At 54.3% G+C, this 60,948-nt stretch overlaps 3 protein-coding genes across 6 annotated transcripts; 2 read left to right on the forward strand and 1 right to left on the reverse strand.

The window, feature by feature from the left end:
• The first annotated feature begins 11,116 nt into the window (after positions 1–11,116).
• CHI3L1 (chitinase 3 like 1) lies at positions 11,117–18,349 on the forward strand. 4 transcript variants are annotated; one of them, XM_004438933.3, is made up of 10 exons: positions 11,119–11,237; positions 11,446–11,475; positions 12,404–12,605; positions 13,118–13,174; positions 13,941–14,091; positions 14,841–14,962; positions 16,023–16,146; positions 16,669–16,851; positions 17,413–17,532; positions 17,717–18,349. In XM_004438933.3, the coding sequence occupies exons 1-10, from the start codon at positions 11,213–11,215 to the stop codon at positions 17,855–17,857; spliced, it is 1,155 nt and encodes a 384-aa protein (XP_004438990.2). In that variant the 5' UTR covers positions 11,119–11,212; the 3' UTR covers positions 17,858–18,349. The 4 variants fall into 4 exon arrangements, with proteins under 4 accessions (XP_087280378.1, XP_087280380.1, XP_004438990.2 ...); XM_087424252.1 differs by having other exon boundaries at positions 11,117–11,475; XM_087424253.1 differs by lacking the exon at positions 11,446–11,475.
• Positions 18,350–21,383: 3,034 nt separating this feature from the next.
• Positions 21,384–29,500, forward strand: MYBPH (myosin binding protein H). The gene is made up of 11 exons (XM_004438934.3): positions 21,384–21,585; positions 21,672–21,806; positions 22,547–22,714; positions 25,129–25,217; positions 25,589–25,784; positions 25,965–26,104; positions 26,674–26,833; positions 27,963–28,099; positions 28,231–28,417; positions 28,679–28,729; positions 29,207–29,500. Exons 1-10 carry the CDS (start codon positions 21,384–21,386, stop codon positions 28,693–28,695), a joined length of 1,431 nt encoding a protein of 476 aa, XP_004438991.1. The 3' UTR covers positions 28,696–28,729; positions 29,207–29,500.
• ADORA1 (adenosine A1 receptor) lies at positions 29,404–60,398 on the reverse strand. Its single transcript, XM_087424255.1, has 2 exons — positions 59,568–60,398; positions 29,404–31,754 (listed from the first exon to the last, which is right to left on the reverse strand). The coding sequence occupies exons 1-2, from the start codon at positions 59,906–59,908 to the stop codon at positions 31,115–31,117; spliced, it is 981 nt and encodes a 326-aa protein (XP_087280381.1). The 5' UTR covers positions 59,909–60,398; the 3' UTR covers positions 29,404–31,114.
• Positions 60,399–60,948: the final 550 nt, after the last annotated feature.

A 60,948-nucleotide genomic window follows, 5' to 3' on the forward strand; every position in this document is an offset into this window, starting at 1 on the left:
CACTCGGATAATCCAAGATAATCTCCCCATCTCAAGATCCTTAATTTAGATACATCTTCAAAGGCCCTTTTGCCATGTAAGGTAATGTAGTCCCAGGTTCTGGAGATTAGGACATGGACATCTTTGGGGAACCATTATTTTGTCTCCTGTAATTTTCCTACTACATAAATTGTTCTCCTCTAACCTCACCCATTTCCCAGTCTCCAGAAGGGACCTTTTTATCTCATTTCAGGCCAGAGGGCCTGTGCTTAAAATACCTAAGATTAGGGGTTTGTAGATGCCTGTAGTTGCCTGTTTTAGTGTTGAAGGCCCTTAAAGGAAGTTCTTACTGTTCTTTGAAGCATCTCCTGGCTAGAGCACAAGAGATCCATGTAGCTCTGCTCTACATGTTCCACAAATTCAGTACTTAGTGGGGGAGCCACAGAAATATCTCAACAGTGGAAGAGCCAGAAATTAAGGTGGAGTGTGGAAAAGAAAGGGAACCGGCATCTGCTGAGCATCTGCTATGGGCCAGACCCTCACATACAATATCTCATCTAATCCTTACAACAATCCTGGGGAGAAACTGAGGCTCAAAAGGACACAATAACATTCCCAAGGTCAGCAAGTGGTGTTGTTGAATGGCAGTGAGGGGGCTCTTTCTGAGCCCAACACAGCACAGTATGGGGTTGGGGTCTGGCTTTGTATATTCCCTACATTTCTTTTCTCCTGGCATTAAAAACAATCCCAGGGTGCGGCCGGCCTGATGGTGTAGTGGTTAAGTTCATGGGCTCTGCTTTGGCAGCCCAGCGTTTGCAGGTTCGGATCCCAGGTGCGGACCTACACACCACTCATCAAGCCATGCTGTGGTGGCGTTCCACATACAAAATAGAGGAAGATAGGCATGGATGTTAACTCAGGGCCAATCTTCCTCACCAAAAAAAAAAAAATCCCAATGAGACGTCCATTGTTTATGGTGAGAAGGACTATTCAGACAAATGAGAGCTACGGATTTGCAGATGAGATTCAGAGCTTACAGAGAGAGATTCATTAACTCCTGCTTACCTCTAGACATCCAAATGGAGAGAAGGGGCAGAATGTCCTACTAGATGGGAGTTTAAGATTGTCACCTGGACAGGAAGAGAGGCCCAATGAAGGGTCACTAGAAACACCCCCGTATTCACTGTGGATGGGTGCAAGACATCCCTCCAAACAATGACTTGAAATTACCATCACCATCACCCAGACATTTGTCGGAGACCTTGGGCTGAAGAGAGCTGTTGAGAGAGTCAGACCTCTGCACACATATGGTGGGGGAGAAGTCCAGTGGAAGGAGACACAACCCCTGCCCTCAGGAGGCACCAGATCCAACAAGGACAAGAGGAGAGAGCCCCTACCTTCAGGAAGATCCATGTGTGGCAGATGGAAGAGAGACAGCCCCTGCACTCAGGGAGTCCCCAGTCTAGGAGGAAACCTATAGCACACCACCACAGAGGCAGGGGTTCCCAAATCCACACAATTCAATGGTTGTAAAGCCAGAGTCAGAGGGAAGAGCCATTAGATGTGAGCTTGGTGAAGATGGAAGGTTCCAGTAGGACATGGGTGGAAGCAGGAGAAAGAAAACCGAAGTGGAGAGTTGGCACCAGAGTGCGGGAGGAGGGAGAGGAGCTCCCAGTCTATGTCTGTGAAGGTGAGAGAGGTGGGAGCAAGCCAACTGAGGCCTTGGACAAGAATCGCCTGGATCAGCTCAAGTGGTCATCACTTCTTTAATAAAATGCGCCAAGGTCAGGGGTCCTATAGGAAAATAGACACACACGTTGCCGACCTAGGTGCCCTCACGTGGGTGAAGACTGCTGGCCCCAAGTTCTCAAGTGGCTCCTCACCCAGCTTTCTCTTCCCTGTCCACTGCCCAAAGAGCACAGACCACAGGGTGCCACTGCTCCCTTACAGAGGAGGCCCCCTGACACGGCCAACCTACCGTCCAGACAGAAATGGTGCCTGGTCACTTGCCGTGCTGTCTGCTTATCAAGAAATCGATTTCAGGTCAGCCAAGGGGACCTTGTACAACCACTTGTCCATTATCTTCATGTAGCTTCTCTAGAGAGACCATGGTTTTCATGATCGTATGAGGGACCATCAACTTCAGTTCAGTTAACAAACGTGTGTGAAACAACAGCTGACCCTTTGCCCTGTTTCCAGTATGACTAAGCACTCACAGACCATAGTCAGGAAAAAACAAACCAACAGGGCTGTCCAGACTGGTTCTAGACCCTCAAGTAGTAAGCCTTGAATACTTCCCAGAAATTTGGACTCCCTAAAAAAACAATTAAATCCCTGAGTTTTGCTATGCTGAAATCTGAGGATATGTTGTAAATATGATGATGATGTGAGACAGTTACTGTTTTCCACCATGAATAGACTGATGTAAACATGGTGATCTTGGCCGTTTTCAATTTTTTCCTTTAAATGCTCGTGCTTCATATCTGGCCAGCCAGTCGTCTGAAGGCCAACTCACTCGCATTCTTCGCAGGTGAACATTTCCTTCCCTTTTCTAAATTCATGGTCTCAGGTCCTCCTTTGACAGGTTATTCCAGAGGTTCCACCAATCACACCCACCGCCCTGGGGAGCCCACAGAGCACCTTGTCCAGACCTGGACCACTGAGTCCCTGGCTGACTCTCCCCTGGCTCCCCGGGGAATCGGGGACGATGCTCAGTCTGATTCCTGGCCAAGGCTGTATCAGGCTCTGATGGGACAGGGCCACCGGTGTGCACACGGTGACAGCAGGAGTGGAATACGCCCGATCACTAAGTGATTGCTGTTGGGGGCAGCAGAGGGGGTTTCTGGAGACTCATTCCCTGGTCATCTTTTTTGGGACAACGTGTTTGTCTGATGATTATGACATTTCCTGGCATATGGAAATACAGGGTTGCAAAATGGGTTTTTTTTGGTGTTTCTATGACTATTGATAGAATTCTCTATGTTCATGTGTTTCATGTTGGTGCCAGTAGGGTTCTGTAAATTCTAAGCTCAGAGCTCCTTCCTCATCCCAAAGTTCTGGCTTTTAATGTGTACTCATTGTGCCCCAGTAGCTGCAAAGGTGAAATTCCTTTACCTAAAATGAAACAAATCAGCTTCTTTAATTTCTCTAGATAATTAAATGATTCAAAAACGAATGTCTCTTCAGAAATTTGTATAAAAGGTTAAAAAGAAGATTATTATATTGTAAGGGATGTGGACATTAAAAGAGAAAGAGCTTGCCCTGCTAAATTTAGAAGAAAATTCCCCAACTCCTCAGATTTTCAACAATGATGCTTCCCCACAAAAGACCTAATGGTGCTTAATTATATGTCTTAACTGATCAACTTTCCTAAAAGATACTGGTAGTGCCTATTTCTACCTTAGATTCTGTTAGTTCCTTCAACTTGTATAGGAGTTGATAAAATTATCTATCTTGTAAATATGAAAAAATTTTGTGCAAACAAATTGATATAGTTTATCCACTTTTGGAGGGAGTTACTAAATCAGAGTGTAAGAGCTTTTAAAATCTAGTGCAGTGAGCTCCTCTTCCAAACAACTTTTATCTAAAAGCAATGTTACTATACCAAGCACTTACTTAAATGTAAAGAATCCGAAGATTTCTAAAATATTTTTCTGTTCTCATGCTTTAAATCTGTTGAGTGTGTCAGAACTTTTTTCTTGCTAAAACTGTAATTTAGAGGGTAAAAGGAAAAACAAAGGGTTTTGACCCTAGGTTTAATTAATGACCTTGGTTACTAGGTCACAAAGTAAGAAGTAAAAGCACTGCTGTTAAACAACGTAAAAGTTTTAATATCTAATCTGTAATTGTACAAGAAGAAAAATTTGTATAATATTCTAATCAAGACAATTCTTTGGAAAATTTAAACTGGTTGAAAAATAGCTCTAAGTCCTTCTCCCTGATTTTGCACCATTATAACAACAGTGTGAACACAATATTCTAGTTTGTACAACTCTTGGGTTCATTTTGTCGTGAAATCTCAATTATTTTGAATTACTTAAATTTCCTTACTGTTTTTTTCTGGTCATATAAACTAACATCAATTTATTTAAGATTATAAAATTGCAAATAAAGAGTTCAGCTAAATTAGTGATAATAAGGAATATTTTTACAAAAAGAGATTATTTTGTATAAGGCTAAGAGATCACAAAGACTTGCTGGTGTCAACTTAAAATGTAACTTGCAGGCCCTGAGTTACCTTTATCACCTTCAACTAATATCAATTTGAGTTACTAATAAACAATCTTTGGATACTTGAACAACATAATTTTAGAATACCCCTACTGTTATTTAACACAATAACATAGCATAGCCAGCAGCAACAGGTTGAAAGCTTGTGTAACTGACTTTGGGTTATATCAACATACATATTGATTTTTTAAGAAAGATTAAAAACTGTCTGTGACAATAGGAAGGTGTGTATGCAAGATAATGGATGTGTTTTCGTTTATCAAGGGAAAAAAAGAAAAAAAAATTTATCTCAAACCAAAAATGTTCTTGCTGAGCCAAAATATAAAAGAAAATAATGAGATGAATTTGAGATTGTGCCATAAGCTTAGATGGTCTAAAGCGAAGTAAACTTTATTTTCTTGTGTTTAAAATAGCTACAAATAATGAGTTTGAAAAAAGCAATGATGTGTTAAATTTCTTAATAAAGTTGGCTCAGTGTTAATTAATTTACTTATTAGTATTATATTCTTTACTATAAATTGTTACACAAATGATATATACAAAGAAAAAACTACAATTGAGACTTTCTGTCTGTTTATATGCCCAATTTAACCTATTCCCACACAACAGAAGTCCCTTTTTATGTTCAAAATAATCTGTTAATTCTCTGTTCTTTTGGCATGTTTTTAAATTTTAACAAAAATTTCTTCTTTTTGAAAGAATTAATGTTTCTGATAATTACTACTACCTATTGCTATGTGTTTTTTAAAAACATTATTTGCAATTATTTCTTCCCTTTAAATACTTATGATGTAAGTTCATATCTTGCATCCTCTGACAACTCTTTCAAATTTTACCTTGCCCAAATTCAGTCCCCATACTCAGAATAGTAAAAACACTAAGATGTCTTTTACACCAAACTGTTTATAGATTTTTCAGATGGCCATGGGTAGCACACGGATTTATTTTTTCACCTTATCAAAGGAGAGATATGAAAGACAGTTATATATTCCATTCTCCAGATGATTAATTAGATCAACACAATTGTTAGAGCCATTCTATTTATTCTTGTTTATCAAAAAGTAACATTTAGCTTTCTAGGGTAAGTATTTGTAAGTAATATGTATTAATTTAAACATTTCAATGATTCTATTGAAAACGATCACACTCACATTTCACTATGAAAAGAAACATTCTGATGTTCATGTACAAAGACTGACACAATAATTGTCAACACATTCATTTATTTTAAATTTTGTCCCTAAGTTTAAACATCCTTGTCAGTTGGTAACATTCTTACTTTATGGCATAAAATAAAGGCCCTGGAGATTTGCTAAGGTCCTGACTCTCTCACACAAATTGATTATATTAAGCATTATATTATATTAAGCATATTATAGCTTAATAAAAGACTCCACATTCCTTCATTCTTGTTCATTAACCAGAACACTTAATCTTATTATTACAGGTCATAAGTAATCTTACAATTACAGATGGTATTTCCTTTTTCCTTACATCTCCTAAAGGCTTCTGCTACAAGCTAAAGATCAGGAATTCTGTCTTCTGGAAGAAATAACAAAAGAACATCAATAAAGAACTGAACCTAGTACTCTTGACTTTTGATACCACACCCATGAGTTCAGCCTTCCCTGTGTAAACTGACATCATTACCGTGGGCCTGTTAGACTGAGCCAGGTGATTGAGTCAGAACTTCTAGAGTGGTCTAGTGGTCTGGTGTAGATTGAAATAGGGGTCAGCAACCTACAGCCCTTGGGACAAATCCAACTAGCTATCTGTTTTTGTAAATAAAGTTTTATAGGGACACAGCCACGCTCATTGGGTTACTATTATGTGTGGTTGCTTTCTCACGACAGGAGCAGAGTTGAGTGGTTGCATACCAAGTATGCAACTGATCTAAAAGCAAACAATTTTGTAGAAGTAGACTACCTAACCCCCAAAATAAAAATGAATTACCTAGGACTAAATGAACTGATTTCATTATGATTAATATTTATATTAATTGACATAAGGAAATAGCCTTTCTTTTTAATCTGTTTCTTACCCTCATCTTAGGAGGTTATACCTATGCAAACTTGGATGAAGCACTCTTTTTTAGAGATTTTAATAATGTATTTTATTTAGCCCAATATATCCACAATATTAACATTTCAACAGATAATCAATCTAAAAAATATTAATGAGATATTTTATGTTTTTTCATTCTGTGTCTTCAAATCCAGGGTCTCTTTTTCTACTTACAAACCTTTGAATCACTCTTTAAATGTCATTTTGTCCCAATTGAACTTTCAAATTTCAAAAGAAAAAAAATTCTGTGAGAGATCTTAGCATAGATTATAAACTAATAGATCATAATAACACGTGCTGATTGGCCTTGTCTACAAAACATTGATAACAAAGGTCAGCTAATATGGAAAGTGGCATTCCTAAGTTCCTTTACTTTTTATGACCAAATTTCCTATTTTATAAATTTGAGGGGAAAATGTAATCAAACAAATTGATTTACCTTATCTACCTCTAGAGGAATTAATACTTATGATCATGTGGATTGTTTATATAGGTTCAATAAGAATCTGTCCTTTTTCTTACCAGATATAATTGACTATTGACTAAAATTCACTTCATTAGGTGTGATAAGCCCATTATTAAGGAACAAAGACGACATTTTACATGTGAGAATGACATCCATGACGTCCTCCCAGGAAAGCTTCTCTGGGACGGCATTATGACTATGAAATTCCAGCTTACGGGTAGTAGAACATTTCATTTTCTGGCAGGCCAGAAATGTTAACAAATACGGGAATCTTAGAGAAAATGTGCAAATAAGGATGTAAAAATTCTTCTCGAATGTAAAAGTAACTCCCAACTCTAGGAGCTTTACAAAGCTCCAGACGGAAGTCCACTGGAAGGCCTCAAGGTCACGTGCCTCCAGCTTTGTTAGCCATTCAAAAAGGAAGTGTTTGTGTATTAATCACGCCTCTTGTTGTGCCTATGAAAATAAACTTCAGTCAAATAAAACAAAATATGCATTTAATGACACTGAGTCAGAAAATTGTTAATCAACTTAACTTTTCTCAATAGCAAGAACTTGCCCGCCAGGAAACAAAAACTATAGAAGGAGAAAGGGACACTGCTCCATTCATGACTAAGTACTGTGGGAGATCAAGATTTAGCCACCCTGAAATATATCTCTTTACCTTGATTGTTTTCTCTGATGGACATTTGACCTCCCCCACTAACTGCCTAAAGAATTTGACATAGTAACTCCTTCCTGGAACAGATCTTCTATCTGATGGCTGTAATATAACATAAAATAGATGTTACAATAGGAAAGGCACCAACAAGCCCCTCTTATTGGAAGTTCTGTCTCTCTGGCCACATTCTCTGGATGGCCCTGCAAGGAGTTGCCAGACAAACATTTACATTTATAAGGGAAATCTCCATTTGTAAAGGTAGCTCCCTCTCTGTATTGGGAAGAGAGGGGATGACCTCATTTCTAGAACCTATCAATGTGGAAAGTGAAGCCTTAAATCTGCATAATAACCTTACTCTTGTTTACTGTGCTTTAGTGGTAATCTCCTGTGACTCCCCCCACCCCCAACATCCTCCTTTGTCTTTAGCTGAACATGGTATTTAAGACGAGAATTTCTGCTATTGTGTTGAGAAACACAGTGTCCCTGGTTTCTCCCATGTATACATGTTATTAAACTTTGTATTATTTTCTCTGCTAACCTGTCTTGTTAATTATTTGGCCAGCCAAAAGAACCTTAAGGGAAAGAGCAGAGGGGGATTCTCCCTCTTCCCCCACAGTACCACGGAGGGTGGTGGGGGAGAGGACATTTTGCATCTGGAGATAAACCAAAAAGAACAGGTTATCCTGACTGGTTCAGGGCTCCGAAGCAATAAGCCTTGACTATTTCTCACAAACACGGACTCTCTGACAAAACCAATTTTATCCCTGATTTTCACTATGCTAATGAGTGAAGATAACTTGAGTATGATGAACATGTGTGAAAGCTGCCGATTTTCACCGTGAGCGTGGTAGCCTTGTCATCTTTTTTCCCTTTGAATGCTAATTTTATTTGGCAAGCCGATCTTTCTTTCTGAAGTCTGACTCCCTTTCACTTGTTGCTGTTTTCTTGTCTAAATGTTTCTGTCTCTGACTCTCTGGCAGCATCTACTGTGTCCCAACACCAACACCAGGCTGGGGCTGAGGATTTGGAAGTGAATTTGAACCTTTGCCTGGCAGAAGGTCACTATCTGGAGGAAGAGACTTGCCTGCAAAAATAGAACTTCTCCCTCAAACATTTGGCGGGAAGTTAACACCACCTTCGTTTGCCCTGATGCCCCACACAGAAAGAAGGGAGCCTCAAATCAGTTATGTGGAGGGGCCACCCCAGCAGTCCAGGAACTTGTGCCCTGAGAGGTGGTCCTGTCTACCAGCAGGCTCCTGTAAAATGGCTAGACAGCAACTCAGAAGCTGTTTTCTCATCATAGGAAGTGATGCAAACATGAAGTTCATGCTGCCTGCTGTGCCGTGAATAAGTCCTTTGTCTCTGACCTATGATGTCGTGTCTTCTGCCAGAATCCATGAAACTGTGGCTGTCTAGCTCATTAGCTTGCAAGTAGCACAAAATCCCAGGCCCTTCCTAGTTACTGACAGGCAAGTAGATGGTGTATACAAAGGCCCAAGGGAGAGAGTAGAGCAAATATAAGGATGTGAAAGAAGGCACGCATGGGTGGAATGCAGGAAGTGAAGGGGGCATGGCACGAGATGAGGCTGGGAGGCAGTGAGCTAGAGAACTTTCGGCCAATCTTGCTGAGGAAGGCCCAGGGGGTGTCTCCGCCATTGGTTGTGACAATGCCACTGTAGGGGAAGAGGGAGAATCTCCCTCTGCCCTTTCCCTTAAGGTTCTTCTGGCTGGCCAAATAATTAACAAGACAGGTTAGCAGGAGAAAATAATACCAAGTTTAATAACATGTATACATGGGAGAAACTCAGAAATGAGCAACTCGTCCCTCTGTCTAAGCTGCTTGCTTAAGTATTGCAGCTAAAGGCGAAGGAATGTGTTGGGGGTGGGTAGTGGCCTGGGACTTCAGAGGGCAGAAGGACAATTCTTTTCAGGGTCATCTATTGATAATTTGGTCAGGGAGAGATAGAGTTTTTTGATAAAAGGTGCTTGGTGCCCCTCCCATTGTAACATCTATTTTACATTATCTTTATAGCCATCATGATAGAAGATCTGTTCCAGGAATGAGCCACCATGTCAGATTTTTTTTAGGCAGTTAGTGGGGGAGGTCAAATGTCCTTATTGTCTTCAGCTCGAAATAATCCGCATACCAGAGTGGTGCTTCCTGGGGCAGCTTGCCCTGAGCACCATCACCACCTTCATGCAGAACATGTGGAATTAATAAACTGAGTTTGGGGGAGCACAGGACAACAAGGCTTGCGCCAATCCGAGCCTATGAGATAATTTTTAACAATGGAAAAGAGTGAAAATAGGAGGTGTTTTCTTAACATCCTGCACCCTGTTATGAAAATGTTTGCATGCATGCTGCTTTGTAACACCTCTGTTAGAGATTAGGGGAGTCCACGTTTCAGTGGCCCAACGAACAAGGAGGAGTTATCACTGTCTGTCATTGCTGTCAACCATCTAGGTACAAAGGGAGGCGGTTGCCTTAAAAGGGGAAGCAGTGACCTTCTAGTATTCACAGACACAATTCTGGACAGTCCACTTCTCTTACAATACAGAGAAGGAGTCATTCCAGTTTGACAAAGAGAGGAAGGGACAGAGGGAGAGACCTCACCAAGAGAGGGCTATGAAACAAGTGTGGCCAGCATCAGTTTATTAAAATGTTGTTGTAAAAATAAAGGGACTTTGTTGAAAAGCCCCCTGACCCATTCTGGCTCTCAGAGTTCTGAACTTTTCACTCACTGCCGAGTAATTAATTTCCAGCCTGCAAAGAGTGGAGTTGTCCTGGATCTTTGGCCTAAAAACATATCCACAGACAGTAGCCAAACCATGCCTTGTTAAGAAGTTTTGTTCCTATCCTGAGAATGATGAGAAATCACTGAAGGATTTAGAGAGGGGTGACATCATGAGGCTTGGGTTTCAAGAGAGAGGAGCAGAGATGGAGATTCTCATCTGCTGAGATGACCTGCTCCTGCAGGAAATCGAAAGTCACTGGTGTTTACTCCTCAGAACTTCACTGCAGCAGCAGACTTGCAACAGAACCTTTCTCACTCATTTTAATGGCATTTCAAAAAGGAAGCACAACAGCCCCAGGCCTCAGAGCAATCTTGGAATTTCCCACTCCTCCCAGCTTTTCCTTTGAATAATCAGCATGTCGATTGCTAAAAGGCTCTCTGGTTCTCACCTGCCTCTCAGGCCAGGCTGTGGGAAACAGCTTGGAGAGAAAGTCTGAGGGGAGAGTAGGTCAGGCAGGATGGCTGCTGGGCTGGGTGTGGGGGGTGGGGGTTGAGTAACAGCCTTGTTTGGGGTGCTGAACTCCATTGTGCCCAGTGTCAACCTGGCCAAGGGCCTGGACTGAGGGCTGGCGAGGTGAAGGTACAAGCTGCCAGAAAAGCTGGGAAACTGCTGGCTGGAGAAGCGGGTGGTGGGGGTGCAGCAGGCGTGGGAGGAAGACCTTTGGGAGTGAGGCCACGTGCCTCACCCGGGAGCCCAGGTCAGCATGCTGATGGTTCCTCTGCGGGCAAGTGAAGGCCTGGCCCATATTTTCACAACTCTCCAGGGTTTCTCAACCCTCCTCTGGCGGCCGATGGGGCTCCTCCCCTGACACCTCCCAGCCTGGTAGTTCCTTTATTGACACACAGCTCAGTTCCTGTAAATGGGATGGTTTGGGGTACGGGGGAGCAGAGTGGGGCAGGTATAAAAGGAAGCGCGTGCCTGGAGAAGAGGCTCCAGCTAGGCAGCTGGGCACCAGGAGCAGAGGGCACGGAGGGCACCGGAAGAGGCTACACCACGCCTCCTCTGCTGCAGCCAGGATGGGTCTGAAGGCTGCTCAGACAGGTCTCTGGCTGGTCACAGAGCCACTGCACAAAGGGCTGGCCTCCCACCTGCTGGGGGAGGGGCAGGGGAGTAGGGCAGGGAGGGAGAGGCTGGTGTTGCCCCCTGATTCCTTGATGGAGGAGCAGGAGGAAGGGTGGGATGTACTTGTCAATTGCTAAAAGGCTCTCTGGTAGGGAGAGCAGGGGGTCTCACCCTGGGTTTCCTGCAGGCTTCGCGGTCCTGGTGCTGCTCCAGAGCTGTAAGTAGCCCCCTTTTAAGTCACAGAGGCGGGTGTGGTGAGGGCTGTGGAGAAGGTCTTGACACTAGGGGAGCACTTTCCCAGTTTCTTCTGGGATTCAAATGGCTCAGAAATATTAACATTTGTTATACTAAGATGATGCGTATACAGAGGTTTATTATACTATTCTCGACTTTTCTGTATATTTGAAAATTTTCAAAATAAAAAACTTTCAAAGGCCCAGATTCAAGGCAGGCTTCAACTGTGGGCCTGGCGGGAACCACTAACAGGAGCCCAGCAGCAGCATGTTCTTGCTCCATCACAGGAGGGCAGAGAAGGCTTGCTTTGCAGCAGGAGGAATTAGGATGAGAGGAGAGGAAGAACTTCCTGGTCCCTATGATCGTGCCCCACCTCAGGGAATGGGCTGAGGGGCCTGGGGACTGCCGTTCTGGGTGGGTTACGAGTTGGGGTTGGTCCCACAAGAAGGCAGAGAAGAGACAGGCCAGAGCCTCCCAGATCAACGACCCCACTGCAGGTCCTGCAAGGGTTCCCCCTGAAGGCCAGGGTCTTCTGACACGGGCTGTCCTGGGCTGGGTCCCTCCTTTCCTTCAAAGCCACTGCCTCCAGGAAGCCTTCTTTACTTGCACAAGTCCCATTTCATCCTTATTCATGCTCCACGCTCCCACACACAGTGCCCTGTTCTTAGTCTGCAGCATATTCATCCACTGTGTTTGATCTTTTCTAAGCATTTTCAGAATGGGCCTTATATTCATCAGACAGGGAACTCCCCAGTGGCAGAGGGACCTGAACCAGCACCTTTCATTTAGAATTCTACCTTTGCCCACAACTCTGCCCACCCCCCAACACCCCATTCATTCTCAGCTCAGGGCTCGGCCGGAGGGTCCCTGGCTCAACCCTGGCCCAGGCCCCACCCAGACTTCTCCTTCAGGCACTGCATACAAACTGGTCTGCTACTACACCAGCTGGTCCCAGTACCGTGAGGGTGACGGGAGCTGCTTTCCAGATGCCATCGACCCCTTCCTCTGCACCCACGTCATCTACAGCTTTGCCAATATAAGCCACAATGAGATCGATACCTGGGAGTGGAACGATGTGACGCTCTATGACACACTGAACGCACTCAAGAGCAGGTTGGGCCACTGGCTGGCCAGGACAGGAGGAAGAGGGAGGGTCAGCCACTGGTCCCAGGGCAGGGCACCTCTGCTCCAGGGGATGGGCAAGGCCCCCCTCCCCGCCTCTGGGTGGAGAATTGGAGGGCCTTGGCTTAAGTGGGAGGAGGTGATGAGGGCAGGGGTTGGCAGTATTTGGGGCAATGATGGAGGCAGACAGTAGAAGAAGACACAGCTAAGGCACCCTGGGAAAGGCAGCCCTCTCCTTCCCCTGAGGCGCCTCTCCAGGGAGCAGGGAAAGTGCTCACGACTCTATTCTGCCATATCCTGGCTTCCCCATGGGGGGACAAAAATGAGCATGCCTCAGAATAACTGCCACAAAGTCTATGAATCTCAGGGTTAGAAAGCCCTCAGAGGCGGAACTCAGCCTCCCACCCAAAGCTAGAAGCCTGCTACAGCCTCCCAAACACTGGGCCCCCAGTGTCACAACAACTCTACTCCACCCTGCCTTCTTGCCTCCCTGTGCCCCACAGGAACCCCAACCTGAAGACTCTCCTGTCTGTTGGAGGATGGAACTTTGGTTCTCAAAGGTAGGACCCATTCCCCAGAGGATGATGGAATAGAGGCATAGGTCTCCCCTCACCCACTGTATGGGGGTCACAGTGGCCCCAGACTGGTTAGGCATAGAGACCAAGATGGTTGTCAGGGGCTAGCCTCATGTACAACCAAGAAACCAGAGGCCAGAGAGGGAGAGAGACTTGCTGAGAGTCACACAGCAAGTTGACAGTGGGTCTTCTGACTCCTTGCCAATGCTCTTTTCATTACTTCTCAGACCTGAAAACAAAGAGATTCTGGGGGTTACTGCCCTAAGGGCTGGAAGGAGACGGATGGGAAGAATGGGAACAGTTGCGAGTGGAGCCCCTGCAAGGACTTCCTGGAATGGGGAGAGCTGGAGCAGGGCTTAAAAAGGGGCAAGGAATGGCCATAACAGCTCCCACGTATTGAGCAATTCCTGCATGTCAGGCACCTTTCTAGCCGTCATCACAGGTGATCCTCACAGCAGATATGACGTGAGACGAGGCATTTATCCCCATGTTACAGATGAGGGAACTGACACTCAGGTTATGACCTGCCCAGAGTGGCTTGGCTGGTAGGTGAGACAGCTAGGCACGGACACCAGGAATGTCTGGCTCCAACGCTCTTTCTAAGACGCCTGGAGGTAGATCCTGTCCGACCACGCCCTCCTAAAGCTGTAGGTTCAGGCTCCTGCTCCACATGCCTCAGAAACCCCCCCAGAGGGCCGGATCCCCCAGCCTATCAGTGCTGAGCACTCTGCTGGGGTGATTTTGGTCCTAGATTTTCCAAAATAGCCTCCAACACTCAGAGTCGCAGGACTTTCATCAAGTCGGTGCCGCCATTTCTGCGGACCCATGGCTTTGACGGGCTGGACTTAGCCTGGCTCTACCCTGGACGGAGAGACAAGCGGCATCTCACCACTCTGGCCAAGGTGCTGGTCGGGGCGGGGAGGTGCGTGGGCACTGGGAGTGGCGTGGGTAGAAGCTGTCTTCAGCCCATGGCCTCCTGAGGGCAGGCAGAGGCACGGAGGCCTCCGTGCGGCAGGGTCCTGGGACCTGCACCAGGGATAGGACCAGCCAGCCTGCGCCCTGAGACCTTGCATAGCAAGGAAGACATCTTGTGACCATGGTAGGAGGTAGGCTGGGGTCCCAAGAGGCAGAAGGTCACTCAGAGAGCACTCACTCGTCACTGCCCACTGGGTGGAGCGTCATCGTCCACTCTTCAGCCCCCAACTGAAGCTGCACGCCCCCCTAGCACGCACTGCATCGGGGACACTCAGCCCCAGGGGGCAGCCTAGGCACCCCCACTCACCCCAGGGCAGAGCGGACGTGTAAACAAATTGTCCACGTACCAACCTAAGTCACTTCAGTTTTGCAGTCTCGTGTAGCAGCTCAAACAAAGCACAGACCAAAAGGCTGATTTCTTCCGACATTGTCTACAGGCCAGCAGGTTTCCTGGTCCCTCCGGACAGGAGTAATTGAGTGCTGATGGTGTACCTGGGGTTTGGGGACGAGATTGGTCCAAACGGTTTCTTAAGAAAAGAATGGATGAGCCCGATGAAGGGACCACTGCTGGCGCACTTTATCATTCCACTGGGCCCCACCAGGTTGGGGATGGGGCAGACGGGAAGGTGCTCACACACCTTGGCCCCTGTCATTCGCCTGCCTCTCTCCCAACCAGGAAATGAAGGCTGAGTTTGCAAAGGAAGCCCAGGGCGGGGCAGAGCAGCTCCTGCTCAGCGCAGCCATGTCTGCAGGGAAGGTCACCATCGACAGTGGCTATGACGTCGCCCATATATCCCGGTGGGTCCCCTGCCCATCCTGTCCTAGCACTCCAGGAAGTCAGAAGACTGGCCCTCCAGTCCCAATGCTTCCAAAACCTTGATGTGTGACCTTGAGCAAGTCACTTCCCCTCTCTGTGCCTCAGTCACCCCATCTGTCAAATGGGGCATAGGACTCCCTGTCCTCCATCTTTCTCTTGGGCTATAGTGCTGAACCATAGAGAGAGTTTCTGTGCACGTATTTGCGGAACAAGAAGTAAGAAAAGCTACACAAACCAGCTCCTAACCGGCATTTTCTCCAAGCCAGGCTGAGTGGAGTGCGAGTCTCTGGAGAGTCAAAGCCGCAGTCACCGTACCTTCCTCTCCGGAATGCCGGGGAGCCTTCAGTGCTCACACACACACACACACGGGCACCCTTGGCTGTCGCCCGCCCTCCTCACTTGCCCCTCATGCACGTCCACAGCCAAGCGGCCTGATCCCTCAGTGGGAAAAAGGCCCAGGTCCTAGGAAACGCAGGATAAAGAATAAGGGCTCTTCACTATGACTTTAGAATCTTCTTTGGGATCTTAGGGAAGTGTAGACTCGGCGTGATCATTTAGAGGGTGGGAACCAGGTGGCTCTCAACCATTTACCCCAAACATCCGAAGGTCATATTCACACAGTCCCCCTGCCTGTGTGTGTAGGAACCTTCCTCCCCTCCCCAGTGGAGCGCAGGTTCAGGCCATCGTTTGGTCCTGCTCTTTCCCCACAGTGCTCTCTGTTGATGCCACTTTTAATCTTCTTTCCCCAAGATGAACATGGTGGAAGTGGAGGGGGTAAGGCGAGATGGAGGCCAGCTCCCAATTGTGTGCTGGGGGCATAACAGAAGAACCCCCTTCTTGCTCTAAATGCACTCGTGGGGCCCTGAGCCCACTCCCTGCTTTGGCACAGCGGGGCAGTCCAGCAGCCTGGACAGTGGATCACTGGGTTCTACTAGGGTCTGGGTTAATGGCCTCTCAGCTGTTCACAACCTGCTGGGTGGTGGACGTGAGGCCAAGAGCTTTTCTAATTTTTCACCTCGCCCTCCAACCCCTCTTCCACAGACACCTGGACTTCATCAATCTTTTGACCTATGACTTTCATGGATCCTGGCACCAGACCACAGGGCATCACAGCCCCCTGTTCCGGGGCCAGGAGAATGCAAGTTCTGACAGATTCAGCAATGCTGTGAGTGCCTTGAACGGGGAGGGCGGGGGGGCCACAAATACCTGCTACCTGCCAGTGCTCACACACCACCCTCCACTCCTCAGGGATCCTGCAGGGGAGGGGTTATAGGGCCCACTTCACAGATGAGGAAACTGAGGCCCAAAGACTATGCATTCTCCACGGCTCCAGGAACAGAGGAGGCCATACCTCTGTGAAGACTCAGGACATCTCAGGGCTGACTGGAGAGAGCACACACGGGGGTGGGGGCTAAGGAAGCCAGAGTCTAGTCTAGACCTGCCATTCGCTTGCTGTGTAACTCTAGCCAATCACCATCAAATAGTAATAATCCCTTCTGAGACCTAAGAGGATTTGTTCAAGAATGAGAGTATAAAATGCATCTCAGACTGACGTTGTCGGTTCCCAGAAGGAACGGGAGTCCCAGATGCACGTAGACCTGGAACTCCACCTTTCAGGGCACAGCCTGCGCCATCCTGCCCAGCCAACCACTCACATTGCCTCCGCTCTGCCCACCTCCCCCCCCAGGACTACGCTGTGGGCTACATGCTGAGGCTGGGGGCCCCAGCCGATAAGCTGGTGATGGGCATCCCCACCTTTGGGAGGAGCTTCACTCTGGCCTCTTCCAAGACGGATGTGGGAGCCCCGACCTCGGGGCCTGGAATACCAGGCCGGTTCACCAAGGAGGAAGGGATCCTCGCCTACTATGAGGTATAAAGTGGGGAAGAGTTGAGAACCCTACACCACCAGCAGCCCCGGGGAAGGCGAGCCTCTCACTCCACCCCCACTATTGCTACTTTGGGAATAAAAAATGTTCCAGTGGACCTAGCACCTGAGGTGGGGCGGGGGTGTCAGATCTTTGACTACTAAGTCTCCCAGGTACACTGGGTCTGCACCCCCAAGCTCCCAGATACCCCTCTGGCCACCGAGCTGGGGCCTTCCTTCTAGGTCAGGAAAGAGCAATGGCCCAGAGGCAGGTTCTTTTGTTTCCGCCCAGCCTCTGCTGCTCTGTGCAGCCTCAGGCCAGTCCTCACCATCCCCACCATTTCCCACACCCCTGTTGAAGGTGCAGGAAGCAAATCAGAGCCCCCTTAAAGCCCTCAGGCTACAGCAGCCACAGAACTCTGGGATACTTGCATCTGTTTTACATAATTTGCATGAAGCCTGCAGGAGGCAGCAAGGGGCTGAAAGATATTTGGGGAGTGGTGTCCCCCAGGGACCTGCAAAATCTCAGTACTGCTCCCCACACCACCCTGCCTGTTCTCTGCTCAGATCTGTGACTTCCTCCGCGGGGGAGCCACTGTGCACAGACTCCTTGGCCAGCTGGTACCCTATGCCACCAAGGGCAACCAGTGGATGGGGTACGAGGACCAGGAGAGCGTCAAGAGCAAGGTAGGTTCCCGAGGCCATGCCCCAGGATGAGGAGGGAGGGGGCCCTGCACTGAGAGTGGGGCTCGGTTACCGGTTGGGTCTCCCGTGCCTGCTGGTCCCTCCCCTGGGGAGGAACCCAGATAACCTGTCCCCCAGTACCTACCCTGGCCCTGGAACCCAGCCTCTGCCTCTGGGCCCCTGCCAGGTGCAGTACCTGAGGAACAGGCAGCTGGCAGGCGCCATGGTGTGGGCTCTGGACTTGGATGACTTCCGGGGCACCTTCTGCGGCCAGAACCTGCACTTCCCTCTCACCAGTGCCATCAAGGATGCTCTCGCGGCCGCTTAGCCCTCTGTCCTGCTGCGCATGGTGGGGCGGCCCTCAGCCCTTGGCTCCCGCCGTCAGGAGCCTGATCAGCTGCACCGCTGAGCCTCAGAGTCTCCCTCCCTCGGACCCTGTGCAGAGGGACTCCCTGCAGAGGGCCACAGCGCTGGGATCTGAGCTCGGCTCTGCTGACAGGCAGGCTGGGGTGGGGCTGTGGGCAGTTAGGGCCTGGAGACTAGCACAGCCTAAGACAGAGTCAGCACACACTGCTGATGGATGAACCTGCTCAGCCTCACACAAGGGGATTTCTTCAGCTCCCTTACCCCCAGGCATCCCTGACAAGGGACACTGTTTTGTGAGCTCTACCACCAAGTACATCTTAGGAGAAACAACAGTCACATTAATTATACCCTCTGCAAAGCCCAGCTTGAAACCTTCACCAGGGAACACAGTAGTGTCTCCCGCCCCACATCCCCTTCCTGATTCTGCAACTGCTCAATAAAGAACCTGAGCCTAACAGAGTGTTGGTGCCTGCTTCATCTGTCTTTGTGGCCCCACCACATCTGCTGGGCTCACCTCCCCCATCTCTTCTGGACTCCTTTCTCAGGCTTGGGGGCCCTGAGTTTGCAGAAGCTGAGGCCACCCTGGCCTCTGCTGGGCCCCAGGGAGTCCCAAAAGGAGGCCAGCATCCTCAGATCCCTCTGCCATGGACTTAGCCCAAGAGGGCTGACAGCCTTCCAGATATTAAGGTCATTGTCGTCTAGGCCTCTTTGTGCAGTTCCTTGTTGAAAGAAGCCTTTTCTGTTTCCCGAAGGCTAGCAGGCACTAACAAGGAAGCCCTTTAATCCCAATTCTTCATCTCCTCTGACCCCCGGGAGGTGCAGGGAGCCAACACAGGGCCAGACCCTGACCTGGCCTCTCAGGGCTAGAAGGAGACACCAGTGTCACCCCACGCACCCTCCCTCTGTTCCAGGTCTGGAGTCTGAGCGTGCGTGAGAAATGGCCTTCAGCCTCTCCTGACACTCACAGCTCAGTGCCTTGGAGGAGCCCTTCCTATTGCGGGGCTGAAATCTGTCAGACGTCCTAGGGCTGCCACTCAGCCCTCTGTCCTGCTCATCTGTCCCCTTTCGAGACACACTCAGCCCTCAACCAGGCTGGCCTGAGACATGAGGTGGGGGCGGACAGGTTGGGATGGGATGGGTTGGGACAGGACAGGATGGGCTCAGAAGACCAGCCTGCCTTCCAGCCGTTATGAGGTGAAGATGCTGTCACCAAGTTCCTATGAATTCCTGGGCCCCAGCATGCCTTGTATCCAAAGAGAGTCCAGACGTGCACTCCAAAACCAAAGAAGATGTATTTGTGGATTCCCGATGTTTGGATTATCTGTGACTTGGCCTAGTAGTTTGTGACAGCAGTTTGAGGTATAGGGAAGGAAGTATCTATTGGCTGCCCTGAAATCTGAACCAGCTGGAGCTGGGCCGATGCAACTGATCCCAAGGTCACAGCGCTGCTGGAGGCAAAGAAAGTGAGAACTTGGCCAGAGCCTCGGGGTACCCAGCATTTCACCGCTGGCCAGTGGGCCCAGCATTCCCTGATCCCTGCCCACTGCCCACCCGACACACAAGGGTCTTTGAAACCCCACGTGCTGTGAGCCCTCCAGGGCAGCCAACCCCTGCTCCCCGCCTCCAGGGCCGCCCTCCCCCAGCCTGGGACAGGCCCTGCAGGGCTGACTCAGGGTCCTGCAGAGTTAGTCACTCTCACTTATAGCTGCAGAGTCAGAGGCCAGGGAAGGGGATCAGTCTCCAGGGCCTGCCCCTGCCCTGCAGGACACTGAGTCACCTGACAGAGGGCACGGGCGCCCAGGCAGGCAGAGCAGGAAGCTCCCCAGGCCCTCCACCGCCCCTCCCCAGCAAGAACAGCCAGAGGAGATAGGCAGCCACCCTCCTGTGCCCCCAGCACGGGGAAGGAGGAGAGCGTGCTTGTGGCTAAGCACCCTAAATAAATTACACGTGTATTTATTTTTAACTTGTGGGATATATAATACATGATAAAGAATGCATAAAATGTATTTGTTTAATTTAAAGAATTACCGTATAGTGAAAACTTGTGTGCTCACCACCCAGGACAGGAAAGATGACCTCGTTAGTGCCCCTGAAATCCACAGTCACATCCATCCCTGTCCCTCCACCCACAGGCAACCGCCACCCCGACTCTCGCTGCTTCCCTCTGTGGTCTCAGCACCTAGAGAGGCCTGGAGAAGAGATCCTGGCGCCGCCCGCACTTGACTGAGCGTGGGTGGGATCACAGCATTTCTGGCTTCATGAGTGTGCACACTCTCCAGGTATTTACTTGTTCCACCGTGGAGGGACAGGTAATGTCTCCAGATTTGGGCTACTACAAACGACACTGCTGTGAAGGTTTTCATTGTGTCTCCCTGGCGCACTTTGAGAGTGTCTGGGGTGTAACTACCGGGGCACGGAGGATGCACGTATTCAACTTGACTAGATACCGTCTCCCTTTCTCCAGAGGTGTTCCTCCGACCGACTCTCCACCAGCAGTGAGAGCTCCCTGACACATGGTATTTTCAGGCTTATTAAATTATTGCCAATCTAAATGTTTTATTGGATAAATGAATCAACAACTAGAAATTTGGCTGCACCTGCCTCGTTTGCTCCACTACCCATGCCCACGCCCTGCTTCCAGGAGTCTAGAAATTTCAGAGTGCTGTCCTCCTCCAGGGTCTCTTCCAGATCTGCCGCATGACTTTATTCCCCCCCAAGGGCGAGGGGACTGTGACAGGGCTCTTTGTAATGCATGGGAAACTGAGGCCCAGAGCAGGGACTGAGGGGGCCGAGTCCTTGCCTCCCCAACAGAGGCAGTGACCAGGGGCCTTAGACCCCCTTCCTGGAGTCCTGTTTCTTGAAGGCCTTCCTCAGCCCCACCTGGGGCTTCCCATTTCCCTCCCTCTCTGGGGCCCTCAACCTCATACAGCACAAGCCAGAGTCCCCCAGGAATGTGAGAACCAGGGGAGTGTGGGACCCAGGAGCAGAGCTGGGGTGCTCTCAGGGAGGCTATTTCAGGCTGACTGGGCCCCAGCACCAGGCTGAGAAGCCCTGGTCACAGGTGGCCCCAGAAAGGCCAAATACACAGAGCCTGATCTGGGTTCATTCTCCAGATGGAAGCTCTCGTTCCCACTGCTCTGACCCCTGGCACGGGCTCCCGGCAATGTCCCATCTCACCCATCTGCGCCCTCCTCCCATCTGGGCACCAGCACCCTGGCTTCTGAGATCCAATCGGGGTGATGGACGAGGTAGTGCGCTCCTCAAGGGACCCTTGCAGTTCCTCCCCCAGAGCTATTCCTGGCCCAGGCGCCTCCCCACCCCCCAGTCCCCCCGCCTGACCTGACCCCACAGCTGGGAATAATTTTGCTGGGGGTGGGGCGGCCCCTGACTATATAAGCCTGGACCTAGGTGTCCCAGGCACGCTGGAGGCCCTGACCCTCCACTGCTGACCCCTGCACACTCCAGCCTGATCCCCAGCCAGTCCAGCAATGACAGAAATAGCCACCTCGGAGGCCCCCGCCTGTGGTCCGGAGGAGACCGCTTCTGAGTCTGCCAAGGTGCCCACCACAGAGCCCTCGGGAGAAGTGGCAGCATTGGAGTCGGCCAGGGAAGAGCAGGCTCCCACGCCCCAGGAGCCTGCCCCTCAGGCACTTGCCCCCGCAGCCACTAAACCCGCACCTGCAAGTGAAGGTGACAAGAGGTGGGGCAGGCGGAGAAGGGAGGCGGTGGGCAGGGAGTGTGGGAGGAGAGCTCTCATCTCCCCTCTTTTCACTCAGATCTCCCCAGTGCCCCGCGGCTGCTGGCCGTGGAGGATGTGAGCGACAGCTCAGTGACTGTGAGCTGGGAGCCCCCGGAGAGGCTGGGGCGGCTGGGGCTGCAGGGCTACGTGCTGGAGCTCTGCAGAGAGGGAGGTGAGCTGGGGCTCAGCCCCACACACACCCAGGGGAGGTGGGCTTGGGGGGCAGCGGGGACCAGCCCTCAGACCCTGCAGCCAGGTCGGTCCAGGGAGACACAGAGGAGTGCAGGTAGCCCCTCAATCCACTCGCCCACCGCTTCTTGCTCCAGCAACGCACCTCTGAAGGCAGGGGCATGTCCGGATGACCTCAGGAGCCCCCCATCCTCCAGCTGCAGGGAGCCTCTGAGCAACAGAGAGAGGGTAGGGGAAGCCAGGGCACTGCTCCCAGGACAAGTGAAGGAGGTGCCAAGTCTCAGAGGACCCTGAGTGGGGAGGGCAAGCAGGTGGTGGAGAGCAGAGAAGCTGGGGGACAGTTAGAGTAAGGACAGTGAAGAGAAATAGGGGGCAGGGGCTCTGGCCAAGTTCCTGTAGCCACTGTCCTGCTGTCCACCTCCATGGCAGCCAAGTTCAGCCTGGCCTCTCCCTGCGCCGCTACCCTTGCTGTGTGACTTGGCAAATGTGTCCAACCCTCTCTGGGCTTCAGCAACCCCTCTCTGGCCACCATTCCAGGGCTCTAATGTTGGGTGTCTTTGATGCCATTTGAAAATGAGAAGTCAGGGAAGAAGAGCAAGGGGAGGAGATAAGGCCCCGAGAGGGAGGTCAGCTTCCCCAGATCACCAGCGAGAAGGGAGGCCAGCGGAGAAACGTGCCCACAGCCATGGAGCCAGGGCCTTGCATTCTCTCCATTTCCCCCAGCCTCGGCGTGGGTGCCTGTGAATGCCCGTCCCATGATGGTGACACAGCAGACCATGCGGAACCTGGCTCTGGGAGACAAGTTCTTCCTGCGTGTGGCTGCGGTGAGCTCTGCAGGGGCCGGCCCGCCCACTGTGCTGGACCAGCCTGTCCACATCCAAAAGACCATCGGTAAAGCCCACCCTTTCATCTCTTGCTCCCCAGCCCTCCCCAGGCACCTTATCTGATGGGTGGAGAAACTGAGGCCAATGGGCAGAGGGAACAGGGAGTCACTTCCCCCATCCCACACTCACATGTACAAGCCACATGCTATCGCCATCTTGCCTTAAGAAACTTCCAGGTTCCTCAGCAGCAAGGGTCCTCTGGAGGTCACAGAGGCCTTTCCCTGAGTGGCCCAGCCCCAAGCACTGGGGGAAGGGCTTCCTGACCCCCAGAAATGAAAGCACAAGCTCCCCAGGTCACCTGCCTCAGGGTCCCAACCCTAAGAGTCATTCCGTTCTTCCTCCTCTCTGAGCTTAATACCTCCAGCGGGCATGCAAACTCACTTTCTGCTCATTTTATATGGCCTGGGTTCCAGATTCTCCCAAAGGTTTTGAATCAAGAGAAGTCTTTGCTTGCCTCTTGTTCCACACATCCCTAGTAGGGGGAAGATGAGGGCCTGCTAAAGACCAGTGAAGATTTCTCCATCCCCAGAGTGCAGCGCCGTGCTGGGGACCTGGGCCAGCTGCTGTCCCCTTGCTAAGATTTCTATTTGTGGGGTGCATTAGCCTCAAGCCTACCCTTGTTCCCCTCCCAGAGGCGATCGAGTTTCAGTCTGTTAATGGCAGTGAGTCATTTGGTCTGATCCAAGGTCTCTGGGGACAACCCAGGGCCCCAGGGTGAAGAGAGACACAGGCCAGCAGGTGGCCTGAGGTCTTCTCCACTTCCCCTTTGACCCCCTACCTGACCTCCCAAGAGGGGGACCCCACACTTCTGGAAAAGGCCTACAGAAGGAGGGGGTTCCATGGCCACAGGAGGGGTCAAGTTTGGGTTCCAGGAAATACTTCCCAACTCCAAGACCTGAGAGATGTGGGAACCATGGAGCTAGGAAGCTTAGAGTCACAGACTCACGGCTGGTCCCTCCAAGCCAAGCAGGTCCCAAGGGGCCCAGGGACTCCCTCGAGGTCCCCCACCCAATTAGCAGCAGTCTCAGAGCCTGACTCCCACACAGGACCACTCATGGCCCCCCAGGGGACAGGGGGTCTTCTCTGGTGGTTTCCAAAACTGAGGGCATTCCTGTCCCTGGAGTCTGAGTGAGACATGGGCCCACCTGGCAGCTGCAGCATGGACACACTGACTCTGGCCTGGAGGGGCCAGGAAGCCTCCTGGTCAGGAAGGTCCTGGACCTTCTGGAGGGGCCCCAGGGAGCTCAGAGGCTCCCTGAGAGGCTGCAGGAGCCAGGGCCCTCTACTCTGAGGCCCAACACTGAAGGAGCCAGCCAGACTCAGCACCCACCACTCCATTAAAATTCCTCTGGCTGGAGAAAAGGGGATTTCCTGGAGAGAAGAGGTGGGAGAGGCTGTGAATAGACAGAGACCAGCAAGGCTCTCCTCATGGGCAGGGCAGGCTGGGGGCCCCATCCAGGTCCCGGCTGCTCAGCTGTGCCTCCTCGGCCACCTGGAGCTGCCAAGCATTCCTGGCCCCCTGCAGCTGCCCCTGGAGCATTCCACGCCTAATGATCACAGAGCCAAGTGCCTGCACAGCTAATCCTCGGAGACACAGTGTTCCTTCTCACTGTCTCCTCCCCCTCCGCCCTGCATGCCACCGACCAACTGCTGCCACCTGTTTGCCACTGAGGAGCCTCAGCCACCGCCACCACCCCGCCCCACCCAGGGGGCAGTGGCGGGGGCTGCTACAGGCTTCCCTTGGAATGCCCGATGGCTCCCGTGCTGCAGCTGTGTGGGTGATGGTCAGCACGGGGCTGAAGTACGATTTCAGGAAGGACTTCCCCACTGTGAGACTGAAAGGTAGTGGGAGGGCGACAGAGAAAGAAGGGGTACGTCTGCTCTGGCCTCATTTAGGAAGGGAAAGATCCTAATCCTCCTATACAGCCTGGAGACAGAGCAATGGGCAAATGGTTCTCACAGGGGCCTCCTGAAGGTCCTGGGCTGGTGCAGATGGAGGGACTGGATTAGGAGGAAGATGGCATTGCCCCTCCTGGGAATGCAGGCCCACAGGTGCCACACCTGCTCCCACCAGGGGGAGCCAGGGAGCCAGCCGGGGCCCATCTGGAGCCCAGGAATGCCCAGGCTGCAAATCCAACCTGGCAGGGTCGGGGCGCCAAGGGAGTGACCGGGACGCTTACCAGTTCACACTGTGGAGGTCCCGCCCTCCTGGAACCTCCCGGCTCTCATTCCCCAAGGGCCTTAGGGGAATTGGGTCCCTGGATCTCAGGAGGGAGATCCCACAAGGAGGCAGCCCCAGGACACACCCAGGAGCCCTCCTGCCCAGCAGAAGCCTCACCAGCTGTCCCCTACCCCTGCCACAGAAGCCTCCCATCAGCGCCTCCACTGCTGTGCTAAGCCTAGACTCTCACTTTGATGCAGAGGCCCCCAAGATCCGTGTCCCCCGCCACCTTCGTCAGACCTACATCCGCCAGGTGGGAGAGGCAGTCAACCTGCAAATCCCCTTCCAGGTGGGTATGCCTGGTGCCCAGGGTAAGAGCCTGGTTGGAACCAGGGCCCCCATCAGAGGTGTGTCAGGGAGCCCAGGAAATGTCAGGGTCCCCGTGGAGGTCTGCCTGGACCCACCAAGGTGGCCTCACCCTCCCTCTGTTGTGCACATGACTCTGTTGTGATTCTCCAGCCTGTGGACAGGGCAGGTGGTCCCAGGGCTGGCTGGACACCTGGAGAATGAGGCTCTGGGTAGCACCCGTGGCTCCAGCCTCTGCTGCCCCTCCTGGGAAGGGCCAATGGGCCAGCTCCCCTGGGCACAGCTTCAAAGGCCCTAGAGTTGAGTGGGTGCAGGGGGTGTCCTGCACCCCCTCTAAGGGATCCTCTCTCCCAGGGGAATCCCAAGCCTCAGGCCTCGTGGACCCACAACGGCCACACCCTGGACAGCCAGCGGGTGAGCATCCGCACTGGGGACCAGGACTCCATCCTCTTCATCCGCTCAGCCCAGCGCTCCGACTCAGGCTGCTATGAGCTCACAGTGCGGCTGGAAGGCATGGAGGCCAAGGCAGCCATTGACATCCTTGTGATCGGTATTGGGCCAGGGGAGGCAGGGCTGCCTTGCTGGGGGCCCAGGGACCCCACCTCCTACCCCAGAGCCGACATTGATGGAGTCAGGCCAGGGGAGCATGATGGAAGTCAGATCTCTGGTGTGGGGAGTTTGTGGCAAGCCCAGCCCTCCCACTCACCCCTCTCACACTCCGGTCCTGCAGAGAAACCTGGACCCCCCAGAAGCATCAGGCTACTGGACGTCTGGGGCTGCAACGCTGCCCTTGAGTGGACAGCACCCCAGGACACAGGCAACACAGACCTCCTGGGCTACACAGTGCAGAAGGCAGACAAAAAGACAGGGGTGAGGCCTGCTGGAGCAGGGTGGGGGGCTGCTGGGAGGCACAGGACAAGGTGACGGGGAAGGCCCAGCCCATCAAGAGCCCAGGGACCAAGTTTGAATCTACCTCCCGCTAACCAGACTCCCTGTGTAGCGTTTGGCAAGATCCCTTTCCCTGTGGGCCTCAGTTTCCTCCTGAAGACTGCGGGGGGGCTCTCTGAGGCCCTTCTGGCTCTGGGCAGGGCTTCTGGAAATGTAGTGTGCATGTGAATCAACCTGGGGATCTTGCTAAAATGCAGAGTGTAATTCAGTAGGCCCCAGCGGGGGCTGAGATCCTGCCCTCAGGAAGAAGCTCCCAGGTGATTCTGAGTTTGCAGGTCCTTGGGCTACACCTTGAGTAGTAAGGCTCTAGAATTCTCTGAGGACCCCAGAGAGGTCACCTGAGTGACTCAGGGGCCCCTTCTCCCAATTCAAAATCCCTCGGGCCCCAAGCTGGATGGTTCCACAGCCCAGGGACAGGGCCTGGAATGAGCCCCTCTGAGGAAGGGGTGGCAGGTAGCAGGGAGGTGAGGGTGACAGGAGGGTCCCCGCAGCAATGGTTCACGGTGCTGGAGCGCTACCACCCGACCACCTGCACCATCTCCGACCTCATCGTGGGCAACTCGTACTCCTTCCGGGTCTTCTCGGAAAACCTATGTGGACTCAGCGCCTCGGCCGCTGTCACCAAGGAGCTTGCTCACATCCAGAAGGCAGGTGGGTCTGGCCCGGGGCTCTCTCCCAGTCTCCGCCTCTTCCTTGGCGTCCCAGCACCCGCCCCTGTGGGAGGGTGCCCACCCCACAGCTACGCGCACACACACACACATCCCCACGGAGCGACTGTAAAGAAATGGATACAGTTGATTGACTTTAACAAACATATCAGCGCACACCATGGGAATGAGAAGCGTCCCGTGGGAGGCTGTGCACTTGCTAAAGATGCTGTATGGCTGCCAGCATCACAGTGGTCATTGGGTCTCACGTACAGTGTCCCAAGGGAGCCACTTGGAAGGGCAATGTGCATACATAGGTGGACTCTGGCTAAAAGCACAAACCTCCCAACCCTAACATAACACCACAAAGATGGACGAGAGATACGGGTGTTTACTGTCTCCACCCAGCACATGACCCTCTTGCGTCAAATGTGACATTCCAAGCCCTTTCTCCCTGTCACCCCGCGTGCTCCGAGGCCCTCCCCCACACAGAGTCTGTGTGGGCTCCGGAAGGCACACTCTTTTTCACACCAGCTGGAGCTGCACAGAATTAGGAAGAAATTTTTGTTTAAAAAAGGAGAGCCAGTCAGGTCTCCAAAGACAAACAGAAATGAAATGTGGTGTCTCCAGCTGCTGGTCTTCACCCTCGGCCAAGACCATCTCCTCTCTCTGGTTTCCCTGCCCACTCAGTTCTCTGCTCCCCTCCCGGACCCACCCAGGCATGGTCTCAACTTTCCTCTGCTTCAGAGACTTCCCATCTCCAAGTTCCCTGGCTTCCCAAAGATCCCAGGACCCTGAGGTCCTGACACGGAGCTCCAGAGGAGGGGGCAGGATGAAGTGAGTTGTCTTCTGCCCTCGCGAGGCGAAGATCTTCCGCAGGCCCCAGGCTCTCTACCCAGAGAGCCAGAGTTGTCGTGTGACCTTCCGCCCCTTTAGTCACTCACCCACTAAGGGCCTCATGTTCCCATCTGTCGATGCAGATGACAAATTTGCCCTGGCAGAGGAACGCTGTGCAGATTAAAGAGATCCCAGGTGTAAGCTAGGGTGATTCTTTTACGAACATGGATGATGTCAGTCCTAAAAGGTTTCCTCCTATAACCTCAAATTTACCCCATTTTCTCCCCTGAACCCAGATACTGTTGCCAAACCTAAAGGGTTTGTTGAGCGAGACTTCTCAGAAGCCCCCTCGTTCACCCAACCCCTGGCTGACCATACCTCCACCCCCGGCTACAGCACCCAGCTCTTCTGCAGTGTCCGAGCATCGCCCAAGGTGAGGCACGGGGCCCTGCTGTGCTGGGCAGCGGGGCGGTGGGTGGAGGAATCTTCCCAGGCTTCTCCCCTGAGCCTGAAGATGGCCTTCAAGAGCCCCACCACAGCCCTCCTCTGCCCACACTCCCTCAGCCCAAGATCATCTGGATGAAAAACAAGATGGACATCCACGGCGATCCCAAATACCGCGCCCTCTCCGAACAAGGCGTCTGCACCCTGGAGATCCGGAAACCCAGCCCCTTTGATTCTGGAGTCTACACCTGCAAGGCCGTCAACGTGCTGGGCGAGGCATCTGTGGACTGCCAGCTGGAGGTTAAAGGTGAGGATTTGAGGAGGGCCACTCCTTAGGGACCCTCCCATGGATGGGAGAACAGGAAATGTGCTCCTGCTGGACCAGATGAGGCTGAGCACTGATAATCAAGTAAAGATCGAGGTCAGGCTGTCAGAAGGACTTTCCACTGGGAGGAAGGCCCAGTGTGAGGAAAGGAGGTAGCAGACGGATGGACTGCCTGGGTGAGGCCGTGGAGCCTGGAGCCGCTCTGTCCCCCTCCTCAGCCCTAACCTTCAGGATCTCTTCCAGCCTCAGCCACACACTGAAGAGCATCTGGAAGAGGCTGTGATGAGGAGAAAGGTAAGTGGCTGGACCCATGCCCCCTGCTGCCTCTGGGGGGAAGGCCGGAAGCAGGGGTGGGGTGATAAAGGAAGGTGGGAGGCAGCTCTGCGTACGAATCTGCCATCACAGGCAACCACACCATCCTGGAGGTGTTCCAGAGATGGGTATAGTGCAGGGCCTGGAAGGGCACAGGACTGGGTCTAGTCCTGGCTCTGAGTGACCGCAGGCCAGAGTATTCCTTTGGACCTGCTTCCTCGTCAGAAAAGTGGGGGCAACACCCTATGCCAGCCTTCCCTCCCCGGTGGCTGGAGGGTCTGGACAAGTGAAGCAGCATCCAGAGGCACAGTGCAGGGCTCGGACCTGGCGCAGGCCCTCAGGGAGGGCAGCCTGGGAAGGGCAGAGGGCTGCTCTCCTGCCCCGCCTCACCTCCTCAGTGGGCACGTGCAGCCCAGCTCTGCCCAACTCCAGGGGCTCAGGAAGCGTGTGCTCTGCCAGGTGCTGCAGGCCTGAGGGCTCAGGGCCGCCAGGCCCAGAACCAAGCTCCATGGAAGCCAGACCCCCATTTCCACAGCGACTCCTGATGGCTCTGCTCCCTGGTTCCTGCCTGGCCTCCCTCCCCTGAAGCTGAAGCCTAGCGCCCAGGAGTGGGTGGCAGGCCCCAGGCCAGGCTTCCTGGGCACAAGGGAGCCTGGCAGGTGCAGAGACTGGGGTGCCCCCCAGAGAGCTGTGCACTGGGCAAGAGGCGCTCAAATAAAGGTGTGTGGTGTTCCCGTGCGGGGCCTCCATGACAGTGAGCACCATCGTCATGAGGCGGCGCTGTGTCACGGTGAGGGGGTGTTGAATGTGTCACCAGGAGGGGTCTCCACACACGACACCTTGAGGAAGGGCCAGTGGGACAGGACTCGAGCTGCCCTGGGGGTTTTCCAGACACGAGATTTTTCAGGATTTTACTTTCACATTCAGGGTTTGCTACCCCAAGACTGTAACAATAGGAACAGACACCCTTCCCTGGAGCCCTCCTTGCACCAAACGCCTCCACATCCCCCTCTCCCCGCTTCTCCCCCGCCCCTACCACTGCTTCTTCTCTGCTGAGCTTGTCTGTTGCCCCTGGGGGTGGGCAGCCAGCAGTGTACTTGCCATCAGGGTTCAGTCTTTTATTAGTCGGGTGGCCCTTCCTGGGAAGCCAGGGGACCCCCACCTCAGAGAGAGGGAAGGGCCTGCAATCAAGGCTGGAGTGGCTGTTCACACTGAGATCCCTGCCCCCTCCGCACACAGGCTCCCGGCTTGCAGGGTGGACCCCTCCCCAGATGCCCTCAAAGCCTAGACTCTGCCACAGAGCCCAAAGCCCCCGAAAACAGCGGGAAACGCCAGGGGCCCTGAGGGTATTTAAATGCCAGCAAGACCTTCCTGCCCGCACTCTCAGGAGGGTGGTCTCCTCTGGCCTGTCACACCTCATTCTAGGAGTCAGCCCCCAGGACCTCGAGTACACTTTCCCTCGTCCACCTCCTCCCCAGGCAGGGAAATGCTCCCAAGAGTTGGCACGTCTGGGGCTCTCCTCTCCATCTGGCCCAGAGCAGCAGAGATGGGTGTCACCTGGGAGAGTCCAGGCCTGTCATCACTGGTGGAGCTGGTGGCCCAGATGACAGGTAGTTACATACCAGGCTCCTCCTTGGGACGCTCAGGGCAAGAATGAGGGCCTGGTGCTGTTACCTAGTGGCTGTTTGAGGCCTGTACCTAACACTCCACATTGGCTCCAGGGCACTAGGAGCCCCCACCCAGGGTCAAGGGCTGATGGAGAATAAAGCCGATGTTGCACACGATTTCTGGACCTGCTCTTTCTGCCTCTCCCAAGCATAATCCTGGGCTCCCAGGGCGAGGGGAGCAGGCACCTTGCACCCAGCGTGGCTGGAGCGCAGGGTCCTGGAGGTGGGGACTGAGGCTCCTTGATTCTCGTCCCTCAGCAGCTCTGGCCACCTTCTCCTACAGAGCAGGAGCGAAAGCAAGGCCAAGACATCTGGTCCCTTCCTTCTCTCCATCTCCATCCTCTCTCTTCCTTTAGCTTGGTCCCAGGGCTGCACCACTACCACCTAAGACAAGCAGACTTGCCTGCCCGCTGGGGGAGCCCCAGCAGCCCTCCCAGCCGACACGGCCCCTTTGTGGCCTGAAGCACTGGCTGCCCGTGGGATGGTCAGGCAGGGGGAGGCTCCAGCCACTTTCCTCCTCCCCTCAGATTACCTGGTTCCTTTCCCATGGGATGCCCCCCAAACCTCCTCCAGGACCCAGAGGTACAGGGCACCCACACCCCACAGCCCAGCCAGGGAAGGCTCAGGGAGACAAGAGGGACAGGGGCAGGTGAGGACTTGGCTGATGCCCAGACAAGGCAGGTGAGAGAGAAGGTGGAGTCTAGTCATCGGGCCTCACTTCTGGGGGGTCCTCGTTGATGGGGGGTGCGGGCTGGCAGCGGAAATGGTCGTTCCAAATCTTAAGAAAGGTGACCCGGAACTTCTGGATGCGGAAGGCATAGACGATGGGGTTCATGGCCGAGTTGCCATGCGTGAGGAAGATGGCGATGTAGATGAGGATGCTGGGCTTGTGGCAGGAAGGGCAGAAGAGGGTGATGCAGTTGAGGATGTGCAGGGGCAGCCAGCTGAGGGCGAAGAGGAAGAGGATGAGGGCCAGCGACTTGGCGATCCTCAACTCCTTCCCATAGTACTTCTGCGGGTCGCCAGAGGAGGCCGACACCTTCTTGCTGAGCTGCTTGCGGATCAGGTAGAAGACCTCTAGGTAGATGAGGACCATGAGCAGCAGTGGGGGCAGTACCCAGACGAAGAAGTTGAAGTAGACCATGTACTCCATGCTGATGACCTTCTCAAACTCGCACTTGACCACGGGCTCACCCACGCTGCCGTTGGCCGCCCAGGCCCGCTCTACCTCACTCAGGTTGTTCCAGCCAAACAGAGGGGTCAGGCCCACCAAGAAGGAGAGAATCCAGCAGCCGGCGATGGCCACTGCAGCCCTCCGGGGAGTCACCACCGTCTTGTACCTGGGGGAGAGGAGGGCAGAGTATGAGGACCCTCTGCGGCTCACTCAACCCCTGGGGGTCTCCCAGGGCCCAAGGAATGGGGAGGTGTGTGTCTTTGGCTAGAGGGCTGAGTCTTCGGGATCTAAGATTTAGGCCAGAGCTTGCGATGCACTGGCTCGTTTCTCCTGCAGAGGGTGGGAAACCTGGTTAATGGTAAAAATCATAGCAGAAAACAAAGGACTCCCTTTAGGAGTTTTAATAAAATTACCAAAGTAAAAACGCTCACATGTGCTGGCACATCCCCTCTGGTCACCTTGTCATTGCTTCGTGACGCCCTCGTCGGGCAGGAAAGCACAGGCAGAATGAGTGCCCATTTGACTGATGAGGAAACAAATGCAATGCAGTCATGTGATCTGCCCACGGCGACATGGAAGGTGGCAGCACTGTCCCTTGCTTCCTAACACATGTCTACACTGACCAAAACAGCCAGGTAATTAACAAACCACCCCTCCCCTTGGGCTGGCTGACACAATTGTCGCAACCTCCTCCTGGCTCTGCCCCCTCTCCCCCTCCATCCTTTCCCTTCCCCTTCCAGTCACTGTACAGTGCTTACCTCCAGAGAGGTTGATCTCAAGAACAGCTCTGCACTCCCAAGCTAACTGGGAATTATTCTCAGGAAAGAAAACTGATGTTCACTGAGCATTTACTACAGGCGAGGTACTTGCATTCATGTATGTGTGCGTAGATGCATTCATTCAGCAAACATTTTTGAGTGCCTTCTGTGCCAGGCATTGCTCTCTGTGCTGGAATAAGATAAAGGATCCTCACCTCTACACAGCCCACGTTTTGGGTGAAGAGACAGATAGCACAAAAGTAAAAAAATAAATGCAACAAGACAACTACAGGTTGTGATATGTCCTTCGAAGGAAATAAACAGGACGATGTCAAGGGACAGAGCTTCCAACCTTTTTCACATCATGACACACACAGGAGATAAAAACGTTTGGATGCCACAGAAAATGACCAGGCTGCCCACGGGCAGTGACTGCCCCCCACCCCACCCAGGGCTGAGGGTCCGACGTCCTGGGGGCTCCCCTCTTCCCTAAACCAACGCGGCCAGCAGCCAGCATGGCCTCTGCCCACACAGCGGCCCCGGAGCAAGCGCCAAGGACTGGGGCCCGCCTTGCTCTGGCCAAGGAGCTGGCTCAGTGCATCAGCTTGCCCAGTTGTTATTTTCCAGCGCAGCTCCCGCATGGATGGAGTACCCTCCTTGAGCATGTAAACAGCTACTGAGCCCCGAGTGTGAAGGAGAGGCCTCCCTCTGACTCTCTTCCTCAGAATCTGAGCTTTCTCCCTCACAGCGGGGACACTTAAGGTCCCTCTCACCCTGGACGCCTCTCCATCCATCAGAACCCACTGTTCCTGAGCAGTTTGGGGGCTAAGAGAAACCAGACCCCCACCCCATCTGGAAAGCGAGCACTAGGAGGGACCTTTGGACCTTCTTTTCCAATCTCCTTATTATTCTGCTGGGGAAACTGAGGACCCTGATGACTCCAACTCCTCTGGTGTGGGGGCCCCTCCTCCTCTGTGACCACAGGGGCCTGAAAGCGGCCCAGATCACTGGTGCTCCCTGAACTTTTCTTAGATCCAGTCCTTGCTCTCTTGCTGTGACTGAAGCCCACCGCCTCCTCTTGGATCCCCTGCAGGAGAGCCAGCCTGGTGCACCCACTGGACGTCAGAGACCCAAATTTGGGCCCCAGGTCTGTGATCTACAAGATCAGTTCTTCCTCTGTAAAGTGAGAAAGTGGGACCCACTTCAGAGGGTGAGGACTAGATGAGATAACATGGGAAGTGCTCTGCAAACACCCACCAATAACCCTGTGCCTGAGCTCCTGCCCCTTGAAGCCCCTAGAAGCACCACACCTGAGAACCTCTGGTGTCTCTAGGTGCTCAGCAAACAGCCAGAGGGCTCTGCAAACACCTGGCTCAGGGCTTGTGCCTGATAATCTCCAAGTGTCTCCATGTCCTGTGGTGAGAGAAGCCATGAGGCCCCGGGGCAAGACCACAGGAGCACAGATCATTCTGTCGGGAGAGAAGGAAGCTGAGGGACACGCCATCACGAGGCAGAGGGGAGGCGAGCCCCGGGCAGGCCTCGGCAAGACCAAGTACGGCAGCAGCTGCAGGAGGGAGGAGGGGCCGGGCCCCCACCATGGCCCCTTCACGCTCATGTCTCAGGTGGGCCCTGTCACCACCCTGTGAGGAAGCACACCATGTAACAGAACCCCCATTTCACAGGTTATAAACTCGAGGCCCAGAAATGGGCAATAACTCGCCAGGTCTCCTGACTCTAAGACCGGCTCTCCTTCAGGGCACCTGGCTCACTGGGGGTCCTTCGGACGCGGATGATCGGCAGATTGGGAATGTCCCTTTCCTAGGAGCTTTAAAATGGGAACGTCTGGACCCATTCAAAGAGGGTACCACCCAGAGATGGGTGGTGGACAAGGTGACCTCTGGTGCTGCCGTCCAGCCTGAGGACTCGGGGGTTTGGCCCAGGACCCACCTCTGGGAAGTGACGACCCATGGCGAGAGCAGGTGGATACTGACAGCGTCCCAGGTGGGAGAGCGAGAGGAAGCAACTTCTAGCCAGAGAGGTGACCTCCCACTCCCCTCGCCCTCCCGACTGGCTGGAGTCGGGGTTAAAGCTTTCCTGGGGCTCCTCCAGGGCCAGGTCCCAGCAGACCCTGCAGCGGGGGTATCAGTTCTCATCTGTTTTTCTTGCTATTTTCTCCGTGGTGGGAAAGGGCTGGACCCAGGACCTTGGCTGAGGTGGGGCACGTTCTCACAGGAAGGGCTGCCTCCCGGGGCCAGGGGGAAACTCACCTCTCCCTCCACGTGGGAGAGAAGCAGAGGCTGCAAGTCCTGGCATGCACATGGGGTGGGGGGTGGTAAATGTGGCTCCCAGGTCAGGGTCCAAGACCTCCCCACCCCGGCTGTGCTGGGAACTAGCCCGAGAGATGGCCGCCTGTGGGACTGCGCAGTCTCAGACCGATGGGGGGAGCAGCAGGAGGAGGCACTGAAGCCCACGGAGGCCCTGACCCTGGCACGCGGGGCAGGCTGTTCTTTAAAGATGTCATTGAAGGAGCCAGAGAGAGCTCACCACCTCCAGTATTTCCCTCGCAATACATAAAATCTCACCTTCGTGAGACACTCCTTTGGGCTAAGAATTGCCCTCCCTGCCTGTTATGTTTAAAAGCCAAGGTAACATTAACTCCATAGCATGAATTAGTTAATAGTCTGTATCTCCTGATTGGCGGTGATAACATGAAAAGACAGGTCCCTGGAGCAGTGGAGTGCAGGGGCTCCACAAGGGAGAGGACAGCTTGAGGAATAGGCAGAAGAGAGCCAGCCTGGCTGAATGGAAAAGCATTTCACATCACAGCTGCTGCCAAAGGACATGGGTCAGGGTGGAGACCTGGGGGGTGGGGGGAGGAAGGCCTACAGACCCTGCGTCCCGACAGGACAGAGGAGGCCCTGGCTGCCCCTGCCCCCCGCCCACCCCGTTGGGGCTGCCACAGGAGAGCAGGGAGCTGACATCGTTTGATGCTGTCCACGTGCAGGCACACACTACAGACAGCCTCTGGGTGGTTAGGTATTATCTCCTCATTTTCTAATTGCAGAAACTGAGACCCAGAGAGGTTATGAAACATGTCCAAGGTCACTCAGCCACTAAGACGCAGAGACAGAATTTCTAAGACTGAGATCCGTCCAAGTCCATAGCCCATGCTGGACCCAGCTCTGCCACTCCGGGCAGACGGAGGACGAGGGGCTCTGAGGGTGGAGGCCCAGTGCGGAAGAGGGTGCCCTGGTGGCCTCACCTGCTCCAGGAGCCCCCCTGGACTGAGAGGTCCTGAGGATGCTGTCATACCTGCCTGGGAGCCTCCCTCCTCCCTCCACACCTGACCTCTTCATCGCCCTCAGACTGGCCTGGTCACTGGCCGCCGGGTGGTTCAGTCATTGATGCTGGGGCAACTGGGCAGACAAGGCTCTCACTCTCTCATTCCTTAGACAGGTATTCACAGGGACCAAGTGGTAGCTTCAGGAACATCGACTGGAACAGGCTCTCAGGAAAGTCCCGTGCTGGAGGCAGGGACAGGGCACAGAACCACAGAGCAGTCCACAGACCACTCAGAGTGAAGACCGACCCAGTCAAACAACAGGATGCCCGAGAGCAAGTGCTGGGCGCCGAGTGCTGCTGACTGAGCCCAGTGGTGGGCAGATGGCCTCTCTGGGGGGAGATGCTGAGCTGAGGGCCACGTGATCACCAAGAGCCAGCCAGGCAAAGACCAAGAATGGGGCAGAGCCTCCTGGGCAGAAGGTGCCGCAGGTGAAGGCCCTGAGGCCGGAGTGGGCTCAAAGGACGGAGCAGCTAGTGAGGGGCCCGGGAGAGGGCCGGGGCCTGTCAGAGATGCAGTCAGGCCAGCCTCCTATGGCTGGTAGGGCCACAGAAGGTTCCAGGTTGATTCTAGGGTTAGGGTTTAGGGGAAAGCCACGTAAGCAAAGGAGTCATATAATCCAATTTCTGTTTTGAAAAGATAACTGGGCCGCCGTGCGGGCAATGTGTCGTGTGTGGCAGGGAAAGCAAGAACCCACAGGGAGGCTGTTGCGCAGTCCAGGCGGGAGTGAGATGGCAGCAGGGGAGGTGGGAGAAGCGCGTGGATTTGAGACGCATTTGGGAACAGAGAGAACAGGACCTGCTGCTGTTTGGATGTCCAGGAGAGAGAGAGTCATCAAGGGGACACTTAGGTGTCGATCCTGCCACTGGAGTGGAGCAGGGGGCAGTCACTCCCCTATCTCCCAAGGGGCCTCCCCTGACTCTGACCCCCCTCCCCGGGCCTCTGAAGTCCACACCTAACTGCCCGACACTCCTTTGTGTGCATATCTGGGCGCCTCCCCGCTCAGGGCCTTGGTGCTTCTTGCTTGTCTCCCCGAGACCTCTGGGAAGGCTCCTTCCCCCTCATTCAAATCTCAGCTCAGAGGTCACATCCTCAGAGAGCAGTCCTGACCACCCTGCAGAACAGCCCCCACCACTCTGCAGCCTCCCGCCACATTTAATGCTTTCGACAGAGCCCATCCCTTCCTGCTTCTGTCTCTCCCTGTGTATCTACACAAGTACTATCCATTTCTCTCCAGGAGAGGGTAAACTCCTCCAGGACAGAGCCGTTATTTGGCAGATTCATCACTGCATCCCCAGTACCTAGAACAGTGCTCAACAGCTACTTGTTGAATAAATACATGTGAAAATGGATAAATGAATCCATACATACATGTATTCAATTACTCACGATTTATTTGATGACAAATAACAATGATTTGTCCAATCATTTATGACTGACTGAGGACCTACCGTGTGAGTACACCTCAGAGCACCAGAGATAATGATTAAGTAGAGGTGCTCAATTAGAGAAGATCAGATTAAAAAGGCTCAGCATAGCCCTGGAAGCAAATACAGTGCCCCGGATGAGAGAAACCATCTCCTGGTTCATTCCCCGCTGCGCTGGGAGCTGTGGGTACCCTGCTGCTGAATCATATAATTGCTGGTCCCCTGCTTATGTCCTGTGACACAGGCTGCTCTGACGAGGGCCTCTGATGAGAGGGGTTAGCAAGTGCTACCAGGCCACCAGCCCGCCCCCAACACGTCCATGCAGCCGGAGCCCCAGCACTGAGTCTAGGTGCTCCCCTAGCCAGAACTAGCCTCACTCAGAGTCCTCAGCCTGCAGCCCAGAGAGGCTGTGTCTCCAGCTCAAGGTAAATCCCGCAGGAGCCCTGGACAGGCCGAGCTCCTCATCGGTCCTTTGCCTCCTGAATAGACCCCTGTCATGGATGAGATCACTGTGCACAGAGGGAGGGCCTCAAGGAGGGCTCCTCCCGGACACCACTGGGCCTAATTCTAGGCTGACTCTGAGAACACAAGCAACAAGCCTCCTTATAACAGGAAATCTCAGAATGCCATTAGGTGATGAACAGACCATGGGACCTAGGCAGGCAAGAAGCATTTGATGGAGACAAGAGAAGGGGTGGGCATAGAGACCCTAAAAAACTCTCTTTGGTGAACCAAGAACTGACAAGCAGAGAAAGGTGCTCAGAGGCGATGCTCCGTTGCGGCACAAACAAGTCTGGAGCATGCAGGTCCTGAATCTGTCAGTCCTCCGCTCTCCCCCCTGGCCCTGCCTGCTCAGTGTCACCTGGTGGGTGAGCCCTGCAGGCGGCATTTCCCAAGCTCCTGGGGCAGCCAGGCCGTGGGAGGCACTGGAGTGCTGGAGGGCGGGGAGATAAGCCAGGAGACTTCCACCACCCACTCCCTGTCGCAGATGGGGTCAGGCGGCAGTCACAGCTCCTCCTTGCCTCCACTTCCCACCAGACAGGCCCGCTGTGGTCCCAGTTTCCACCAGCCCCTGGGCTCCAGGACCACCTCCCGCTTTGTCCTTCAGCCTAGGGGCAGCTTCCTGATGTTGCTAATCTCTACCCCATTTGGCTCCTCGGACACTTCATCACCTGTGGACCAACTCCTGGCGTTAAAGGCCCTCAGTTGTAAACACCTAAATGATGTCTGTGTTCCTGGTTAGACCCAATAGCTCAGGAGCAACGCTGGAGCAGGAAGAACTGAGTGTGGTCACCATGAAGAACTCCCTGCAGAGGGTGAGAGGACGGACCAGACTCGCACAGACACGTGCTGACTCAGGAGAGAGGCAGAGAGGATCCCCAGGGTCAGTTTGGTTGTTTGAAGGCGGAGGTGACGAAGTCCACTGCTGAGACCTGGGCAGGGTCCTCAGGCCTGGCCATCCGTTTCCGGCCACTTGCTCCTTGCCGAGGCCCTGGGCATGAGGGCTGGGTCAGGGCTGGGAGGGGTATCTTTCCGCAATCCTGCAGTTTGGATCACAGGGACTGGATCCTCCATCTTCCTTCCCTCTTGCATGGTGTCTGAGCAGGAGCGATGTTTCATAGCTCTGGGCCCCTCCTTCCGGCCTCGCCCCTTATCAAGGATCTCAGCCACTCGTAATTGGAAACTTGCATCTCAAGACCAGGCAGTGAGACTTTCAGACTACTAAACTACTTCCTGCAGAGAAATTCTCCTCCCGAAGGAGAACAGGAAACCAGATACCATCAAAGGCGCTGGGCACGCTCCAGGGGCCAGACATTTAAGAGTAACTTTGCCCAAGGGAGTCTGGATCAAGGGCCCCGAGGAGGGGCCAGGATGTCTGAGTCCTAATAATCCTGCCTTGAATCTTGCTCGCTCCAGGCCCTGTGGCATCACCCACCATCTCCGAATATCAGTGTCACAAATTACCAAAAGGGGGATCCATCTGACACCCCAGGGCCGCCCCACAGGGCTAGAGAGGAGGGCAGACACTCTGAGCTCCTGGAAAGAAGAGAGCTGGATAAATTGATTGGGTTATTAGTGTAATGGGCCTTGGGAAAAGCTCCTGGTCACTTGCTGAGGACAAATGACTCCAGACCCTGGTAGAAAAGACAATTAAGTCCGTGTATGTGATCCAGTAACACTCCCCATTCTGAACAACCTCCCCACCCTCCCTGCTCAGAGGCAGGACCCCTTTCTCGAACCTGGGAGTGGGCAGAAGGAACACAGCTCCTGCCCTGGAAGACTCCGTCTGATGGGGGAGGCACAGCCCCGAGCAAAGGGAGCGTCCAGTCTGCTGAGAAAGCAGCTAACACACTGGCCACAGCTCCCGACGGCACAGTTCTGCCCCAGGCCTGTGGGCCTTCTCTCCGTGTGTTCCCCCAGCCTTACAAAGAGGGGTTTGGGTTTGCTCAGCAATTCTGACCCAGAGGAGGCTGCAGGGTGTGGGGTGTAGGAGGGAGGTTCTCAGATACGGAGGAGGCACATTCTCAGAGTATATTTGCCTGCAATCCCCAACTCTTTCCCCGAGTCCCAGGTTTCAGAACGTGCCTAAATAGTCCTGTGATTTGAAACAATGCCTCCTCCCCACCCCCAGCTCTCTGACCCCAAGGCCAGGTGCAGCCCCCACATCCCCATGACAGGGTGATCCTGGAGGAAGAGGGTGTCTGACCTGAGCAGTAAATTCTAGAAACTGGACCCAGACCTCAGCATTTGGGCCATTTCCTGCTCTGAGATTTGGTTCTCTCCACTCTGGGGGAAAAGCCAGGATGACCCCACCTGCTATGGTGACTTTCTGACTCATCCGGTGGGACGGAAAAAAACCATCCTGCCTGCGTGCAGATCTAATGACCTGCAAGTGGCTGGTGCAGTGAGGTCCCACTGGGACGACCACGGTGGTGAAGGGGGTCAAATTCCTTTTCCTGCTAAGTGGAAAGCCCTGGTGCTCTGGGGGAGGAGGCTGACTGGATCATTCCCCACGGGCCTCTGGCTTTGCAGACAGTGGCCACTTACAAGAGGCGACAGAGAATCCTACAGCCTGGCTGGCCCATCAGGAGGGCCCAGGCAGGACGGGACTAGAAATGCGCAGAACTTGCCAGGCTCTAGAGAGCACAGGGGGCAGGGCCCAGGCCACCCATCCAGGTGTGCCTGCCTGTAAAGAGGGGCAGTCCTCCCTCAGAATACCTCCTTATAGTGGGAGTCAGGAGACCTGGCTCTGGTCCAGGCTCTGCCAGGAGGGAGCGAGCTGGCCTTGGGTGAGTCCCTCCCATTTGGGGCATCCGTGTCCATCTGGATGCTGTGGGACTGATGAGATGTTTCCCAAGCTCTGGCAGGTCATGGTTCCCCTCTCTGGAAGGTGTCCAATCATCCTAGATGGAGAGCTGGGCTTGGCACCAGCAGAAGGAAAAGAACTAAACTCCTCCTCCTGTTTGGGAAGGAGGAGCCCAGAGGCAGTACAGCCCCCAAGAAGGGAGTCCCTCATCTAAGGATTTCACGCTCTAGTTACGTGCTCCACAGAGAGGAACGTCGGGTACAACTTGGAATGGAAAGAGAAATGTGTTTGTTGAGTGAGTGAGTGAATGAAATGTGCCGTGGGGTCAGATCCAAGTTCACACTGCGGCTCCCCCAGTTACAGCTTATGGCTGAGCAAGTAACAATTTCTTGCGCCTTGGTTTGGCCCTTGGCACAAGAGGACGAGAAGACTTGCTTGGCCAGTTCACTGTGACCACAAGGCTGGTGCGTGAACTTATCTAGGCCCTCAGTGAATAGGAGCAATTGAGTCCACTGGCAAGTAAAGTCAGCTCCTGAAGAGACACAAAACAGTCACTTGTCTCTCTGTGGGGGCTGGTCACAGGGCCTTAGCATCTATGCTGCAGCCAGCTCTCCCACCTAACTCAGCCTCGGTACCGAATTAGTCTGTACTCCCTGATCAGCCTGCCTAGTCTGAGCCGGGGTGGGGAGTGGGCAGGGGGTGGGAGCTCACTCAGCCCAGCACGAAACCCCACATGGGGCCTGGGGAAGCCAGACTCCCTGGCTGAGTCCCATAGGACTCTCCCGGGTAAGTGGCCAGTGTGGAGACCGGGGATGGGGAGGCAGACTCAGGGGGGCCCATGCCCTTTCTCCCACCTCCCTCTGAGCATCTCCTGAACTATCTGGAACCACGGGGTGTTCAGCACCTGCTTGAAGGCCTGTTACCATCAAGGGACCGTAGTTGAACCACACCAGAGGGACCCAGTGCAGACTCCAGAGCAGCCCAAAGGCAGGAGCCCACAGAGACCAGGAGGCAGGCCTGATGCCCTCATGCCCGGAGCCTAGAGTCAAGGGTGGTGCCTGGGAGGCAGCGATCCTCGCCCTGAGGAGGCAACTGCTCTCATGGGCTCAGGTTCTTTCTCTGTTTCCACTGCCTGTGCCTTCAGGGCTCCCTGAGGTCACAGCACCTAGCCCTTTTCTCCAGAAAAGTTGCAGGAGACGGCAGGATGTGGGAGGAGGACAGAGAGGGCAGGGAGAGTCCTCCGCTGTGGAAATCTTCCCAAAGAAAGAACACACTCCCACCCTCAGGCCTCCATTCTACAGCTTGTCCTTTTATACCAGAAAGTCCTTCCCAGGGTCTCACTTCAGTCCCTCCTGCTACATCACAACCCAAGGGAGTACTGCTCTTGGAACCTGGAAGGAGCTGCAGTCGTATTCTCCTCTGTCCCGCCTCACATCCAGGTCAGTGGGGTTTGGAGCGCCAATAACAGCAGTGAGAACCCCAGCACCCAGCAGTTTCCCACGGTCTCTCCTCGGTGTGTCCTGACACTGTCTTTGCCTGTGTCCTACCACATGCAATTCGCGGAGCCCAGAGCCCCACAGCCTGCAGGGGCTTTTACAGGAAGTCGAGGCCAGGCCCCATCCAGGAACCAGCCCTTCCCGGCCAGCAGCCACCCAGGCAGCGCACAGAAGAGTTTAGGGACAGCTGCGGCCCTGAGCCCTGCCACCCCCGCCCCTCCAGCCCCCCTGCCCCTCCAGGATTTCCCGTCTCAGAGTCGGATGGGACAGGAGGGGCCCTGTGCAGTGGGAGGTGGGGGGCAGCCAGGTGGCCCGGGTGGCTGCAGGTGGGGCACAGATGCCCTCCCCAGGACAGCAGGCTGCAGGGCCTCCTGGATCGAGGTGCGCTGATGCCCTCCTCCTCCCCATGTGGGACAAGCAGAAAAACTCTCTGTGTTCTTCCCTGAAGGTGTAACTGCAGGGACCAAGGGCAGGAACTGGGTCTAGTTCCATGTCGGATCCCCAGCACCCACCACAGCACCCGGCACACAGCAGGCACCCAGGAATATTTGGGGAAGAAAAACAGATTCACATGAAATGCTCAGTTAAAGCCAGAGAAAGCAGGAAGAGAGGGCAGGGGATGAAACAAGAACTAACACAGCCACTAGAAACAGGCACAGACATGGTAGATTTTAACCCAACGACACCAACATCACTTTAAATGAGAGTTGGTAGCGGGGTAAGAGGAAGCCAGTCTGGGGCTTCTTGCTCCTCCCCTCATGGCCCTCCTGCCCACATGGATAAGGCACCTTCTGTAGAGTCCTCACGACTTCCTTTCTGAGCTCCTGCCTCAGGCATCCAGCGCCAGTGCTTGAAGCCACTTAGTTAGGTGGTTCTAGCACAAGTCTAACCACACATCCTCCACTGCAGGACCAGCCCTTCTCACCACAGCCTTGGGTAAGGGGGGCGGGGGGCACGGGCAGCCTGTTCTCACCCTCGGGGAGCTGGGGAGCTGCCTGCACCCCATCCTTTGCACCAGGAGAAAGGACCCACGTGGAGCCACGAGCAGCGCCCCAGAGCAGGGGCCTGGAGAGGCGGCGTCTCTGAGGGTTGATCAATAAACTCATCTTCAGTTGCTTCTCCCACCTCAGCAAAGCCCTACAAATCACTCTGATCTGCCTCGATCCTGGACTGTGATGTGTGTGAAGGAGAAGGAAGCTTATTAAATCAAAGCCTTTTTTCTATCCACCACTCACAAAAACTTCAAAGGGCCGTGCTCAGAGCTGGAAAAAGAAAAGCAGATCGCTGGCAGATGGGCCTTGAGGACTCAACCAGGCAAGAATCAGGCAGAACACGCGCTGAGCTGTGGGGGCACCAAGGTGCCTTCCCTCTCCAGCTTATGCAATACCGACAATCTGGGCCATTTCACGTCCACGCAGCCCGACCACCACACCACTCCCTCCCTGACCTCCAGAGCTGGACCCATTGTCTCTAGCAGAGTTACTGGGCGGCCAGGGGAGCAAGAGGCTCAGAGTAACAGAACCCTGGCAGCATCGCACAGGCACGAAAGGACCTGGGTGTGAATCAGACTCGAACTCCCTGTGTTAGCACAGCACATCGCCTCTCAGAATCTTAGTTTCCTCATCTGTGAAACAGAGCTGATATCTGCCCACCTCCTCCCCGTGTTTCCATAGTTACCACTTCAGGTACAGTCTCCACTCCTCTTTTCACAGCCATCCTAGAGGAGGAAGCATCCTCACAGATGAGGAGACGGGGTGACTCGTTTGGGGAGGAGGCTGACGGAGGCCCCCAGAAAAAGGAAAGGCACTGTCTTGGATCATGCAGGAAATACGAATGCAAATCTCTGCCAGATCCATCACAAATCCACCTGTGTGACCTGCTTCTCTTAATGGAGAGCCACCTCCACCCTCCAGAGAGAGGAAGGGCCAGGGGCCAGGACTGGAGAAGAGAGGGAGCCAGAGGCAGCCCACCACAGTGAAGGACAGCAGCACCACACAGCACCACTCGCCGAGCACCTCCAGACCAAGGAGCCCACGTGGTGCACCCACTGGCTTGTGGGGTAAAAAGAGCAGATTTTGTTGCTGCTGTTGTACAGCTGGGAAAACTGAGGCCCAGGAAGGCCACAGCTTGGCTGGTTAGTATTTGAACTGACACTGAACCCAGGTCATCTGACTCTGGCCCAGTGCTCTTTGCAGGGTGCCCTCTACTGTGGGAGGCAGAGGGGGTCCCCTGAGCCCCTCACAGGGCCCAGCCCAAGGCCTGTGGGCTGCCTCTCCAGCCCACCTGCACCACTCTCCCCTCTGTGGCCCTCGTGGGATCATTTCTGCTGCTGTGATGCCGGCAACCCCGCCTGATTTAGCTCCCTGCACGTGTGATTGAGGGAGCCGTGCAAATGAGCACAAGTCAGGCCCTGGGGCCTGAGAGAAAGCAGGCAGGGCCTAAAGGAAACCAGGCAGCAGGCCAGGCCTGTGTTCACAGTAGCCTCTGCCCCAGAAGTCAGCTCTCTTAGCTCAGCCTGTACTGATTTCTCTTGCTCTCTGCAAAATCTTACGTTCTGTCTGCATCTTTGTCTGGAAGCTCCCCGAGGGCAGGGGCTGTGGTTCCCCACAGTCTGGAAACTCCTGAGGATGTGGCCAGGTGGTGGGGCAGATCACAAACAGCACTCACTTTGGTAGCTGGCAGGTAGGTGTTCAAATCCTGGTTTTGCTCCTTACTCAATGGGAAGCAATTTCAATTTCCTTCACCTCCCTGGTTCTCTGTTTCTTTATTTGTAAAATGCTGTGGACGGCAGCCTGGCAGGACTAAATAAAATTACATACACTACCAAAGAAGGCACCAGCGCTGCTCGTGACATTGAGGGGACTCAGCTTGTGGACACGCTCCCCCACGAGGCTGCATGTCTCCCTCCTCAGAACCCCTCGCGCAGCCTCCATGGCTCACAGAGGAGCTTGAGGCAGGAAGGGAGGTGCCCCAGGCACCGTACCCTGAACAGTACAGGACACACCTCACCTATGCGAAGGCTTCCTGTGCCTCCCAGCCGCTTCCCCAGGGCTGAGCTCGCAACGCTGGGCCTCGGCACCGGTGTAAAGGAGCGACTCCAGACACACTGGTGGATGGGCACGTCATCTGTCCACTCCAACCACAACAGAGACAGACAGATGCCATTATCCATCCCTCATCCTCCCTCCCACAAACAGCAGGAAGGGAGAAGAACAAACCCCATGATACTGGAGCGAGAAGGGGGGTTTATCTACTGTTTTCACGTACAATCCTCCCTACAGTCCCATGAGGTAGATACTGTTATTTCCATCTTACAGATGCAGACACTGAGGCTCAGAGAGTTGGCCAACATCCCAGAACAAGTAAGGAGCAGAGCCGGGGCTGAGACCAGCGTAGCTGGCCTGAGTCCCAACGCATCGGGATTCTGTGCCCCTCAGCATCCCATCCTCCATCAAACTCAGCACACACGCAGCTCCCTGGGTCCTCGCAGCAACCCTGAGAAGTCGGGCGGGGGCCGTGAGTCCCCTTTACCACCCAGAGGGACCAGGTGGCTTGTCCAAGTGGGCACAGTGGCAAACCAGGCCCCCAAATTCCGCCATCTGGTTCCCAGCCCCAAGTCTCCCTGTGAGCTGGGCAGATGGGGAACCACCTGTCCCCCAGCCTCCCTGTCCTTGATTCTCCGCACAAGCGTTTTCCTGGAACACTTTTTCCTCAAGTCTTGACTGCAGACTGAGTTCAGACTCGGCCCCGTTCTGACAGGCAGTGGGGCCTGGAGAAAGTCCCCTCCCTGCCTGTGGGGACCCCAGCAGTGGGAGGAGACAGCCCTGGAGGCCCAGAGCTGCCCCGTCATTGAGGAGTTAAAGCTCAGGGCCAGCCGCATACTGTGGATCAGTTCGTTCCCTCCCGCCAACCCCCAGGCCGCCTCCCCACCGCCTGTGGTCAGGGAGCTCTTGTCGGCTGGAGCCTCCATTCTGCTGGCACCACTGCCCGCTGGTCACGCTGGAGCCACACAGCTCACCCCCAGCAGCCAGGAGCCGTCCACAGCTCCAGCAGGTGGTAGACTGCGCGGCGGGGCACGCAGAGGCCAGAGGCTTGCTCTCAAACACCATCTCCAGAGGCAAACTCGGCCCCTCCCCAGGCAGGTGGCAGAACCAGCCTCTGAGCCTCCTCACCTCCCCGTGCAGCAGCCCCATCAGTCTCTTGGGTCTCTGCTCCACTCACGCACCCCAGCCCTGCGGCCAGCCTCAGCTCCTTCTGCTGCCTCAACGCCGGCAGTCAGGCCAGCCCTTGGGCAGTGCTCTGAAACGCAGGCCACAGACCAGATGGGGGGTCAGGGGACCCCTCCCCCACATACACACCCAGAGCCACTCACCCCATTCTCCCCTCCCGTGCCGAGAGCACTGCCTTACAGACAGCCTTTGGCAGCAAGGGACTGTAGTTATGCCCACATTATAGACGTGAAAATTCTATATAAGTGATTTACCCAACATCACCGAGCAGTAAGTGTTGGAGTCAAGGCTCAAATACAGGCCTTTCCTTCATCCATTCAATCAATCGTTCAACAATTCCAGCTACACTTAGCAGCTGTGTGACTGTCAGCAAGTGGTTTAACTTCTCTGCACCTCAGCTTCCTCAGAAGACAGGGAAGATGGGAATACACTACACTAGTAATTCACAATACTATTAATGCCTCTTCACAGAATTGTGCGAGGATTTAAATAAGAGAATCCAGATAAAGTCTTTAGCTCAGGGCCTCAAGAGTCACTGCTATTATTACCGTCCATTCAGTGGTTCACTGGGTCAGTCACTGGATACCAAAAACGGGCAGAAACTATGCTGGGCACTTGGAGATAGAAATGGATATGCTTGGACCCCACCCTCAGGTTTCTACCGGCCAGTGAGGGAGTCACCTCAGGGCAATCTGACAAGGGCTGTGTTAAAGAGGGGCATGGGGAACTGTGGGAACGCCAAGGCAAAACAAGAAAGGCTTCCCAGAGGAGGTGTCCTCTGAGCTGAGTATTAAAGAATGAGTGAGAATTGGACACACAAAAGAAGGGAGCAGCTTTCTGGGGCTGTGTGTGTGTGTGCTGTGGGTGTGTGCATGTGTTTAAGACGTGGCCTAGGGCCGGCCCCGTGGCTTAGCGGTTAAGTGCATGCGCTCTGCTGTTGGCGGCCCGGGTTCAGATCCCGGGTGCCCACGGACGCACCGCTTCTCCGGCCATGCTGAGGCTGCGTCCCACATGCAGCCACTGGAAGGATGTGCAGCTATGACATACAACTATCTACTGGGGCTTTGGGGGAAAAATAGATAAATAAATAAATAAATAAAGACAAGGCCTTAGATATCAAATCCCCTTCTTTTATTCTTCTCTTCAACCCCAAGGCCTGCACAGGTTAAGAAGTGACTGGCCAGGAGGCAGGGAAAGTGAGTTCTGAGCACAGGTAGAAGGACCTGTGGGGCTAAGTACGGGAGGGGAGTGACCCCGGCCTTGTGTGCCTGGACACAGTGAGCCTGCTCCGGCCTCCCGCCGCAGTGCAGCAGGGAAACTGTCTGTCTCGCCCGCCAGACTGTGGGTCTGTGCCCTTGAGGCCAGGACTGTGTCATCAGAAACACTACTGACCGGAACATGTAAACTGTGTTCCTGCGTCAAGGAGGATTCAGGGTGGGGGTGGGGCACAAACAGGAAAGACATTAGCTTGGTGGGGACTCTGGTCTGGGCCTCACAGAGCAGGGACGGGGCAGGAGGGGTCAGCGTGAGCAGGCAGAGTTGAATGAAAGCCCAGGATGTTATTCTTTGACTTGTAAACATAAAAATAAAAAGCCGTAACCCCTACACACACACACACACACACACACACACACACACACAGTGTGCATGTGTGAATACACTCACCCCACTGAAGGCCTGAGCCACCATGGCCTCCTGTCATGCTGGCTTGCTGGCTCGTGCCCAGAACATCTGCCCCGGGGCCTGACAGCCGCTCTGAGTGGTGTCTGTGTCTCTCCCAGCCCTCCTGGGCCGCTGTCATCAGGGCAGCCCCAGGAGTCCAGAATGTGGGGGTGGGGGTTCTGTTTACCATGTAGAGGACGGCCACCACAGCAGGTGTGTCTGCTGAGCACAGCGAGTCCCCAAATACACTGGGCGTTTCCTCCCCAGAGATGGTCACGGAGCCACCAGCCCTCAGGGGAGCCCATGCTTCACTCCCTCGGACACCAGGCCCCCAGGAGCTTCACAGGATGAGGCCCTGGGGAGAACAAGGGGGATCGGGAGGGGCTGTCCACACCATTCCCTCATAGAAGCAGGAGCGTGGGGACCAGAGGGAGCCGAGCTGACGATCAGGAGACCAGGATACTCCCCCTAACTTGCCACGTAAGCTTGGGTGAGACCCTCCACCCCTCTGTGCACCCCTCATCTCTCGGGAATGTTTTAATGAAATAACCCTTCGTTTCTCAGTACCTGCCTTTGCCCTTGTGGGTGAATATGAAGGACCCAATTGACTTCTTCCCAAGTCTCCCCCACGAAGGTCTCCTTCCTCTGCAGGAGCATCCTCTCGTTCCTTCCCCCACAGACATTCAGCCACCTACTAAAGGCCAGCCAGGCTCGTGCTGGGGACTGGAATACAACAAGCAGGACAGATACACCCCACCTCACAGTGCTTGCAACTCCTTCTGACTCAGGCCTAAACCCGGTGGGACGACAGCGGCCACATAACATCAAGCAGTAAATGAAAACCAGCTCTGATGAGGTGACGCTGTAGCAGCCTGGTTCACTGATGCCTACCACATCTCTCATCTCTAAGCCTCGACAACCTTGGAAGGAAGTATTCAGAAGCCTGTTTTGCAGAAGAGACAGAAGCTCAGAAAGGTTAAGTAACCTATCCAAGCTGACCCAGCTCTATATGTCTGAACTGCCTGCCTGAGGAGACGGCTCTCACGCTCCGTCCCACTGCAGATCGTGGTAAATCAGGGGGAGAGAGATGGCTCTCTGAAAAGGGGATCATTACAATTATCTAAGGAAGAGGGGATTTTCCAGACAGACCTTCCCCACCACGTTCCCAAGAGAATCGCCGCCTGTGAGTTACCACTCCAGCTGGGTGCATGTGCACGAGCACCCTCGGTTCTGCTGGGATGGAAGAAAGAGCTGAGAACCCGAGCGGTAGCCTCAGCACCCTCTCCCAGGTGGGGAGCTGAGAAGTGGAGACTGCAGCCTCTAGAGCAGGCTGTACGTGAGAGCCCATGCCAGCCTGCCGACCACACTGCAAAGCGTCTTCGACTACAGGAGGCACAAGGAGATTGTTTCTGCCTGGAAGAGCTGACGGTGCTTCTCCAAGCAGGCCAGGGCAACAGAGACCCAGCGTGCCCCCATGCCAGCCCCAGGGCTCCCCCATCCTGCCTGCTCTGCCCATCAGGGCTGGGCCAGAGCCAGTACCCCATAACTGCCTGCTCATTGATCAACCATCCTCTCTGATGCATTAGCTGACACTGGGCCGCTCCATGCCCGATGCTGGCTATGAGAAGACCCTGCTGTGGAACAGGGAGGAACAGCCTCTGTGCGGGGGATTAACAACCTACAGTGCCAGGCCACCAGTGGGCTCCTGTGATGGGGTGAGAGATGAGGCTGTGGAGGCATATGGCGTGTCCCAGGACAAGACCCGCCCGAGGGTGACTGAGGATAGACAGAGACCTGGGGGCCTTAGCTATCCCAGAAGCCACTGTGTCTCATTCTGAATGGAGCCTGGCAGGAAGAAAGAGCCTCCAACTCTGCTGTATCCTTCTGGAAGCTTTAGGGAGCCCAAACCACATATCCTTATTGCTGTGGTCCCAGCCTAAGAAAGTCAACAGCCTCCTGAGAAGCGAGGTGAGAAGACAGCAGATGGAGCAGCTGGAAGCACCCAGAAAGCCTGCTGGGTACTCGAGGGACCCCTTCTGTGCGGCTGTGTGAGACATGAAGGTCTCATCAGCCCGACCACATGAAGGGAGGGAAGCCAGGGAAGGAGCAACAGAGGGACCACCGAGGCCCTGCCAGCACATCACTCCACTTGAGCATCTCTTAGGACCTGAATCCTTCCTTCCTTCTTCCCCTTCCCTGTCTCCAGAAATGGCGCCACCACCCACCCTGTGGCTTCAGCCACACACCTGGGGAGTCACACCTGATTCCTTCTCCCATTTTCACAGCCAAGCATTACCGTTGGTTCTGACTCTAACACACCTGAAATCTTTCCAGTTCTGTCCACCTCCACCGCCTCCTCTGCTCCCACCTGCCCCCACCCCACCACCGCCATGCGCTCCTGCGGTCTTCCCACCCACTCCAATCCACCCTCCACAGCAGGCAGGGCGACCTGATGTTAATGTGGTGAATACACTGATTTTTTCAAAAGTTAAATCACCCTTGCACACATGGAATAAACTCTATTTGGTTGTGATATATTATCATTTTTATATATCCCTGGATTTGATTTGCTAATATTTTGTTAAAGATGTTTGACCTTTAAAAAATGTAATTTGGATTATGTCATTCCCTGCTTACAGCACTCAGAGGCTCCACAGTGCACTTGGAATAAAATCCAAACTCCTGACCGTGAACAAGTCCTGCCAGGCCCTCCTTAGTCCTCAGCGGGTCTCTGTGGACCCTGACGTGGTGTTTGGAGAAGCCCAAGAGAGCCAGCCTCAGAGAACATCAGGATCTGGCTTCCTCCCTGAATCCTTCTCAAGCTGTCATTATCTGCCTGTTGATCTGTGTACTGGCTCTCTCTCTGCTAGTCTCCCAGTCCCACAAGGGCAGGGACCAGGGCAACTTCTTGACCTTGATACCTGATGCCTGCCATCGAATCGGGCACTTCTGAATTAATGAAGGAACGAGCTCTCTGCCTCCATAGTGGACACGGCTGGCGATAAACATACCGCCACGCTGCCCAGTCTCACTTCAGCTCCCCACCGTGAACTGGAGGCGAGCCCTTCATGCTGCCCCCAGTTACAGGAGACTTACTGAGCCCAGTCACTCTGCACTTTCTAGAGAATTACCTCACACTCGCTACTCTCCCCAGGTCCTCCTCCCACAGCCTCCCTCTCAGCTCATGGCCTTGCTTCCCACTGCACTGAGAAGACTGAAGCACTGGGACGAGAACTTCCCCGCCAGCTCCTCTCCCACACACTCTGCCTTCCTGCCTGTCAGACGACCTCCACGCTCCCTAACGCCAATCCCTCAATGTCCCTCCTAGGTCCCAATTCTGCTTACCTAAACAAGAATGCCACTCGAGAAATTCTCTCCTTCACCCCATCATCAGTTTTGCACCCACCACTGGATCATTTCAGTCAGGACACAAGCACAGTAATGTCCCTCCTGTCTTAGAAAAAGACACAAAACAAATGCCTTGTTCCCACTTCTGACAGCTACCGCCCATTACTTTGCTCTGCAACAAAATGCCTCAAGAGAGTAATCTACACCAGCCACCTTCCATTCCATTCCTCTTCTCTCTTAAGCCTTCTCCACTCAGGCTTTCTGCTCCCACCACTCCGTCCACATCACTCTCACTACATCCAACGGTAATTCTCAGTCCTCATCTCACTTGACCCGTCGACAGCACTTCAAATAGCCAATCTCTCGCTTCTCCTTGATATACTCTCTACACTTGGCCTCCAGGACACCACCCTTGGGGCTCTGGGTCTTCTTCCTACATCTGTGGTTCTCCTCCAGTCTCTTCTGCTGGTGGCTCATCTCCTCCCCAACCTCTCAATGCTCAGTCCTTGTCCTCTCCTCTTCTTTACCAGCACTTTCCTTTTGGGGCATCTCATCCAGCCACGTGGATCTACATCTGATGGCTTTCACATGTATGCCCGCAGCCCAGACCTCTCTCCTGAACTCCATCCTCGTATGTCCGTCCAACTGCCTGCTCAACAGCCCAAACCCAACGCGTCTAGATCTGAGCTCCTTTCATTGCTCCCCAAACCTGCACCCCCTGCAGCCTTGCCCACCTCCGATAACGCCAGCTCCATCCCCCCATTTGCTTAAGACTAAAAGTTTGGTCATACTTAACTCTTCTTTCTCTCACATCCCACTTCCAATCTGTAAGCAAATTCTTTGGCTCCTTCTTCAAAATGCATCCAGAATTTAAACAAATCATGGTACAATGGAATTCTACCAGCAATGAGGAAGAAACAAAAACAAACAAAACCTACTGCTTCACTCAATAACACTGATGAATCTCAGACATAATTTTAAACTTCAGAAACCAGATACAAAGAGTATATACTACTTGATTCCCTTTATAAAAGTTCAAGAACAGGCGGAATCTAATCAGTAAGCACAGTGGTTCCTTTCAGAGGGTACTGACCAGGAGGGACACAGGGGGCCACCTGGGAATGTGTGAACTCTTGATCTGGGTGGTGGTTACATAGGTATATCCATATGTAAAAATTTATTGAGCTATACATTTAAGATATGCACTTTAATGTATGAACATTTTACCTCAATAAAAAGAAAATGAAAAGTTAAAATTTGAAAATGCACATCCAGAATTAATCAGTTCTCACCACCTCCCTCTCCTCTCACCTGAATTCCTGCATAGCTCCCAACCAGTCCCCTGCTCTACCATTGTCCCCTCAGTGCATTCTCGATGCAGCAGCCAGAGTGAGCCCTGAAAACCCCCATCAGACCATGTCACTTCTTTGCTCTACACCCTGCAATGGCTCCCCATTTCCCTCAGAGTAAAAGCCAATGTCCTTCCAGTGGCCACCAAGCGGCAGCTCCTTATCTTTCCAGCCCTGCTCCCCCTCGTCTCTCCATCCTGGCAGCACAGACCTTCTTGCTAGTCCCCAAACACAGCAGGTACATTCCTTCCCTAGGACCTTCGCTCTATTTGCTTCCTCTGTGTGGAATGTTCTCCAACATCTGCGGGCGTAGTTCCTCACCTCCAACATTTTGCTGAAATGACACCTTCTCCATGGAGCCTCGTTGACCACCTCATTTAAAGGTGCAGTCCTTTCTTGCCACCCCTCTGGTCGTTCCCAGTGCCATCCTCCTGCTCTTCTTTCTTTCCTCAATAGCACACTTTACCTTCTAACACACTACAGACCAGGTGTTGTGTTTATTCTTTGGCGTCTGTCCCCCACCCATTAGAATGCAGAGTCACCTTCTTCGCTTGTTAATGAAATGTGTCCCAAGTACCGGGAATAACGCCCAACATGTGTGAGGGACTCGGCAAGTATTGCTGAATGAAGGAATGGACAGATTTATCTGTACTGGGACTAGTGACCAGTTGCCCTTCTCTCCCACAGGGCAGAGAAGTTCTGGAGGCAGGCGGTGGGGAGACAGTCCCAAAGGGCCTGTCCATGTGCCCTGGGCCACAAAGTGAGGGTGTGGAGTCGGGTCCAGCTGCCCAAGCAAGGCAAGGTGGCAGATGCCAGCACCACGCCCACTACAGGCAGGTGGGCCACCTTGGTCTGTAGGAATCCACAGTCCCAGCAGCGGCTACGAGCCCCAGACAGAGGTGGAGACAGAGCAACCTGCCCATCTCTGTACCCGCAGGCCCAGCAAAGTGCCTGGTACACCGCAGGTGCTCAAAGTGCGTTTACGACGTAGATAAATGCATGTCCAGCTCCCTAACCCCATACCTCTAATCCTGCTGGGGAAAAAATCTCCAGGGTGAGGAGCAGTGCAGGAAAAGGGGCCTGATCTCCGGTCCTTTTGGGTCAGGAAGGCCCCCTGCTGGCTGCCCCATCTCCCTGCCCCCCGCCCCAAGCCAGTGCTTCCAAGGGGACATGAACGCGAAGGCCCGCCCGCCTGCACCCTTCCTCGCCCATCCCACCACCTTTCTCTGTTCTGCAGCAGGTGCAGCCTCCTCTGGGTTTGAGTTTAAGCAGCTGAAGTGGGGATCCATGCAGCCCAACGAGCAGTGTGTCCTCAATCCTCTCTCCTCTGCACCCACTCTGCCAGATGGGGCCAAGCTCTTGACCTAGGGACTGCCTTCCTCACCAAAAGGCAAAGAACAGGACGCCCAGGCCTCAGGGAAGAGAGACAAGCAACCTGGACCAGACCCAGCGCAGACAGCCCTGCCCTACCTGGCCCGGAAGGCACCTCCAGGGACCTGCAGCTTTGTTGAAATTGGGCAGGAGGAGGGGAGAGAGCTGGGAGATATTTAACCTCATGAGAAAATTCCTGCAGATAGAAGCTGTACATACACCACGAGGCACCACCCAGGGCTCCAGACTAGGCCCTGACCCTACAAACAATGTGAATTGTGGATATCAGTGCAGTGTTATTTGTAGTAATAATCCAAATAGCCAAAAATATGAGTAAATAAAATATGATAATCATTTACTAAAGAACTGTTCACAGCCTGCCTACTGTGTGCCAGGCATGGGGGATCCACGGGTCTGTATACAGATGCAGTCCTGGCCCTTACAGTGCTTGCCAAGCCCGGAAAACTACCCAGACCCTGAGGGGTGCGGAAGCAGAAGTCGAAGCAACCTGAGTACCTAACAGAGGAAATTAGCTGGTCCGGGTGGGGAGCGGTCCGAGAAGGCCTCCCTCGGAGAGGCGGTTTTAAGTGAGACCTAGAAGATGATTAAAAGACAATCCAACGTTATACCATCATAAATGTACTTACATATTAATTTTATTGACATGGGGAAATGCTTATAATATAACATTAAGTGAATAAAATGGGATATAAAACCACAGATGCTCTCAACTATGTAAAAATAATAAATCCATAGATAGATAGATAGATAGATAGATAGATAGATAGATAGATACGCATGGAAACATTTTCTGGACACCAAAATGTTAACAGTAGTTATCTGTAGGTGGTAGAATTACTGGTAATTATATCATCATTATTCTTTCCTACTTTTCCCAAATTTTTAACAATAAACATGGATTGTTTTTATGCTCAGAAGTAAATACCAAACGTCAGGGTGTGGCTCCAGGGCCACACCCACAACCCCCAGGGTAGAGGGGTCTCCGGAAGGCACCTTGGCCATCCCCCTGACCCCAGCAGCGCTCACACCTGGGCAGGAGGCTCCCTGGAAGCCATTCCAGGGCCAGCCGGGGAAGCTTCCACCCTGAAACTAATCCCGACGGCTCTCTACTAGAGGTCCGGCCCCTTGCTCAGCGCATCTTCAGCATAACCCACCTGAAGGCTGCTCCTAATTCCAGCAAAGAAATGACCTCTTCAATCACAAAGTGACATCCTCCCATCACTTCCCCTCTAGGCCCACCAATAATTTGCTGACATCCTGTGGAGGCCGCATTCCTCTGCTCTGTTCCTTGAGGAGGGGTGAGAGTTAACAGCTCCTCCTGCCCCAGCCTTGTACGTCAGAGGATCAGAGGCCGGGTTCAAGGGCCAGGATTGGGAGGAGGAAAGAGCTCCTGGCTGAGCGACCTTGAGCACGTTGGACTCCTGGCCTCTGTTTCCTCTTCTTCGAGGACAGAGTCGGGCCTCAGGGCTGGCTGCTCTGCTCTCTGTCTCCAACACTCTGGGCCCACAACTCATCCATCCATCCAAGCAGACGGCACCACTTGAGAGCAACTGTTCTGGAACCCTGAGGCCACAGACGGTGGCGGGCACAAGCACAGGAGGCACCGGAGCTGTCAGGAAAGCCCAGGCTGGCCAGGGTGGGGAGCGCTACATCGACGCAAAAGCAACCCATGCTCTCATCCGCCAGATTTCTCTCCCTGCCCAGCGCTGGTCCTGCAGCCAGCATCCCCCACTCCCTGCTGCGCTTCCCGGTCAGCAGCCCAGCTGGGCAGGCCTCCAGCTGTGGGCAGAGGCAGGACTGCCAGGGGCTCAGGGCCACTGGAGTGAAGGTGAGGGGGGAGGGGCGGCACCGGTCACGGGCTGAGCAGATCGCAGAGGCCATTGGCAAAGATAGGAGGAGGAAAATCACCCCACTGACAGCCTTGAGGAAACTCCCCCACGACTCCTACAGCTTCTTGGGGCTGACTCAAGACACGCAGGGGCTCACTGGTTAGAGGCATCTGTAAGATCTGGATTCAAGCCCTGTCTCTGCTCCTGACAACACGCTTGAGCAAATTACTGAACCTCCCTGAGCCTCAGACCTCAGTTTATCTATAGAAGGGTCTACAGCAATAACCTCCATTAGTGAGAGGCTAGGAGCATTAATGAGAGAAACATAAAAGAAAAAAACACAGCATTGTGCCCAGCTCATAATCACTAGGAGCTGAAAAACACAACACAACACAACCTTCCCAAGATCTCAGTACGGCATTGGCAGGAATCATGACAAGGACGGGCCGTGGAGAGAGCTGAAAGGAGCCCGGAGACCTCGAATGGTTTAACAGATGAGAGGAAAAGGCTCAGAGAAGCTGACTAACTTATCCAAGGTTGCACAACTAGTTAGTAACAGAGCAAGGTTCCAACTCCCGTCTTTCTGACTCCTACACAACCCCCACCCCTCCATCCCAACGCACCCCATCTGGCCACAGACGGCCGCTCAGGCCTCCTTCCACAGACAGGGCTTTGGTCAGGGATCCCCTGTGGGCACTCCGCCCCGTAACCAGCCCCCTGGTGTAAGCACAGATCACCACCCAGAAACTGGGGTGAGGGGGTGCAGGGGTGAATGCTGGAGATCCCCCAGCAGTAGGAGCTGAGGGAAGAGGATATCAACTACCAAGCACGTGCTGGTGCTATGCAAACACACACAAAATACTCGTAAATGACCTCAGGTTATTGATGAAGCAACAATTTGAGCTGGTTTTTGGTAACTGGGTCACGTGACATGATACGAACCGTTTCTCTCTCTTGGCTTTCTGCCAAGTGGAAGGAACTAAAATCTGCAGTTGACTGACCAAACCATGCCTCCCCTGACAGGAGGCCTGGCTGACTCCTGTCACCCAGATGCCCTATACCTACCTCTCCAGCAAGGTGTCATGTGTGTACTGCGCCCTGGTGCCCAGGGCCACATCCACATCTGACTGCTCATCAGGGCAGGGAGCCTGGTGCCTGGGGACCTCTGGCTGAGAGGCGTTCTCCCAGTCCAGCAGCCGGCTGACTCCAGCTGCCCAGAGGGGAGCAGCGCATGCCCTCCCTCCTGCAGGGGGACCTGGGCAGTGACAGGCAAGGCCTGGAAGGGCCCATCTCCTCAGCCCAGTCTCCAGAATCCCAGCAGCCTTTCTCTAACCCAGGAGAAAGGCTCCTCTCCGGGGGGCAGGGCACCTCCAGCACTGCTGGCGTGCGGCTCTAAGGAGCCGGCCGGAGCTGTGGGGCAGTGTGGTCAGGGCCCTACGGTGGACTGACACCTGAAGAGCCGCCTGAGGCTCGGCTGCGTGAGCCCCAGAAACTCACCCAATTCACCACATTTCCTGAGTGTCTGCCGTGTCCCAGACCCCGTGTCGGGCTTTCTGGAGAACTTGCAGAAACAGACAAAATGCTGCCCCGGTCACTGCCCTGGAGGCACGGACAGTCCCCCGGGGGGAAAGAGCACCTACAGAGAGAACTTCACAGTGATTGGACACCTCCCTGGAAACGTGAGGACATGTGCGCATGCGCATGTGTGTGCGTGTGTGTGCATGGGGGGAGTGCGTGTGCATGGGAACATGTGTGTTGCTGTTTAAGAACATGAGTCGGGGGGCAGGGCTTGCCTACCCAGCCCCACCGTGAGCCATGTGTTAACAATGATGAACCCACCATGTACAGCATGCACAGAACAAGCCAGACGGCACTAAGTGCTTTATATGGAGGAGTTCATCATATTTTTCCAATCGTCCTAGGAAGAAGGTACTATTATTAATGTCCCCTTTTATAGATGAGGAAATTGAAACTTAAAGAGGTTGACTTTCCCAAGGTCACAGCAAGGACACGAACCCAAGCCTGTATTCTTAGCCTCTATGTACGCGCCCCTCCAGGGCCCCTCAGCCCTCAGAGCACAGCTCCTCAAGAGCCCCCAGCTCCTCGAGGCTGGAGCAGGGAGCAACAGAAGCCGCCTCCTGGAGGAATGGGCCTCCTGTTCCTGCCAGCACAGCCAGCCCATCCCCACAGGGCAGGAAGGGCACATTCTGCAGCCCATGACCTCTGTCACGTGAGGCCCAGGCCATGGCTCACCTTGGCATCCACTCAGCAGACTGAATTTCTTGAGCAGCCTTCCTTCATCTGCATATCTGGTGAGTTTCCTAATGTGGCAACATTTTGTGATATGGCCGAGGCCCCGCCCACTCTAATGGGTTGAAACCCATCTGCACAGCCCAGCCACCACCTGGGAGTAACGGCAGCAGGAAGGCCCCTCAGCGGCTGAGCTCATGGGGCTTCTGTGCTGCCTTCCATGCCTCCTTCTCCCCTGAGCAGCAGTCTTCAGCCCACCTCCCCTGGAAACTGGAAGTTGTAAGGGAGGTAGACAGCAGGGAGCCTGTCATCGAGGTGCTGGACCATGGGGGAGTCAGAAAGGAAGGTGGGGAGTGGGATCAAGGTCTGCTTCCAACCAGCTTCAGGAGACCCTCTGGGTCTTAACTGCCACTTTACCACCTCCCACCCCACCTCCCTTACAGGATCATGGTGGGAATTGGGAAAAATGCTGCATGAGAAAGCTTTGAAAAGTTAAACGTGCACAAATGTAATGCAAATGGGAGAAACATGGGTGCCTAGGCCTGCCCAGGCAAGATGCCAAGTGAGGCCAGAGGCCCCATGTCCCAGGTGTGGAAGCTACTCTGGGACGGCAGGTGCCAGAGATGGCCAGAACCGCTGGGAGAAAGGGAATCTACTGCTGACAAGACTTAAGGAGGGGCAAGCACGTTGCACAGAAGTCTCCCGGCAGGGCCGGCCCTGGCCGTGCGCCCAGGCATTCGCTGGCACTTGGTGGCCCCAGCACTGCCTGGCGATGAGATTACAGCCTAGAGGGCCCGGGCAAGGAGCCCCAACATGGACTGGACACTGCATGAGGACTGCCGCCATCAGGCCGCCCACCCTGGTGCTGCCTGGACGTGCACAAGCACCCACGTGGTGCTGACACACGGTTTGCACAGAACAGGAGGCAGAGAGCAGGCGCCCGCATTTCTCCCTCCCTCTGCAGCAGAGATCCCATAAGTGGAAGTTGGGCAGAGATAATCAGACAGCTTGGGGTCACCAGGACAGCCCTGGAGGCTGGAGCTGGCTGGCACAGAGATATCCAGAAAACAAGACGCTGAGTGTCTTCAGGAAGCCTGGCCAGGCCTCACTGGAGAGACAGCACTCCTGGCCCCGCTGTGCCACCCTCGGCACAGCCTCACTGCACCCTGCAGTCTGCTCTGCCCTTCCACGTCCCTGGGCTCCGGGAGCACAGCTCCTTCCCCCCCAGGGCTCACTGTGACTGTCTTGGTGGCAAACCTCAAGGGTGGCCAACGCTCCAAACCTCCACTCCAGGCTGGACAGGCAGCCTCAGGTTCCCTGGCCATGTCAGGAGAACAGCAGCAGCTTCAGCTCCAGGGCCCTGGGCTCTGCCAGGTTCCCCTTCCTCCAGCCACCAGCCCCTCCTGCCTCAGCTGCAGCTCAGCCTGGCGCTCAGAGCAGAGGACAGGCAGGCAGAGTGCGGGCTGGGGCGCAGTGCCCAGAGAGCATCTGGCTGACGTGGGGTCTCACACTCTACCTGTTATCCTTGCTAGATGGCCCTCAAGCCCCCCAGTGTGGGGCACAGCGGGTCCCTTCAGCTGCTCTGGACTCACCGGAGCGGGATCTTGACGCGGAGGTAGCGGTCCACGGCAATCGCCAGCAAGGCCAGAATGGAGCTCTGGGTGAGGATGAGGACGGGGCAGGCCACCATGAGGCAGGTGTGGAAGTAGGTCTGTGGCCCAACGTTGATGAGGATGGCGAGTGGGATGACCAGAGCACCCACTGCCACATCAGCCACCGCCAGCGACACAATGAAGGAGAAGGTGGCGTCCCGGAGCGCCTGGTTCACCTTCACTGCCCAGATCACCAGCACGTTCCCAGGCACGGAGACCAGGGCGATGAGCACCTCGATGCCAATGTAGGCGGCCTGGAAGGCTGAGATGGAGGGCGGCATGGCGGGCACAGGCCAGGCACATCAGCAGACAGGCAGCGAGGGGCACAAGGCAGGCACCTGTGGTCACGGAAGCCTGGGGTGGGGTGGGGAGCCCAGGCAGCTCTGCAGCCCCCGCACCCTGTGGGGACATGCCCCACTTGGCACACGTGGTGCCTGCCCAGGCTGGCGGGGTACCTGGCCCTTTCACTGCCTAATCTTTGTCCCCTCCCCTTATCATCCCCAGAGGTTCCATTCAGCAACTTAAAATAGCAGCGCTCACTCCTCCACTGGCTTTTTTATCAGGTGTGAGGCAGCTCCCAGTACACACACCCCACAGGGGTCCCCCAGGCCGGGCTCTGCCCACCCATGCCCACAGAGCAGGGCGCAGGGTGCTCACCATCCTGCCTGCTGGCCGCCAGGGGGTCCCCAAGGCAGCGTCCAAAGTTGTGGGCACCTGGTGCCACCCAGAGCTCCGCGGCCACGCCGGGCAGGGCTGGGCTCCGCCACGGGCTACGGCCGCTGGTGGAGCTCCGGCCTCCCGCGGCAGGCTCCCAGCCCGGCCTTTCCAGCAATCACATGGTGCGGTGGAGGCTCAGCCCCGGACGCTTTTAAAGAGGTAGCGCCTGTTCTGCACCTGGGGCTGGGCCGCAGACGTGGGTCTGGGGGACTGAGCCCTCCCCTAGCGAGCGCCCCACCCCCACACCCACCGGAGCCCCTGCTGCGCCTGCCTCCCAGTAGTGCCCGGTCTGCTCGGCTCTGCCAGGGACCCTCGCCCACCCTTGCCCCAAAGGCATTCTCGTGGCCTTTGTCAACCCTCTCCTGCATACCTGCTGGGGAGCCCCGGGCACTGAGGCACAGACCTACCCACGGTCACCAGAGCTGGCAGAGCTCCCAGCGCCTGCACGATGCTGTCCAAGCGCCCTCCCAGCTCGACGCCGCCAGCGGCCACTGGCTCCGGGGATGCCTGGAGAGCCCGGGGCCAGCCCGTCAGGTCTGGGGGTGATGTGGCTGGCGGGGACTGACTCGGCAACGGCGCCTCGGTCGCCCCCGGCGCGGGAGCT

The sequence above is a fragment of the Ceratotherium simum genome, chromosome 36 (genome assembly GCF_057802395.1).
Source record: "Ceratotherium simum simum isolate JZ-2026a chromosome 36, ASM5780239v1, whole genome shotgun sequence".
Taxonomy (NCBI): domain Eukaryota; kingdom Metazoa; phylum Chordata; class Mammalia; order Perissodactyla; family Rhinocerotidae; genus Ceratotherium; species Ceratotherium simum.

Excerpts from the sequence above, each read along its gene's own strand:
- CHI3L1 (XM_087424252.1), top strand. The coding sequence starts at position 11,376 with ATGTACTTGTCAATTGCTAAAAGGCTCTCTGGTAGGGAGAGCAGGGGG. Across the intron at positions 14,092-14,840 it reads ATCTCACCACTCTGGCCAAG|GAAATGAAGGCTGAGTTTGC; the intron begins GTGCTGGTCGGG and ends TCTCCCAACCAG. Across the intron at positions 17,533-17,716 it reads AGGAGAGCGTCAAGAGCAAG|GTGCAGTACCTGAGGAACAG; the intron begins GTAGGTTCCCGA and ends GGCCCCTGCCAG.
- ADORA1 (XM_087424255.1), bottom strand. The coding sequence starts at position 59,908 with ATGCCGCCCTCCATCTCAGCCTTCCAGGCCGCCTACATTGGCATCGAG. Across the intron at positions 31,755-59,567 it reads CGCGTCAAGATCCCGCTCCG|GTACAAGACGGTGGTGACTC; the intron begins GTGAGTCCAGAG and ends CCTCTCCCCCAG.
- MYBPH (XM_004438934.3), top strand. The coding sequence starts at position 21,384 with ATGACAGAAATAGCCACCTCGGAGGCCCCCGCCTGTGGTCCGGAGGAG. Across the intron at positions 21,586-21,671 it reads ACCCGCACCTGCAAGTGAAG|ATCTCCCCAGTGCCCCGCGG; the intron begins GTGACAAGAGGT and ends CTTTTCACTCAG. Across the intron at positions 25,785-25,964 it reads CATTGACATCCTTGTGATCG|AGAAACCTGGACCCCCCAGA; the intron begins GTATTGGGCCAG and ends CCGGTCCTGCAG.